Genomic DNA, 68,697 nt, shown 5'->3' on the forward strand with positions numbered 1-68,697 from the left:
ACGTTCGCCGATTAGCTGTGACCAGATCGGCGCTCAGACGCGGGAAGGAACCGCTTTGATGGTGCTTTTCCAGCCCTCGATCCACGCCCTTCGCTTTGCTTACAGAGAAAACATCGCCCGCGGCACCTCTGCTGCTGCAGTGACAGCGGCAGAGCCCGCAGCAGCGGGTGCGGGCCCGGCAGGGCTCACACAGAGAGCGCGGCCCCACGCACACCGCTGCCCGAGGGCGGGAAAGCGTCACGATGGACCCCGAGCGGGGACAGCCCCCGGCCCCGCGGGCAGAGCGGCCCCGAGGCGCCAACGCTCGGTGCGTCCGAGTCGGGCTTCTTTCAGCTGGAAGAGGTCGTTAAGAAACGGAGCCGCCAGGCTGCACTGAGCGCGTGCGTTGGCACCAACCTGCGCGCTGCCGATCCCTGCGGGCAGGCGGCGGTGAATCACAGCACCGGGAACGCGCCCGGGGCCGCGGGGCGGCTGCAACGGAACGACGCGCAAGTTCACTAAGAGATCAATGGCTCACAGCGAAGTACTTTAAATGAAATAATAATAATAATAAATCCGGTATATTTTCGTTTTCCTCTGGCTGACTTCTTATGTGGCTGAGAGGTTTTAATTCTCAGCCACGCAGCCGCTCGGTTCCGCTCGCACGTGGGGCAGCTCTTCCCGAAGGGAAAGTTTGTCGTTAAAGTCAGCACTGTGAAAACAAACTTTACTAGGAGAACAGCTCCACTGACAGCGGAGGTCGGAGCAGCGCGGTGCCCCAGACACGGCACTCCGTTCACGCCCCGCTCGCACACCGTCGGGCCGTCTGCTCTCAGGCAATGCGAACACCTCCCGGGGCCGCCAGTCCGTTCCCGGCCCGGCCCGTACGTGCTGGAAGCTCCGGGGGAGATCGCTCCTTCTGCCGGGGGAAGCCCGCAGCTCCCGGGCCGGCGGAAAGCTGCCATCGCCCCGCGGTGCCATCCGCCGGGACGCGGCTCCGGTGCACCCCGCTGCAGCCTGCCCGGGTCCCCCACCCGAAGGCAGCAGCCCGTGGGGACGCGCCCTGGAGCCCTCTCGCTGTCTGGAAATAAATAAAATAAATGAGTTTTCTTATTTAACGTCCTTACGGTCTGTGAAAAATAACCACCTGTTCACCGCTTACTCAAACGTGAAAATATTAACGTTATATCATGAGTGCAACAGCAATAGCGTTTCCAAAGTGCTACACAGCCCGCCCGTCCGTTAACTCAGGTAAAGGCAGCCGGCAATCCGCTTTCTAGCGACACGCGGTTCCTCCTTTCGGCTGCGCTGGAGCCGCTGTGCCGCAGAGCCACGGCCTGAGAGCAGACGGGACAGAGCCGGGGGCACCGCGGGGCTCCGCTCCTCGAAAGCACCGTCCTCTCCCACCCCCCGACACCTCTCCCTGTCCCCAGGTCACGCCGAATCTTTCCAAATGATTGTTTAAACCCAAGAGTCGTTTCAGTGTAAGAATATGAGCTCCCTTCCTGTTTACACGGCCGGATCCTGCGCTTACCGCCAACCCATCGCTCGGCCCGGGGGCTTCGTTAATCTGGGACGCAGCTCCGGCAGCTGGAACCGAGCGGCACCTGGGACAGGCAGGGCCGGGGGGGGCTAATGACCGCCGGTAATTACTCAGCAGGAGGGCAATTAGCGCCCGGCAATTAGCACCGCAGCCAGGGCTCGGCCCGGCAAGGAACGGCTGCAGCCCTCGGGGCCGGACCCTGGGGCACCCGCGGCTCTCCATCGCTCCCTGCCGCTCGCCACTTCTCGCAACGCTTTTGCTTTTTGTTGTAGTTCTTTTTTCCGGGACGATAATTGCACGTCTCTGTAGATGCTCTATTATTCGATACCTCGATGGGAAAAAAAAATAAAAATAAAAAGCACAGCGAGGAATCAGAAAATTAAAGATACGATAAAACAGTGCCACGGTTCCTCGCTACGTCGCCGCAATGAGCGCAGAGCCGCGGGGTCGGCGGCGGTGGAAGTTCTCCGCTCCCTGTGCCCGCAGGCACAATGCGGCCCCAACCACGTTTTCACAAAGCGGCATTAGGATGCGGCGCCCCATCTCCGTCGCCTCTTAGACGGCAATGCCGCATTTCTTAGGGGAAAAAAAAAAAAAAAAAAAAGCCATCGTCTCACCTCCCCGAGCGGAGCCGAGGCCAGGCCCCGGGCGGTCCACGCGAACGAGAGAAAACAAAACAAACAAACAAACAAAAACCCGACAACACCGAAAAAAATAAGTAAATAAATACGGAGAAACAATTAAAAAGAAGATAAAATTAAAAAGAAGATAAAAAGCATTACGTTACTCAGAGCCATAGTCCATAAAATACTTTATTGAAATAAAGTAAATATCTTCGCATTAATAAAACCGAACGTAAAATGCAGTTTTCGAGTAACTGGGGGCACCACAGGGTTTCACGCTGCGAGCGATGCCGAAGGCGGACCCGGTGTCCCCCAGCCACCGCGCACCGCGGGTCTCGGGCAGGAGCCGAGCCGTGAACAGAGCGCTCCGGCGGCCCCACCGCCCTCCCCCCCCACCCCCGTCCTCTGCCGCCCGGGCCGCTGCGTTGCGGGGTTCCTCCCGCCCGGGGCAGCGCGCTCCGGGGCCCGGCACGGCGCTGGGGGTCCCCGCACTCTCGGGGCGGCGGCGGTGGGGCCGGGTCGTGCCCTCACTCCTCCTGGCTGACCTCAGCCGGCGAGCCCAGGCTCTCTGGAGGTTTCTCGGCGTCGCGGGCGCGCTCCTGCTCCGAGAGCTGCTCGCTGCTGGGGATGGAGTTCTTCTTGGGGCGGCCCTTGGGTTTGGTGGGGGACTCCAGGCCGCCCCCCTGCAGCACCTGCGGGGCGGGGAGGGCACAGGGACACCCGCGTAAAGCAGCGCTCCGCGGCCCCGGCGGGGGAAGGTCCCCGCTGCCCGAGCGTACTGCGCGGGATCGGGAAGGCTCGGGCACAGGAACCCGTGTGCTGTGGATGCGTGGAGCACGGACATACACGTATATCAATCATTTATATATTATATATACTTTTTTCCCCGTGAGGGCCCGGCGCTGGCACTTACTATTTTCTTCCATTTCATGCGCCTGTTCTGGTACCAGGTTTTCACCTGGAGCTGGCTGAGCCCCAGCGATTCGGCCAGGTCTATTCTGCGGGCAGGAGAGAGGCGGTGAGACCCGGCCCTGCCAGCGGCTCTCCTCCTCCTCCTCTCTCCAGACGATGCCCCCGTGCAGCCCCACCGGTACCTGTCGGGCGTCGAGAGGTACTTCTGCTTCTCGAAGCGCTTCTCCAGCCCCATGAGCTGCAGCTCTGTGAAGACGGTGCGGCTGCGGCGGCCCTTCTTGGCCTTACTGCCCGGCTCGGGGCCGCCCGGCTCCAGCTTGCCGCGGAGGTGCAGCTCCAGCGGGAGGTGGGGCGAGGCGGGGCCGCCCTGCAGCCCCGAGCCGGCGGCCAGCAGAGCCGAGCCCAGCCCCGAGCAGCCCAGGGGAGCCAGCGGGAACTTGAAGACGGCTGCCGGCTCCGCCTTCAGCACGGCTGCGGGAGAAAGCGGCCGTGAGAGCCGGGCGGCCCCGGGAGCTCCTCGGAACGGGCTCCGTGCACGGCCCCGGGCCCTTCTCCCGCTGCCGTCGCGGGGTCACGCCGTGCCCTGCAGCCGGCGGCAGAAGGTCGCCCAGCGATACTGACATCACGCGCAGAAACCTTTTGGGAGCATTTAGGCGCTGGTGCCGCCTGACAGATTCAAACGCTGCCGGGCCCGCGGCCGCGCCGTCAGACTCACGCTCGGCCCCGACGTACGGCCGCGCGGGGCCCAACCGAGCGCCCCGGACCCCCGCACCGAGTGAGCGGATCCCACCGCCCTACGCAGCACCGCGACCGCTCTCCGAACTATTAGCACAGCTCAGGAGCTTCGAAAACACAGGCGGGCCCGGCCCGACGCAGGCACACGGACACACACCCAGAGCCTGGTGTGGGCCGGCATTTCGGACCGTTATCTAAAATAATCGTGAATCCTAAGTGTTCTAATACATGCACTCCCCCGCTACGGGGATCGGTGCTCTTCTGTTTTCTCTTTTAAGAGGAAAAGAAGAATTTGGGATCCTCCTCGTCCGCTTCTACAGAGAAATGAGCGGCACCTCCGCAGATGAGGACGGTTTTGGAAGAGAAAGCATTCGCGATCGCACGTCGAATACTCGCGTCAAAATGAAAGTGTAAAATAAAATAAATCAACCAACCAACAAAAACACTTATTAAAAAAAAACCCACAGCATTGAATCTGCCCTTAAATATCCTACCCTGCGCCGGTAGATTTTGCACCACGTCCCGACACCGCACAGCACACACTCTCTAGCCCCCATCTCTCCGTACCCGCCGGGCCCCGCTCCGCGCACAGCACCGCTCCCCACGGCCCCACTGCCGCCCACACCCCACGGACGCGTCCCTGTCCCCGCAGCCCGCCCGGAGCGCCGCGGCGGAATTCCCGAGCTCTCCTCCCGCAGGAGCGGCCTCACACGCGTCGGGAGCCGCGGCCCCACTCCCATCCTGCCCCGGCGGGACGTACCGAGGTGGTTGTGGTAGGGCCGCGCCGAGAGCAGCGCCTGCACCCCGAACTTGAGCAGCTCCCCGGACGGAGCCGCGCCCTTGGCGTCGGGGGGGTCGGTGAGGATCTCCTCAATCATGAAACTGCGGTAGCGGTGCGAGCGGTGGTCGGGAAAAGCTTCGGCCGGGAAGTAGTGCGCGGCCCCCAGTTCCAGCGGGTGCTGCATCCTCGCCGTCGCCCGGGCCGAGCCGAGCCGAGCCGAGCCCGGCCGCCGGGCCCTAACGCAGCCCCCCGGCCGCAGGGAGCCGGGCAGCGGGGGCTCTGCCCATCGCCCCTACCCCGCCCTACCCCTGGGCAGGGCCCGGCACGGCCCCCACCCCCGCTCCGGCTCCGGCTCCGCGAGAGCGTCTCGGGACCGCCCCGAGCGTCGCCGGCCCGCGGCCGTTCCGCCGCACGCACGCACGGGGCGCGGCACGGGGCAGCACCTCCCCAACCCGGCCAAGCCCGGCGGGCAGCGGCCCTATTATACGGCCCCGGGGGCTGCAGCGGGCGGGGGAGGGCGCGGGAGGGGCCGCGGAGGAAGGAAGGGGCCGGGGTAGGCGAGTACCTGGAAGCGGGAGGTTACGGCGCAGTATTTGATCCGCTGCCATATAAAGCAAATGGGTCCCGAGGCGGGCAGCGGGCAGGCACACACCCAACCGAGCGAAGCTCCGGAGCAGCCGTGCCCCCTCCCCTATACGGCAGGGGGCTCCTGGCACCGCCCGCCACCTGCCCGCCCCCTCCCCGCTCCCCCCGGGCACGGCACCGCTCGGCCCCGGGCAGCGCAGCGTCCCGCGGGGTGCGGAGGGGCCCCGGGCTCGGCCGCGTTCCCATGGGGAGCTAAGAGCAATTGGTCGGGAAAAAGAAACAAAGCGCAGCGCGGAGCGGAGCGCTTCACCCGGCGTTTAGAGCCGCGGGGTGAACGTTCCACTCGGCACTGCGGGGTTCGTTTCGTTCCCCCCCAGCCCGTGCTGGGCCGGGCCGGACACGGCGGGTCACCGTGCCCTGTCGTTCCGCGGTGCCGTTCTGCAACAGCCGGGTTGTCTCAGCTGCCCGATGCTGCGTCCCGCACTGATTTCCCCATAACTAGCGCCGTGTGCTCACTGCAGCTGGCACGAAGCGGTTCTGCTCTGTTTTTCTGTTTTCTCCGGGTCTCGTCAATTTAAAACGATGCTCTAAAACCCGTGAGAGGGCTTTGGGGACATCCTATTCCCTTCCCCTGCGGGGTCCCGAGAGCCTTCGCCCGTTTTCGTGCCAGTTCCTAAAGGCCGAGGCGGAGGAGGCCCCGGGTGTCACGGGGATAAATAACGGGAGGGGTACATAGGGGGCGAAGTGGGGAGAATTAGGGTCACACTGGAGCAGACAGACATCGCCACACCGCACTACTGAACACCGTCACCCCGAGAGCAGAGCGCCCGCAGCCCCTCCCGCCGAGCATACGCATAAAATTTAAAATATAACAAAACTTGTGGACACGGCAAAGACGTGTCCCCCTCCGCCCCCATCTCCGGGCACAGCACCGACCCGGGGACGCGTCCCAGCGCGCAGAACCGCTTCCGACAATTCGACGACACGACACGGCCGAGGGTCGGGGCCGCAGCCGCGTGGGATCGGTGCGGAGCTGCGATGCTGCTCTGCGGGATGGACGGGGGCTCTCACCCTCCGGCTGCGCCCTCGGACAACGGTTTAAAACCGTTGCAATGCGAATCTCACCTCTAAAAGTACATGGGTTGGTGTATATGTCCGTGTAACTGTTTTGAATCGTGACGGAAATAACGGTTTAATTCACAAAATCCGCGCGCTGATTTCGCACCTCCTGCGCAGTTCTGGGCCGGGGGATGCGATCCTCCGCCGCTTCCCACACTGCCCCGTCCCGGGGGGACGCGCTGAGTACTGTGCCCCTTTCGGCAGCGATGGGGCGAACGAGCGCAGCCTCGAATTACGCGCACTTCGTTTTCCATCTACTGGGAGGGAAGCGCCGTGATCTTCTGAAATAGAAAACGCTCCGCATTTAGCGGGTGTTTGCTTTGTTTGCACCAGGCAAAGCGTTTATCGAGCCGTTAGGAACGCGGGGTATTCCTAAAGACACCTCACTGTCAGCAACTGCTTTCTGTTTTTTAACCAAAACGTTCGCACTCGTTTTGAGACCCGTCCGTCTCGACCACAGCACACTTCACTGCCCTCCGTCGCTCACTGTCGCACCGCGGATGTTCCGAGGGCTGCGGGGGGAATCGGGTCCCCGCGGTTCCGCATCGCTCCCGGAGCTGCGGGCGGTGAAGTCCCGTTTTGACGGGAAAAAGAGATTGGTCGATTTATCCACTTTTTCCCCGTTCAGTTCCCATCGCGTTTCTCAAAGCGGAGCGACCGTAACACGAAAAATAACCCACGAGAAACTCTCTCCCGTTGCGATACTTCAGGAAACGCCCTACGTGCAACGAGGAAAGCGATTTTTGTGCAGAAAGGGCGACGAGAAGATAAGGATTAGATAGAAGTAAATAGACACAGATAGATTAGAGAGAGAGATAGTTATGCACGTAGATATAAAGATATAGATATGGAGAGAGAGAGAGGGAGAGAGATAGGGATAGAGAGAGTGATAGATAGATAAGATATAAAGACCCCATCGTTCCACTCCGCCCTCGCACATCCCCGCACCACCGTCCCCATCCCCGCGGCCTCGGAGCTCTGCGGGCCCCGGCGCTGCTTTCTGCTGGCACTCGGCGTCCAGGAAATCCGCAAAGCGGTGGGAAGAAAGTGGAAGCCGTGACATCACGCGGGGCAGGAGGGTGAGGGAGCGGCTCCGTCCGAGCAGCGCTCGGGGAGCTCAGCGCTGACACGCGGACCCCAAAACGATGCCCGCGGCCACGCGGCCCGGCTGTCCCCTCCTCACAGCTTCGGGCACGGGGTGCGGAGCTGTGCCCCGCACCGAGGCACGTTCCCGCTCCGCCGCTCCGGACCTCGTTCCCTCCAAACCCTCCGAACGGATGGAAACCATCCCCGCAGCTGCCGCTGTCCGGAGAGACGCGTGCCCGTACCGAGCGCTGCTCTCCGTGCAACCGATGCGCTGCGGAGCGCCAGAAGAGCACGCACAGTGAGCAGGACACGCTGCGGAAAAGTGGTGAGCCTCTCTTTTCTTTCTTCCTTTTTTTTTTTTTTTAATTTTCTTTCCATTTTTTTCTTTTTAAATAGAATTTTTGGAAGCGTAGAGTTCTGTTTTTGTTTTGTTGTTGTTTTCCTTTTGTGGTTTTGCCTTATTTTTTTAATTTTATTTTTTTTTAGTTTCTTTTTTCCCTCTTTCACAGAGCAGGGGGGGGCAATGCTCGGAAGCACAAACCCGCATCGAGCGCCGGCAGAGGCAGCGCTGGGGCTGGGACAGCACTTCCAGGCACTCCCCCTCTGTGCACCGAGCACTGGGGTGACACAGGGCTCCATGGGCTCAGCAGCTCGCTCACCTGCCCCAGACAGTGTCACGTCTGTCAAAGGGCCACGGTTGTGCTCTCCCCTGCTCATATTGCTTGCAGAACTCTCTTCCACTCATCTCCATCTGGACCTGCGATCAAAGCCGAGAAAACGAGTGAACCAAAAGAAACAGCGGTGTCATGTGCATAGCTCGGGGCAGCCTCCTGCGCTGCCCTGCCCTGGGGCTCGTAGAGGAGCACGTGCAGTTCCGGGGCACTGTCCATGCTGATGCTGACATGGCACTGACATGGTGCTGGTACAGCATTCCACACCCGGCTCTCCACCTGTCACACACAAGACCAGAGTGTGGCTTTGATGCACAGCTCCAACACGTGGAAATGCCTCTGAGCCCCTCGGTGATGTGATGGGGAGCACAGGCAAAATCCCCCAGCGTGGGGCTTCAGGAGGGCTGTACTGTGCTTCCAGCCACAGCCAAACCCCTCATGGCATTGCCACAGCCATGTATGGGCACAGGGTCACGAGCAGAGCTGCAGGTGGTGTGTGTGCTCTGCAATGGCCGGGCACGAACACACCGTGAGCCATAGGCAGGTGCACCAGAACAGTAAATACAGCCCATCTGAATCCACAGCTATGGCTGTACTGCTCATTTCTAGATACTAAACTAGCCCCAGGCAGGAGCTGTCCTTACCACCCCGCTGTTAAATTCAAGCAAGCCTCATGTCAGCTGCACAATTAGAGATGCCCTCCCTGATGTGCCCTCCCTGATGCCATATCTTCCCCCGTGCTATGAACACACGATGTGTGCTGGGGCCTGCTGGTTTCAGCTCTCGGCCCTGTCACACCTGGCTGTGGCTTTATGGAGCTGCAGGGAGGTGCTGCAGTCATTTAACACCATAATGGCTAATTGAAACTTTATTTCTAAAATAACACCATGTTTTATACATATTAAAATCATATTAAATCTGACTTGCCAGCCTCTCCTGAGCACCACTACAGCCAGTTAAAAACCCCATTAAGAGCGAATTAAATAGCAAAACTTTCTATAGCAGGCACACGATATAAAACAATTAAGTGATGGCAGCTCTTTTCTGTTAGCTTATTTCTCCACCTTTTGATTTCTATGCAAATCTCATTTCAAACTGTGTCCCAAAGCCACTGTAGTGCCCCCCCAGCAAAGCAGGGGCAGAATCTTTCCCCACTGCCATAGAACCGAATGGGCTGAAGCTGCAGTGTGCTCACTGTGTGCTAAAGAAAATCACACCAATGAGAAACACCTGAAGAAAAGTTCCCAAACTGAACACCCAGGTGTCCACAGATGGTTCCCGCTCAGTGGGCCACCACCAGCCCAGGGCACATCCACAGGGAGCTTTGCCAGCAGAAGGTGATGGGAACTGGGGATCCCAGGCACAGCACATAGAAAGTGAGGGTGATTTACTACCTTGAGATAGAATAATGTTTCTGGAATAAAACTGTGCTGCGTGGATTAGGATTTCCTGTATGCTGTTTACATTCCGAAAAGCCTGTATCTGTTTTAATCTCTGTAGTTTGGCTGAGATTCAGCGGATGCTTAAAAACGTAACTTTTGCTGTAGGAGTCTTGGTCACAAGGGAGCAGGACCTGGGCTCAAGGGAACCTGATTTTCAGGCGGGACAGCAGGCAGCAGAGTGCACTGGCTTGCCATAGGTGGGTGCGTGGGGGGTTGTGCCTTTCCTATGGCAGGGAGCCTCTGATTATAGCAGTACGTGTGGGCTGCCCAGAGCCATCCTGGGGCTGTAAGGCCAAGCTGAGCGAAACAACCTCAGTCACGGAGGGGTGCAATATGATGAAGGCTGGTTTCTTTTTGCTTGCTCCACATTCTGGGGTGCAGAACCACAGCTCTGCATTCTAGGAGAGGACTAGCAGCAGTGCAGGGTAGAGCCAGCCTGGAGAGAAGCGATGTTCCTGCGGTGCTAAGGGGAAGGCTGATGGCTCCGTCTGCATTCTGTGAGTGCAAACATCGCCGGCATCAGCGCAGTGCCACCACCTCGGGCCAAATGAGAGCTGACTTCCGCACTGTCTGCTCTGCAGCCTGACGTCCGATACGGCACATTTCTATCTACCACATTCAGAGCAGAACTGTAAACCCATATATGGACACGACCGCTTAAGAAGTTTAAACAGTTCTGCTTTTCCGTACGTGTATTATGACACTTCCAAATTTTGGGGTTTTTTTTGGACGAAATTCCACGAGCCGAGAGCGATCTGAGCCGCAGATGGGCTCGCTTAGCACAGCTCTGGGCCTTACCCGCCGGCTTCTTCCTTTCTTCCCTCCGGCTCCTGCTCACCAAGCGGGGCAGGGAGCTCGAGCGGCACCGCGGTGGGGTTGGGGCTGCGGATGGGGATGGCAATGGGGCCGGGTCCGTGGCTCCGGGCCGGTGGATCTCGGGCCGCGGGTGCCCTCTGCCGGGCCGCCCCCGCCGCAGCGACAGCATCCCCGGTGCACCGCGCTGCAAAGTGAAGCGTGGCAGTGTAGGACCGCCTCACCCGAATCTTTCCACCAGTTTTCATAAGGTAATCAGGGCCTCACCTCACTTAAAAAAAAGAAAAAAAAAAAAGAGCGGTGAAATGCAGCTTGTCCACTTCGAACCCGAAATGAATTCCAACAAAATACTGTTTTTTGGGTATCTGGGTTTTTTTGTTTGTTTGTTTATTTATTTATTGCTAAGTTTGCAAAGTTTTGGTTCGAAACAAGGAAGATCTACTTAGTATATTTCAATGAATGGCAACACGAGGACACAAAAGCTGAGGTTGCAGCAACGTCACTAATTAAGGAGGATCATTGTTTCAGAGAAGGTTTAGATGTCTTTGGCCTATGCGAGTCAGACCGTTGAGATGCTGGCATCAACAGACCAACAGCAGCAGTCTCCTGAGACCCTCCAGTGCCAATGAAACTCCTGTTTAATCTCAGAGATGCCACGGAAGAACCAGGGTGCACATAGGAGCACCTCCTCAAATCCATGCTGCTGATCCCTCTTCCTGCAGCTCACCAACTGCTTCCTGCTGGAGCTACAAGTTGTATTCAAGCAGCACGCTCTTTCCAACTTCTCTTCCTCACCTCCCATCAACCATCAACTCCTACTTCTGACTCCCAAGGCTCCTTGAGATCTCTGTCCACCCCTGAGGCATTCCCAGGGTGCTCACACATCGAACTGAGAAAGCAATTTCCTAGGCCCATTGCTCTTACAAAGCTTGGGTACGCTCCCCCCTTTTCCTAAATCCACACCATATGCTCCAGCCATGCTCTCTGATGATACTTCATTTGATTCCAAGGCAGGAAGCTGATCAGCACTGTCAGGATTGGGCCCAAGGACTCCAAAAGATCTCCCAGCTCACCCTTGGCCAAGCACCACTCCCAACACAGCCTTGTGCCTGCAGGCAAATGGCACGGACCCATGATGATCCTTTGTTTTCTCCTGACCCCTCATTTGTCACCCTGCCAGGCCTCCATTGGGACAGCACCAGCCCAGCTGCACAGAAGGGTTCCCTTTCCAACACCTTGCAGAAAGAGCTGACTGCAGAGTGCCAACCATACTCAGAGCTGCTTCTCCTTCCAGTTCATGCTGAGCTCCTAAGCAAAAAGCAAACAACAGCCATCAAAACCCACGCTCCTGGGAACCAAATCACTCTACAGACGTTTCCTTATCTTTTTGACCAAGCCCAAGTTCCCTCAGTCTCCTCTCAGGCTGCTTGCTGCTGAGGGACCCAATGAGTGGGAAACAGCTTCCAGCTTTCCTCTCTGAACAACCGGCCTTTGAGTTTGAAAGGATAGCTGTCCTCCAGCAAGCTATGGAAGAGCCTCTCAGTTTGACGTTTTTATAAACATCAACCTTTTTATCCTCAGTGTTTGTTGTTGGAGGAAATCCCTTCTAGTTCTTACGCATGTATAACATATAAAACAATTGAATTAATACCATATGAGGGTAGAGGGGTGAAAAGTTACGTCTACAGCCAAAATAGTTCAGAAAAACTGTACAGTTGAGGTTCAAGATTGCCTACAGTGACTTTGAATTTTGTTTAGACATTGGCGTTAATATTTCGTATGGATTATGTGCAGATTACAACAGTATGTGCTGTGTGCTGTGTAATTTATGAACTATTAAACTTAATTCTTGTGCTTTGGGGCTGTGAGTTATAACTGATCAGAATCTAAACTACCACCAAATGGAAGACTTTCTCTTTTTCTTGATTAATGTAAAACTCCTTTGGGTTGGCAGGGTGAGGAAAACCCAAGGCTGAACACTTGCATACCCATCCTCAGCAAGCTGATAGCTTGTTTTAGAAATGTTAATATCTTTGATGTTCTTCATGTGTATAATGTAGTGGTGGAGTTCCCAGTAGGGCCATACTGGCTTTAGTGCTGTATGTGAGAGGAAAGAAAAGAGACTGAGGGCGGCAGTGGGGAAATGCTTTCGTTCCTCCGAACTACTGAGGAAGGGCTGATGGTTCAAAATAAATTCACAAAATCTGCAGGTAGCCCCGCTGCACTGACAACAAGTCTGCAGGGTCCTCAAAAACAGAGCTATAGCTTCCTGGCTGTGGTGGTTTGGGGTGTTTTTAAACTTAGCTTGATTGGACACAGACCTGGCCGTGACAGCAGGGAGCTTGGGGAAGACCAAGCCTTAATGCTCCCCTGCTTCTCTATGAACTACGAAAGCCTCAAGGCTGCCGCATCACAGCTCTTACATGCCAAGACACCTGATGCCAGGCTGCTCCAGACAAGCTTTCTATAGAAGCACTTTGAGCTCTGCCTGTTTATGGGCAGCCTAACCAGAGCCTTCCTGTGCCTGCACTCTGCAGCAAGCAGCACCTGCCTGAGGGCTCCCACCAAAGGTTCCAGCAGTGCAGGAAATCCCTGCTGGCTTACTTGGGCTCTTGTGAACTATATTTTTCACTCCCATGCAGGGAATTTACAAAGCAGATTTTAAACCAACAGCCTTACAGGGGAGAAAGAAGGAATCCCTATCAAAGAATACACCTGGAAATCCTGAGCACTAAACTGGAGCTACAAAGTGGCAGGCGGAGGTGGCCCCCACAGCCCTCCTCAGCCCTGTCTCACCCATCTATTGTCAGGGCTCAGAGAACAACCAAGGTTTGGCCAGATCGGTCTTTTGTTCCTCGTGGATATTCAGCATCTGGGGCTCTATCCAGCAGCTGAAACACCATAAGGACTTCTACAAATTACACTCTTTGATAAACTATATTTCACTTTGACACATTTTAATGTTTACAAGGTTTACTTGGGAGATGAAACAAAAGTTAATTATATCAATTGATATGTCAAGAAAATGGATGGATTTGATATCCCCTCCAGATGGACTTCCTTTGCCTGGCAGCACGCACAGCACATCTTACAGGAGGAGACAGAGTGCGTTAGGAAGGCACATCCCAGCCATCAGACTGACACTTCTTTATTATAGTGTATTTATTTTTTATCACATGCTTTGACAGAAGTCTCATAAAGTGTTATGCTCCTTCTGTAGGGTCAAAGTCTGGTGACCTTCCATGATTTTAGAGAGAAGGAACATAATTTTAGAGGGCATGTTTATTTTTTCTGTAAACAGTCTGTTTTCTATGCCAAGAGAACGGTTTTTCTGGACGTACTTAGATGACAGCTCAATTTCACTGGCTCACCCTCCTGACAAAGTCTCTCCTGCCAAGTGGTTTTGATCACAGTCTGGCAAGCAACACCATATTAATAGAAGAGCTGAGCAAATAACCTCCAAAAAACTGCTGTTACTTTTTTAAACTTCTTTTTACTGCTTGCATAATATCCCTGAATCAAATGTGGTTTCCTCGAGCTTTGAAGCACTCTAATTTTTATAAAGAAAAAGGAAATCCACGGAGTCAGAAGGGCTGCTTGCAGAACAGTTAGCAGTTACAAAGCAGGCCCATCTCCCCGTGCCTTAGGAAATGAGTGGCTGAGCCCTTCCTGCACATCTGCACGTGGCTGTCAGTTGAAGCCTGGACACACAGCTTGCAGCTCTGATCGTTCCAACACAGTGCTCATGGAAGAGGGCAATAAGAACACAGCAGAAGCAAACCTGTTCTAAAATAAAGCCCTCCAGCAGCACTTCCATATCCACATGACAGCTGCCTCTGCCCTCTGCATATCCAGCTCCAGGAGTACCAATGGATTTGTAGAATCATGGAATCATTTGAGTTGGAAGGGATTCCTAAAGGACACCTGATCCAACTCCTCCACACTGAACAGGGACACCCACAGCTCCATCAGGTGCTCAGAGCCCATGCAACCTGACCTTGGGCATCTGCAGGGACGAGGCACTCATCACCTCTCTGGGCAACCTGTGTCTGTGCTTCACCACCTTTATCGTGATACCCCTTTCCTTACACCAATTCAGAATCTCCCCAGTGAGAATTCTTCCTATGAATACCCACAATTCCCTCTGTCAAAGCCTAATCCTCAGGTCTCTCTGGGTTCTGTTCAGTGCCTTAAAGACCATTAACACAAAGCTTCATGTCTCCAGCCCAGTCTTCCTGATCTACCTTTCTTGCTTTCCTACACAAACCTTGGGACAGGTTGCTCTGTTTTGGCAACTAAAACGTGCACAGACTCATTGCCCGACTCTGCTCCTCAGCTATCCCAGGTGATTTGTTAAAAAGTAATTCCTTCTTCTTTGTGCTTGTTCTTTCTTTCCAGGGGAAAAAAAAATCACTCCTTTAATCCCTACTCTTTCAACATTTCCCTTCAGAAGCAGCCATTTCACTGTGCAAACATGTTTTCATTAGAAAGAAAACTATTATCTAGTTATTAATTATTTCTAATACAAATAGCTGCTTTACTGCACTCAGAGTCCCTCAGCAGGCATTGATTTTAAGAAACTGATCACATTTGTACAGGGGTGATTGAGAACAGTCACTGAGCATCACAAGGGTTATGGCATTTATCCCTTGTGGGTCCACCAATCCAAGCTAATGTGGATGCCATAGAAAACCGCTTTCAATTGAAAACTAATAATGTCAAAAAAGGATTAAAACAACAAAAAAAAAAACCACCAAAAAACTGTAGACTCAAAAGCTTCAATCATCCAAAAATCATGCCTAGAATGAACTATGCCTCGCTTAAAATATTTCTTTCTAATGCTCAAGGGAGAGTGGTAGGAGAATATGGTTTAAATTAGCTCCCTGCAAACTTACAGCTGCTACGGTATCCTATTAAAATTTATTTCCTTCCATTGTGGCTCACATTAAGTTGCACCTATAGGGTTGCAAGCAACTTCAGCCACTGTAGACTTCAAAAATGAAAAGTACTTCAGCATTTGTTTTAGAAGCTCCCGGGGTTACACACTGATGAACGATGAAAGCAGATGATTAAAATAAAGAGCAGGTCCCACCTTCACCTACTGCAGCAGCAACTCTTTGATGACATTTTGGATGGGGAACACACTGTGCCACGAGGGGCAGTGAGGGTCTCAGCACTCTTACTATCTGTATCCCAATTTGGGAATTAATTCACTGCAGCTGAAGCTGTAGACTTTGGCTGCTGATGTTCTGAATTGTTGTCACCCTGCTCTGGTCCAGCCTGAAATTGGAACCAAACCCAGATAAAACCAAGTGAAAGGACAAGAAAGTGCGAGAGAGAACTGTATTGCTGCACTTGTCCTTCTCTGAAACCAAACCCAGCCGGAGGGGTTCCCACTCTCACAGCAGCACACATCCTGGGACAGGAGGATGCCAGGAGGCAGTGGGAAGCAAAGAGGTGAGCAGGCCCCAGCAAAACACTCAGTCAGTTCCTAAAAGATCCAATTGCTTCAAAGGATCCACTCTCCAAACTAACAACAGCATTGCCACATTCCGCTGAAGGTTCCTCCAACCTCAGAAACAGCCTCTCCTGTTATTTTTTCTTGCTATTCTGCTATTTTTTCTTCTCCTATGGCATTGTTTCGCTGCATCTGCTGAATACCCTTTGCAGAATTTGTTCCTTTCCCACAACACTGATGTTCACTGCGAACAAGAGAGATGTTGTCCAGTGCATGATGGGCCTGCATAAACACTGCAAATGAAAGGCTTGCAGTGAGAGCCTAAATCATCTTTGTAGACACTGCTTACGCTGGAAAAGGACACTGCTATGGTAAGCAAGTGGGACTTGAGAAAACAAGAGGAATAACGCACTTAAACCCAGCGCTTGCACAAGAGGAGCAGGAGCTACTTGGATGCTGAAACCATGGTACAAGTTTGAAAGGTCCTGTGTTCCTCACGGTGCCTTACTCCCTAGATTAATCAGGTACAGTTTTCACCAGCCACCTGCAGGCTTCGGATTGGAAAGTGCTCAGCATGTCTGGCCAACAAAGACGCTTTGTACTGGCAGAACATGAGATCAAGGTGCAAAACACCACAGGTGGACCTGCAAGACATGTATGAACTGGAACAGCCCAGATGCACGCTGTTCGTTTGCCACAAGGTGGCATGTGCTGATCTGCAATAAGTTTCAGCCCGGTGAGCTTCCTAAGACCTAAGGGAGCAAAGCCCGTGTTTATTTCCACGGCATGCCGCTGCGGTTGTATCCTCAGAACAAAACAAGGGAAACTTCATGCTCTCTTCTATGAATTTTATGAACTTCATATGCTCTTTCTAACGCACGCAGAAGGTTTATCTGTGTAATTATGCGAGCACAAATTTGGGAGCAGATATCCCACGGCTCCCAGCCGTGCCCAGCGTGCCAGCACGAGGCTCCTCCTCCAGGGCTGCCCGCGCCAGCGCTCCTGCTGAGAAGGGACTCGAAACTGACCGCGAGAGACTTCACAGCACAGCTTTGCTGCCGTCCAGCCAGGTACTGCTTATTAGCAGTGCCAGGAAGCACCGGGGACGTTCCCACCTTAAGTGCTTCAGAGATGACACGATTCACAGTCCGATCGATTACCCGCAAGACAGCTAACACAGACACGCCTATCTCAGGTGCTGATTCATTCCACGGTCTCTTGCACTGGCCGGTACCGTTTCAGCATCATGGCAGTCCATGCAGCAGTTTTCCTTCATCCAGCACTCCTCCTCGCTCTCCCTCTGGACGACCTCGCTACGCCCGCAACCGCTCTCCCGCGCCCGAGCCCTTCCGCGGCGCGGCGCATGCGCGGCCCGGCCCCGCCTTCCCCGCGCCGAGCGGCGGCGGAGCGGCGCTGGAGCGGCGGTGCAGGTGGGTGCGGCCGCCCCGCGGGGCCGTCCCGGCGCCGTGCTCAGCGCGGTCGCTCGGTGGGCGTGGCCGGAGATGGCCGTGCCCGGGTCGGCCCGGGCCGCTCTGGGGCAGCGCGGGGCGGGGCGGCGGTTGGGTAATGGAGCCCAAAAGGACGCGCAGCGGAGCGCTGATGCCGGCGTTTGCGAGGACGCGTGGCTCGAAACGTCCGTCCCTCTGTTCTTCTCGTGGGCGGTTTGCGTGGAGATGTGCGCGGAGCCTCGTGTGCGAGGAGGCAAAGACAAAGCGAGCGGTGGGGGCGGTCCTCGGGGCCGTGCCGTAAGAGCAGCTCTCCGGAGATATAATTAGCGGTGTAATCCCCTAATGAGGTGAGGGTTCCATCAGTGGCAGCGCTCCGAGCGCGGTTTGTGACACAGCGACGGACACGGGAGGGCGCGGCACAGTGCAGCAATACTGCCCCTCGGGCGCAGCGCCGGGCACCGATGCGTGGCCTTCGTGGGCGGCTGTGTCCCCCCGCTCCTCCCCGGCTCCAGGTCCCCCCCTGCTCCTGCTCTCTGGCTGCTTTACCAACGTCTCTGCTTCTTCACTCAAGCAGCCCCCACGTGGCAGAGCTCGACCACTTTGTTTCTTAGGAAAAAGCAAAGCACGTGATAAAGTCCTTTATTAAGAGGCCTGGCTCCATCACACCTCCATCATCTCAGTGGTTTATCACATTATGGACTATTCTGTGTGTTTCCTCTGCAAGTGCCCGTTGCTGTTAGGGGCAGCGTTTTCTAGAGATCACACATACGTTAAGCAGTGCTTTTGAAAAGGTCAGTGCGAACTGGCGAAGCCTGTGGTAGCTCTTCAGGAGTTGTATGAAGGAAGGAAATCATTTCCTCATTTTGCAGTTTTCTGACAGCCCAACATTGGGCGTCTCAGAGGCAGAGCTGCTCAGCCAAAGCAGGCCATGACTGGATGAGGGCTTTGCCACTGCGTTGTACAGTCAGAAAATGAGCTGCCTTGCAAAGCAGAGCTGAAGTGGGTTGCTGTAGCCCGGTGACACCTCTCCTCTCCCTTTGCAACCTGTATTGAACGTGCAATTTGTCTTTAATTTCAAAGCTTGTGGCTAAACAAGTGCTTCTTGTCTGTTTCCCTGGGCTACTATCACCTGTTGCCTTATCATAGGTTCATAGGTACATTAGGTTGGAAAGGACCTACAAGATCATCTAGTCCAACCATCCTCTTATCACCATCCCTACCCACTAAACTACTAAATCAAATCCCTTAGCATATATTATAAGGGCACTGAACAGCCTGCAAGTAATTCTTGATGCAATTTGTCCATTTTAGAACTCTCTTTTGAATTGAAATCTTGATTTGTAGTGTGGGAAAGAAAAAAATAGCCCCTAAAACCAAAACTCGTGAAATGTCTTTAATAAAATTACATACCAGTTTTGAATAACACAAAACTAAAGCACTCCCTGCAGTGTTTTAACGCAAGCTAAAAATGAAGTGATGTTCACTGATTTTTATTACTCAAACAAAAGGAAGAGCAAAAGGCAAAAGATGAAGCTGGAAACATTCCAGGCTAGCTAGGAATCTAAGTACACTGTGCTAAATTCAAATTAAGTTCATAAGTTCATAAGTTCATAAGTTCATAAGGTTGGAAAGGACCTATAAGATCATCTAGTCCAACCATCCTCCTATCACTATCTCTACCCAACTACTAAATTAAGTCCTTTAGCACCTCATCTAAACGCTTCTTGAACAGCGCTAGGGATGGTGCCTCAACCACCTCCCTAGGCAGGCCATTCCAGTGCCTGACCACTCTTTCAGAAAAGAAATGCTTCCTGAGGTCTAATCTAAATCTTCCCTGGTGCAACTTGTGGCCATTCCCTCTTGTCCTGTCATTACTTATCAGGGAGAAGAGGCCTACCCCCTCCTCACCACAACCCCCCTTCAGGAAGTGGTAGAGTGCAATAAGGTCTCCTCTGAGCCTCCTCTTCTCCAGACTAAACAATCCCAGCTCCCTCAGCCGCTCCTCATAAGACTTGTGCTCCAGACCCCTCCCCAGTTTTGTTGCCCTTCTCTGAACACGCTCCAGGGCCTCAATGTCCTTCTTGTAGTGAGGGGCCCAAAACTGAACACAGTACTCGAGGTGCGGCCGTACCAGAGCTGAGTACAGGGGGATGATCACCTCCCTGCTCCTGCTGGCTACACTATTTCTAATACAGGCCAGGATGCTGTTGGCCTTCTTAGCCACCTGGGCACACTGCCGGCTCATGTTGAGCCGAGCATCAACCAACACCCCCAGGTCCTTTTCCTCTCTACATTCTTCAAGCCATTCTGCCCCAAGCCTATAGCATTGCATGGGGTTATTGTGGCCAAAGTGCAGGACCCGGCACTTGGTCTTATTGAACCTCATCCCATTTTGCTCAGCCCAGCTGTTCAGCCTATCCAAATCCCTCTGAAGGGCCTCTTTAACTTTAAAGAAAGTTAGGCTTTAGTAAACGTGAAGGTTTTAGGATAATGTGGTGCTCTTATTCTGACTAGGAGTGACATCACGGCAGTCTAAATGATGGTCAAACATTTCAGCTACATTTGGTTCACAGTAACTTCACTGCCTGTGTAATCTGATGCATTTCTACCTAAGGATGTGGGACAGGGTGTGATGCTGGAGGACTGAGCTGCCCGAGGCACGGTGACCCTGCTCTACTTACCTGAAAAGCCTGTTAGTATCTTCCAGTGGTGATCACAGTTCAGTAGAATTTTCCAGAGGAGATGGAGATTGTTTTGTTTAAAAAGGAAAATGCCAAACCTGGACAGGATTATTAGTTTAGTCACCAGCTTCCCACCTCCTCTCAGCACTCTTTCTTTGAAAATGGCAGCTTATTTCAGCCTAATGGCTAACTCCCCCATCAAGTCATCCTCAGCACAAAGCCTCGTCTTGACAAAGATGCGATGACAGATGCTGGAACAAACATGTTTGGCACCCGTTCCTGGAACGAGCTGAGCTTTCCAGATCACTGGGAAGAATCAGTTGTTCAGCTGAATGAGCTGCCAGTCCTGAGGAGTTACAAGTGGAGGAATGGGGGCAGCGAATCACTGATAGCTACAAATGGAGCAGAGCAGCAGGCTGCTGCACCAAGAGTCCAAGCATGAACCCTCTGGAATCAAATGGGGGAATGCTGCTGTGGTATGATCAGTGTGAACATGTAGAACTTCACAGAAAAGGCTACACTCATATTGAGAATTCCATTTAATGTTTCTTAATTATCCAAAGTCTTTCTGTTCTTTCATCCACTAACAGATCTGATCATTTCCTCCTACAGAATGTCTTACCAGATTTTAGTGCCTGTTCCTACCAAAGGCATTTAATTTGCAGGAACTCTGTGCTGTGTTCTGCTGGGCCTCTGAGGCAGAGGTGTGTTTTGGTTACTGTCCGGGCTCTGTCAAATATCAGACTCTTTAAGCCCCATTTTCAGTTAAGACTTTTTGCCCACGTGGCCTGAGATGTGTCTGTACACGTATGTCAACTATTTACTAAAATGATCAGCTGCAGTTGAGTTCATGCCCATGATTTCTTTTTTGTCCCTGCCACATCAGTACAACAAAGTGTGATGTTAAGGACTACGTACTTAACGTAGTTGCACTGCTCTTTCTTCCATTAGCACATAGCAATAACAGTGACAACTTGCTACACCATTACTTCTGAAAACTCTTGAAGCGCTGCGTGAGCTCCATCTCCATCCTGGCAGCAAGGCACGTGTTCATCTGAGACAGCACGTTTGGAGTTAACATACATTGTCATCAGCCTCCAATTGTCTCCTGTAGCTGCTTAAATAAAAAACACAGCCCCAGCCACAGAAGCTTGCACTCATACTTTTTTTTTTCTCTAAGTAACTGGGAGGTATTTTTAATGATGAGCAGTGAGTAAGCATTTAATTAGTGCTAAATTGTTTGTGCTTTGTTATTTTATTTCTTTTTAATAAGGCAGGTGGGGAAGCTGTGGAAATAGATGAAAGCCTGTTTTCTTGTCAGATAATACTGAAGTTGATTGAGATAGAACATCAGATCTTATTTTATTTAGCTTGTTTTATTACTTTAGCTCATATTAGTTAAACCAAGTCTTTGTTGTTTTAGTAGATCACATCCTTTACATTCAGAAAAACATCTTTACTATGCTTTTGGGATGTTAATGCAGTTAATTTGCACTCAGGACATATGCTTTAATGACAGTCTTTGCTATACTGGATGAAAAATGAAAAACATTGTTCAGAGTATAACCACAGATAGGAGCAACAAGTCGTGAGTCCCATTTCTTTCCTTTCGTGGTGTTTAAAGTGAATGTATAGTTGAACTGCGATTGATGTGGGTGTGTTCCTAGAATGATCTTTGTAGCTGAGCTGAGCTGGCTGGTGCATGCAGACCCACAGTGCTGGGGCTGATAGGGAGAGGTGAAGGGAAGGGATGGGGCAGAGCACTGTGCAGGGCTCTGCTCATTGAAGAGCTTGGCGTGGCCTCTTTGCCTCAATCCCTCTGAAATCTCAGCAGACACAGAAAGCAGTTCATGAGATGATTATCTGTGCAGTGCTTGAGGCATTCCTCAATACAGTCTTAAGTTAAGAAAAGATAGTTATTGGCTCCTCCCAGATTACCATCGTGAATCCAATTAACTACAGGAAACACTGTGGCAACACAGTTCAGCATCTCTGCTGTAAATGGGATTTCCCTACAACATATTTCTGGGGGTGGTACTGCAGCAATGAAGGGATCAGCATTCACTCGCTCGTTTTGCAGGGTAACAGGTAAGATGTTAAACCAAAATTACTGCAGTTCTGTTTTAAAACTCACTTAAAGTTACTGTGCCTTTGGCTATTGGAGGGGTAATCCCTTTGCCTCGTACAGTTCCGTTTTAAATCCTTTCCACTTCTGAATTCTTTCAGTAGCACTCAGCAGCACTGACGGTATGTCCTTCTTTGCTATGTAGTCTTACAGAGTCTGTCTTAGTAATATTCATGATCAGGAATATCAGAGACACTTGTGGTTTTATTTTTTTTGTAGAACAGTTCCTTTAATTGTTTTTGCACCATCTCCTTTCTACTCCTCAGCAGTAATTACTGGTTGCCAGCCTGTGCAAGGCAGATATCGATAACTTCTGCTAACTACTGGGTTATCACTGAAAGCTGACGTGGCTTCATGACATGAATCAATCCATTGGTAGACCTGTCCATCATCTTTGGTCGCTATTCATGTCAAAAAATTATTAATAGCAAACATGAATCACCAGACCAGCGCCCACATAATTTCCTAACGAATTATATTCCTTTGTCTCTTCTGTATGTGAAAGCAGTTATAGTCCTTGGTAAATATGTGTAACGATTAAGTGACATTCACCTTAAACTAGAACAAATGCTGAATATTTTTTGCTAAAGGTTAAAAAGCCACCCACTGATGGAAGTAACAAGGGAGTTCTGCCCATGTGAAATCACAGCAGTTCTACAGCAGCTGCAGTGCTGTCCTGCTGTGTAAATCACCTCTGAGCTGTATGAAGATGTGTTCAAATTAATGCCTTATTTTCCCTTCACCCCACAGTGATGTGTTTATTTGCCTTTTCCAGTTGCTCACGTTTGCTCCTAGGCAGTGCTTTTAATTTTGTGTCGCTACTCATAACTGTCAAGCTGAGGAAAATGGTTATGCTCTATTCTTCCAAAACTTTACAAATAATTGGTTTCTTATTTCTGGCATTGTTTAAATTAGGTTGCATGTTGGAAATCAGATAGTGTGTTCTACTTCTAAATACAATTTCATCTACCAGTGCTTCCTGCAGAAGTAACTACCTACATCTGAGCATATGTAGAAGATTTTTCTGTCAGAACCTTTACTGATCTGCCTATCATGAAACATCAGATTTAAAACCTGACTTTAGTGACCAAGTTGTGATTTCAATAGCTCTTAACCTTGTCATTAATTATATATTATAAGATATATATCTTCCCGTGATCATATTTTCTCTTGGTCTTGTTAGCTGAATTATCTGTAGTTTCTAAACATCTTAATTAGTTCAGTTTTCAGAACTTTGTGTTTTGGCAATGAAACTTTATCCCATATAATCTCATATTTAGACAGATATCCTGTGGGACTGCTCCCAGAAGCAAAGCCATTCAGGAAGATAAGTACTTGCAGAACCAGGCCATGGAGCTGATGTTACCTGAGGGTTAGGTGCTAACCTAGCATTGCCCTGTGTGCAGCTGCATTCTGTGTTCCTTTAACAGGTTGCCCATTGGCTTGCTCCTTGTCTGTGAATGCTACAGGGGAGAGAACAACTCACTTTGAAAGCAAGAAAATACAGTGATCTTCACATTTTATGTGGCAGGAATAATCATCGGCAGTTCCTTCTCTTGTATGAATACAGTGTATTTACGGTGGAAAGATTACCCAAGATTTTTCATGCTAATACACAAAACCAATCTTTTCAATGTGCTGTCATATTCTAGGTTACCAAATCCGTACAAATCTGGAGAAATGAGTCCTCGCTGTTAGTAAACAGCTCCACAGAAATGCAGGGAGGATCACTGGCAGTGCTGGCAGCTGCTCTGCCACCTCTGGAACCATTCCAGTTCAGAACACAAACTCTTCAGTTTCAAAGCACGTTCTGAATATAGTAAATGCATTTATTAAACAACGATATTAATTGCTAATGTATAGTGGGAATCTTAGGGCTTGTTTTCTGGCTTGTTTTCTGGCTGCTAAAACATCAGACATGATTCCCTTCTCTCAGTCCATTTTGAAGTAAAAATTCAGCCCAGCAAGTGGAAAACACGGATTTCCAGATGCTTTGATCATAGAAAATATTCATCCTTTGTGCAGGGCAGAGTGACACCTAAGCCAGTTTTGGGCCTTGAAGTAATTGCTGTGGTCTTTCTTTCCTCCTTTCCAGGCAACTGCCCACCAGTTAGTTGCAGGCCCCCATCTCACACTTGTCCTGCTTGCTGCTTGACTTTTTGCTGCTTCACCTTTATCTTCACAAAGGGTTCTTTTATTCCAGAGGCTGCATCGCCTTTTAGAAACAAAGTGGGAGCACAGACTGATCTCACCTAAGGAAGCACAGTGTGCCTGTACCATTTCCTCTGACAGAAATCCACCTCTGGTTATATGACACAGCAAGTTGGATGTGACAGCTGTCATCTGTTACCAAATGCAATCAGTGAATTGGCAGTGCTACCAGCAGGCAACAAAATCTGAGACATCCTTTCTGCCAGGAGCTGGTTTGCACAGAAGTGATACACAGAGATACACAGAGACACACCAGAGCAAGTACAAAATGCACATCTCAGAGGCGCCTGCTGAAATATCCCCTTAGTGCTTGATGTCTGGCTCCAGGAGACCCGTTTCCCTGGGCACTGTGGTTCTGCCATTTGTTTCAGTCAGCCAGCACCACAGATGTTATTTTTACTCCAGTTTCATTACCTGTGTTGTTTATGCAAGCTTAATGACATTGCTGCCTGTGATAAAGAGGTGGAACATCAATCACCTAAGACACCGTTCCATTTCTTAAGTTGTGATAGCAGGATTAAAAGAGCAGCCTCTTTGCTGTCATGGCAATAGAAATGCATGGCACAGAGCGGATCTGATTAAGGTGGTGTCATGACTGCCCCCGGGCACGTGACTCAGCTCCCTCAGAGAGCTCTTAAGGAATATGACCTGGAATAACATCTGGGGCTTGCTGTTCCCACCTTAAGTGTCCGTACTGGGTGACACTGATGTGGAATAAAGTTCATCAGCACTGTTTGTAGATGAATAGTTTCTATTTACTCAAGTATGTGGTAGATGATAAAATATCTATACATGACATTTTATGTGAAAGATTTAATTATTTACCTAAAGCAATTACTCAGCATTATAGTTAAAAAGATGCACAGTGAATGGCAAGCAGTTAATACCTCAGCATAGCACTGGATACCATGTTTACCATGTAATATATATTAATATATATTACAAATACTGTTTACCATGTAATACTTCTCATTATTATTATTTTAGAAAGTGACAGAATCACAGAATTGTAGGGGTTGGAAGGGACCTCCAGAGATCATTGAGTCCAACCCCCTGCCAAAGCAGCTCCCTAGCCCAGGTTGCACAGGTAGGCATCCAGGAGGGCCTTGAACATCTCCAGAGAAGGAGACTCCACCACCTCTCTGTGCAGCTGTGCCAGTGCTCCATCACAGCACTGAATAAGTTCCCACGCACATTCGTGCAGAAGAACACTGTGATACTGAATCTTAGCAAAGTTTCTGCAAAATTTGGTCCAGAAGGTTTATTTAGAAGAATTTCAATAGTTACGTGCTTTTTTTAATACTGTATTTGCAACTATATTACTACTAAGATAAGTAAGGCTGTGAACTCAGGATCCATGTAGTTGTTTTACTTAAACATCACAGTGACTGACTACTAAGTTCACATTGACAGCCTTCCTTTTGTTCCCTCTTTGCCATGTACAATCTCTTCAGCTTGCTTTGTATTATAGGAAAACGTTTTTTGCTTAGGCAATGTCTTGTTTTCTGTTTTCTTATTAAAGAAGTATCTGCATATATGTGATTTTAAATTCTCCACAGAGAGTAGAGGGTAGGGAACAGAGAAGGCACTTACCCTGTGCACAGTCTGTTTGAAGTATCAACTAATTGTAAGAATGGTAAGGTCTGGAAATAGTGCTGCCATTCTGCTATCACTGGTGTTGCTGGCACTGCCCCTTGGATGGTTCCAGCTCAGGATTTATAGTTCTGTGTTTACTTTTAAGAATTTGAGAAAACTGAGGTGGCCTTAAAGGCTTCTAGGTGAGTGGTTCCTGTGCATATCAAACACAGCTGGAAGGTACATCATCAGCCAGATTCTGGAGCTGGAAATACACAACTGACTTCTAATTGCTAGGACAGATAGCAGAACTGGTGAATTTTAAGACTGCACACCAAAAGGAAAGTAACAAGCTATGCCTGAATGCCCAAATCTTAAGCCTCGGATGGCTTTATAACCACGTGCACGGTACTGAGCTTTCATTCAGCTTTGTTTTACATTTTCAAGCTTGTAGATCGACAGCAAACATATCACTGTTTCCACAGGTACTGCAATGGCTGCAGGAGTTTTGCTGCAGAATGAACTACCGTACTCTTCGTTGCTAGAGAGCAGTGTGTATCTAGCGAATATGAGTTCAGGTAATAATTTTCTCAGCTATGCTATTCATAAAAACAGCTTAAATAAATTCTGAACAAAAAGCAGTTTTCCATAGGGGAAAAAATGGACGTTATTGCCAAATTATAAGCATAAAATGTCTACAACAAAAACAAACTGCATGACTTCTCATCACCACCATGTGCTAAGAGGTTGAACTTTCCAGTACCTTTCAAATTGCCAAGTGTCTTAGTTAAAGAAATGACATCACATCCATGTTCAGAAACTGCCCAGCTCTCTGAAGGCACAAACAAACCTTCAACAAAAAAACCCTCTCCAAGAAAATATTGGAAGGTTTTGGGTGAGTACTTACAAATCATGCTAGATTCAGTGGAATGACAGTGCTGTGCAGCATTTTCACTTGTTCATCTCTGGCTCCACTATCACTTGATATATATGGTAGAAAAAAATCTGTGAAGAGAATTAAAAAATTAAATATGAGAAGGCAATATAATTAACTCAAAAGCATTTTTTTAATTTGCTGGATATAGGCAACACTTGAAGAGCCTTTTTCATCTTCCTTTCTCTTCAGCCTCATACCCAAAATAAAAGCATTTACTTAAGTAAATATTTAAGTATTTCCTCATCTCCTTATGTTGGCTTTATTGGGAGAGTCAGATCTTTGAGTCAACAGCTAACAGCTTTAACATTCTCCTTTTCATGTACGACATCACAGATGTTTCATGCTTGGTTTCTACAGAAATCCCTACTGTGTCTTAAGAGCTGGGCTGCAGCATTCAAAATTCAGTCACTCAGTCCCTGTTCAGTACCTAGAAGAAACAGCAGATTTTTGCCTCGTGAGTTTGTATCAAAAGAGAGCTTTCTCAAACACAATTCCTCTTTTAGGATTCCTGTTTCCATAACACAAAAGGAATAATCAGACTGATTTAAGTATATATCCTTAGGAAAAGGCAGTGGGATTGTTTTAATTGACCAAAGCTATGGTGAATTTTCCTCATTTCCCTCCTCTCTCACCTTTAACATCCAGACAATTGGATGACTTAAAAAAAAAAACCAAAAACATTTCTGTAATGCATTCTTCACACAAGTTCCTTGAGAATGTTGTACGTTTGAGAACGCAGTAATCTTTCTGTCCAGCTCATTCTCTTTCATAGCACACTGGCAGCAAAGTGGGAGGCAATTTGCCACCTAATATCTACCTTCAAAAGCCTAAAGCACTCAAATGATGCATCTTCTCCCCATAATCTGCTTTATCTCACTCTGCGGGGCTAACAGCTTCTGTTAATAAAAGAGCTGTGCTCTGAAAAAAAAAAGCCTTTTGTTTTGAGTAACAAATTGTGTTTGTTAGGAGATATGAATGGTCCGGAGTGAACAGTCTACAATTCATGGTGTACTGAGCCATTTCAGTAGGAGCACACTAATCCCAATTATTACAGAGCTAATGATGCATTTTGCAGCAGCTCAGCAGAGGGAGAGAGGTGGTTGTGGAATGTAAAACCAAGAGGTGGGGGTGTATAATGTACTTACAGATTTCTCAGGAAGCAGAGCCTCCAACTACATTTTGATTGTTCTCTTGAGTATACTGTTCTGTGTCTTAGCGAGTTCTGAATGTATGTTATTTACAACTCACTAAAATACTCACATTGTTTATGGAAAATGTTTTGTTTGTTCCCAGTCCGTTTTCAAAATGATTTACTTGAAATGCAACTATTTTCATCAGCAGCGGAACAGTTTGTCCCAAACACAATCAATTCATATAGAACGTCGCTGCCACGGCGCTGGCTGGCAGCAGAGCCCTCATTGTTTGTCACTATGGAGACAGCTCAGCCCATGCTGACTCGCTGCTCCAGCAGACAGAGGGATGCGCATCTCGCTGCAACTTCAGCGCTGAGCAACTTGGATTTCAGCTCAGTGCATCCTCGGCAGCCGTGCCAGGCCGTGCCGGGCTGGGCAGCATGCAGGGCTCACCCCGGCGGCGCTCAGCTGTGAGTCTTTTTAGCAACTTTTTCCAGGGTCGGAGGCACTCCTCCTCCGATCCCCTTCTTCGCATAATCCAGAGGCGCCGGAGCTCAGTTGTAGAGGTTCTGTCGTCGTCGACGCACCGGGTGATGGTGGCGATATCGTCGCTGAGCCCCGAGGAGCTGGATGCGGCTTTTCCTGAAAAAAAAAGTAAAGTAGTTCTCATTAAGACTGTTGGCACTTCTGTTCTTGCTGTTGACTTTGTTAATAAGCTCATATGCTTTGGTTCTGCTGACCATATTTTATATATACATGCTTACAATATGGATTTTTTTTCTCTGTGTTTTATATTTTGTTCAGTGATTCCTTATGTGAGGATTAATGCCTGCTTTTCATTCTAACATAAAATAGAAGCACACCTTCACACACCTGCCACAAGCATGTGGCTCCTTCTGATTACAGGTGACTGTGGCGTGTTCCCCCGCACAGGGGATTGCACGCAGATAGCGTCATCAGAAAAAGGACACATTTGCTGTGACCAACTTCAGTAATGCAAGCAAATGTTTTTTTTTTCCTCAGAATCCTTTCAGTCTGCCTTGAATAATGTGTTGTAAACATATATTTCTACTTTGTAATATATTTTGTAACTTTATCATCAGGAGGAGCAGCAGGAACAAGTAGTTGAACAGCTACTTGTAGGGCAGAGATGAACTGGTGAGGCTCCTTACTAGGTGGACTGCATTTGGCTCTGTTACAGGAAGTTCAAGGCAGCCAACAGCAAAATACACCAAAGTGGGGGAGCGCCTTCGCCACGTCATCCCTGGTCACATGCAGTGCTCGATGGCATGCGGTGGTCGTGCGTGCAAGTATGAGAATCCAGCTCGATGGAGTGATGAGGAGCAAGCTATTAAAGGGCTCTACTCTTCTTGGTAGTATGCAGCATTTACTGTCACTAAATGTAACTGGAGCCTTTATACTTACTGAAAGAGAGAAATCAAAGTAAATGGACGTGAATTTTAATAAAAATATCCCAGGCGACAGACAGTTCTCACTCAGGTTTAAAACGCAAAGGAGTTAAAACGTGTTCATAATAGAATTTCAAGTGAAGTAAAACACTTACTGGAGATGAAATATACTTGAAAAAGCATATTCATATATAGTAATACTGATGTGAAGCACGCCTTTACATTCTTACTGATCATCTCCTAACAGTGAATGCTACTTAGAGGCATAACAGCCTTAAAGGCCCAAACAGGGAGCCGTTCACATTTCTATTCAAAGGAATTTTTTACTGTATTAATTAGGTTGGGATTGAAACAATTCCAGTAACAGTCTTTTGATTTGTAATATCTGTATCCACTTAGGGTATTCACCACTGACACTAGATGATAAGAGCTTTTTGAAAAAGAATTTCTAGTACATCAGCAGCTTTATTTCGTCAAATTAATCCCCAGGAAATTATTAACATAACGATTCTCGTTATTAATGTAAAAATAGTAAATGTTATTATTTTGTAATTTCTCAGGATAACAGATAACATACTGGCTATGGCTCGGCCCTCAACAGAACTAATTGAGAAGTACAACATTATTGAGCAGTTTGAAAGGTAAGAAAGTGTATTTATTGTGTGCATTACTAATAGAATTCCCAGTCTGTATTCTCTTCCAACATATATTTGGATTGCTGGTAATCCTCCCCTAGGAATAAACACGTATTTCATCTCTTCCTTCCTCAGATGCGGCATAAAAACCATCATTAACCTGCAGCGTCCTGGGGAGCACGCGAGCTGTGGGAACCCGCTGGAGCAGGAAAGCGGCTTCACCTACCTTCCTGAGGCCTTCATGGAGGCTGGCAGTACGCACGCTCCTGCTGCTGGGCCTCATCCATTATTCATCTCAGCTCCAGATACTCTTGCTTGAATTCTCATGTCTTACTGCACAAATGAGGGTGCAGACATAAAGCTTGGCAAATGTAGTCAGTGGTGAACAACGTTGTCCGTGGCTGTATCTAGTGTTTAGAAGAAAGAAGGGACAACAGCTGGTTAATTTTTTCTTCTCAGTTCCCAAATATCTAATACGTTAATGGTGTTTCAAATTCTGGTACATTTCATTAGAAGACATTTGTAATGACAGGTTTTTTTTGTGTTTTCATGTGATGACATGAGTGAAACTGCCTCCATATAAGAAGAAGCTTTTGACTGAAGTAGTGCTTTAATTTCTAAAAGGGAAAAGTGATGCTTCACTTCTGTATAGCTCAGTAATTTTTGTATGAATCATTCAGTTTTGTTAAATTTTTTTGCATTCCAGCTGAGCTCAAGTTTGACAGCCCTGTGCTAGCTTCATGCACTTATCAAATTGCAGTAGCAAAAGTACTCTGAAATTGGAAAATAATCTCTTGTAAACAGGATGTAGTCAGATTCCCTCAAGATTCTTTATACCATTTTCTCACTGTCATTTGTTATTAGTCATCTCTCTGCATAGAGTACCAAAAACTTCACTTTTGGTAAAGCAAATAACTCTCTCTCTTTTTATTTTAGTTTACTTTTATAATTTTGGATGGAAGGATTATGGAGTGGCATCTCTTACCACTATACTTGATATGGTAAAAGTCATGGCTTTTGCGCTGCAGGAAGGGAGAGTGGCTGTTCACTGTCACGCGGGACTCGGACGGACAGGTACGTGTGCTCTACTGCAGGAGAACATTTCTGAAGATGCAAAACACTCTGTTCATAAATTACTAATCATTTAAATTCACTGCAAGATGTACAGCTGCAAAGTAATTATAAATATCAAATTTGTGAAAATGATCTGTCAGTAGCTGGAAGAGATCAGTTTTAGTCTGTAAAAAAAGCAACCTGTGAGGTTAGATTTTTTTCTTTTAATTTCAGTGCAGTAATTCCCTGCTGCATTCAATGGGACAGCTTCTTTTTGGTGGGAAAAAAGTCACCTAAAATTTCATTTACTCCTTGCTTTTTCAAGACCCATTTGCCCAACTCCTTCCCGTAGAAGCCTCCACCGCTCTCACTCAAAGTGTATGTATGTAAAATCAAAGCGAGAATGGATCTATTGTCTCGTGTTCCAACAAAAGCAACTAACCCCACAGCATCACGTAATAGTGGGCACAAAGCTTGTATCTCCACCCATAGTCATTTACATCCCATAGTTCTTCTAAATAATTGTCTCGGTTTGAAAACATTTGAACTAATGTTGATGTTTCTATGTTGCAGGTGTTCTAGTAGCTTGCTACTTAGTGTTTGCAACAAGAATGACTGCAGATCAAGCCATTCTTTTTGTCAGAGCAAAAAGGCCTAATTCTATTCAGACTAGAGGGCAGTTGCTGTGCATCAGGGAATTCACTCAGTTTTTGATTCCTCTCAGAAATGTATTTGCTTGCTGTGAGCCCAAGGCGCACACGGTGACGCTGTCGCAGTACCTGACCCGCCAGAGACACCTGCTCCACGGCTACGAGAGCAGGCACCTCAAACACGTGCCAAAACTCATCCACCTAGTGTGCAAGCTGTTGCTAGACTTGGCTGAAAACAGACAAGTGATAGAGGCAGAACTCTTAGACATAGCCGACCTCTCAGCTGAAATTGAAAAGACCGTCTCCCAGCTGGTGTCAGTGCAGCTGCATGGAGACCTCGCCAGGCAGGACAGTGACACGTCGGACTCCTCGCACACCCACACGGCCACTTGTGACACTCAGGATTCTCCGTTTTCCCTGGCGCATGAATGTGATCCTCTTTGGAAAAGGAGGAATGCTGAATGCCTTCAGCCCCTCACTCATGTGAGGAGGCGTCTAAGCTACAGTGACTCAGATTTAAGGAGAACTGAGTTTCTCTTAGAGCAAGGAGAAACGGCGTGGACGGTACCTGCTCAGATATTGCTGTGCAACAAACTTAAGCAGAACAGCGGCGAGGAGAGCTCTGCCACAGATGAAAAAAAGCCACAGCTGGATTTAAACAAAGAAGCATTAGTGCGTAATACATGTACAATTTGGAGTCAAACTAAGTTTAATTTGGATGGACAAAAAGATGGATCTTCACTTTATCAGAGAAGGAACTCTACCAAAGAAGTGCAACGCAGCAGAACTTTTTCTTCAGGCCTAGCATCTCTCCACTATACCAGGGAACCTGGAACACCAAGGCATAATTTTACTAATGAGATTGGTCACAGAAAAGAACGTGAGACTCGCATGTACAGCAGAAGAGTCTACGTCTCTGAGGACTCTGATTCTTCTTCTAAAGTGAACTTTTCCATTGGATGTGAAAGCCAAGGTAGCAAAGATCCGTCAGAGGCAATTCCACACATTGTTCTGCAGTCAGAATTAAGTTTGGAAGCTCGAAGAGTTCTGGCAGCAAAAGCACTTGCAAATATAAATGAGTTTCTGGAAGAGGATGAAGTGAAGCAGAAGGTAGAAATGTGGCAGGTAATTTTTAATTTCATTCAGTGTTGTGTATCCTGAATACTTCACCTAGGTTAACTCTTAGAGTAGCAAAACCACCACCACATGCTTTGAAATGGGACACAGATTTATGCTGTGGTTAAGAAAATAATTGTATTTGTCAGTAAGGAATAAATTTTTGCAATAGTATGTGAAATGAACCTAGAAGTTTCAGTTCCTAGCAGGAGGTGAGAACATTTTTTCTGGTCATGTTCATCCATTTTACTAACAAAAATTAATGCTGTTATCTGTGGTTTAACTTAGCTCCTGGTAGCATAAAAGTACTACAGATTTTAAGTTAGAGCTATGTTGTTTTTAATCAGTGATTTCTCAGAACTAATCAGAGGATTCTGCCTGAATTTAGTAGAAACTTAACTGCTTATCCTCAAAAACAAATCCTCCTACCAGGAAGTAGGAATCCAATGCTGCGTTATATATTCTGAGAGCTAACAGGGAGATTCTGAGCTGCACTACTTACATCATCCTTGTGTTTTAAAGAATCGTTTGTATTAGTGCTGATTAATGAGGATGTCTTGGAAAAAGGAACGTTCTTTTTTTGTAACTGTTAAGTCTTTTTTTCATGTTGGAATGTAAGCAGCCAAGTACTGCTACAACTGAAAGCAATATCAGCAAAAGTAAATAGATGATGCATTTGTAGTTTCTTTCTCCTTTCTTCTCCATTTTTTTCTTTTAAAGAAAGAACTGAATTCTCGAGATGGAGCCTGGGATAAAATCTCCTCAGAGAGAGATCCTTTCATCCTCTGTAGCTTGATGTGGTCCTGGATAGAGCAACTGAAAGAGCCTATTATATCCAGAGATGATATTGACATGTTGGCAAAAAATTGCATAGAATCACAGGATGCACTTAACTTACTGAGAAAGGTAGATATTTGATATATCAACGCATTGTTTCAACTCTAAGCATAGCTTGTTAAACTATTCATTTGTGACTTTTAAACATGGAAATTACACATTCAAAATGCATTCAGAAGTAATATTGTAGTGGTGAATATTATAAGAACTATCAGTTATCTTTGCCCCCTATTTAGTAGAAGCTCATCTTCAGCTCGTTGTCTGCAAATTCTGCAGTTGGAGGTCCAAGGGAAAGACAAGAATCTTCTGCCCTGTGATTTGATGTATGGCTTTTGTTAATATAAACTCTTGCTGACTGTGCTAAAAGTATTTGCTGTGCAAACATCTTAACCCATCAGTTTTGGAAGAGGTGGGAAAGGGAATAGGAAAAAATTTGCCAGTTCAAAGATTCAGAAGCCAGGTCAGGTTTCTTTATGTAAGTCAGAACTGTACATTCTGAAATTCCTATGAAGTCAGGTATGCAACTACCTAACTGTGCTGTCCCCAGAGAGCTAGATGCAGGGTAAATAAAGAAAAAAACACCTCCATTCTTGACCTGTTAGTTACACAAACTCATTTCTTAGTTATTTGGATCATATGGTTTAACCCAGCAGGTGGCTGAGCACCATGCAGGGCAGGAAGAGATGTAGATTGTGCTATGTTGGGAACAGAGCCCTAAACATAACATAGCCTTTGGGGCTGACAGTATTTAATATCTCTTTCCTGTGCCACCTCATATAAGCATTGCTGTTTGCATAAGGACCTTGGGATACCAAGTCTGCAGAAGAACGCCAGACCTCCTAGAAATTTCCAGAGCAGTTTGAGAATTTTCTTCCATTGTGACTGTAACTATTACAGCAATTACATACAAGCTCTTTAGGCTTGTGAAAATTCCCTCCTCACCTCCTACACCTGAAGGTTTCAATACAGGAAGGCACAGTCTGATATTTAAACAGCAATAAACAAAAACTGAAAGCTAAATGTTTTTCAGGAAGAGATTTCTTCTAACGAGCTGCTGTTCCTTTTATCCACCAGGAACAGTGTCAGACTATCCTTTGTATTTTACACTGTGTGGTGAACTTGCAAACGCTGCCAGATGATGTGGAGGAGGCCTTACTTGTTCGTGCTATTAAAGCTTTCACTAAGGCAAGTAACTGTCCAAGACATCCTATTTGTTTGTTTAAATCATGAGTCAGCAGAGCAGTAAAAGTGACAGGAGGCCCTTCGCAGTTGGTGTACTCGTGCTGTCTCCATTCAGAGTTTACAGTTCCCATTCTACATAAAAGATGGGGGATATTCTGAACAAAACCCAATTCTGTCACTAGAGCCATAGTCTTTTTGTCTCATTTTTCTCTCTGGATCATTTCCAATTCGTGGATTTCTTCACAGTAGGGAAAAGATGATTTTTAAGTGATGGGAATAAAAAGGCACTGGGAATAGCTTACCAAAGGCTTTAATGGTCTGTAGTACTTGGACTCTTTCCATCAGATTAAACTGTATTCTAAAATTACATTGCAGTTCAGCAGGTGGAAGTATTTAAAAGAAAAGTTCATCATTTTGCTTCCTAATCTCTTGTAAATCTACAGACATGCCACCTGTTAAAATAATCATAACACTTCTTCTTTAGTTTGCTTTAATGTTTAGGAAAAAAACCCAACTCTATTTACCATTAAGTACTCCATAATGAAAGTACTGTGCATGTGTGTTTGCCAATAAACCTGAAAACTAACTTATTCTTTTTAAGTGTTGCTCATTTCTGCATTCTGCCATATGACATCTATTTAACAACTGAGTTTCAATTTCTTCCTTTTATTAGACAAGCTTCGATTCTGAAGATGGACCATATGTTTACAATACCCTGAAAAAAGTATTTAAGCAAACACTGGAAGAAAAAAGAAAAAAGCTGAAGGAAGGAACAGAGAATCCCTCTTGATTTCTGCACGGTGATGCTGAAGGATTAGGTGGCTCTACCAAATTATTTTGCATTTTCCAGCTACTGTATTTTGTGCTATTTTGCATGATTTACCTAATTTAGGTAGCAGCCATTATTAACAAAGCATTTATTTTTTTAGAGGGAGTTTTATTGCAAACTGTCCTATCTGTGTGGTTCTGAGGAGCAGCTCCTGTTTGACTGTACTGTAGCTTTCTGTTTTCTAGTACTGTTTTATTTTCTGAAATCTTCACTTGTTTTCAGATGTATTTATCATTTAGAAACCTCTGCAATTGGCAAGTTCTGCTTTGTACAAGTTACACAGTTGCCATAAGTTCAGTGCCATGGTATAAAAGGTTTTAACGGACTGAGTTAATGTTTATGTATTCAGTATGTTTACATTAATGTTACTTGATTTTTCTTTGAGGTCAATAAATACTGACTGAAATAGCTAAACTCTCCTTGTAAAAAATTTAAAATAAAAATAGTTAACAGATCTTGAGGTCCACTGGTAACAACAGATGAAATTGTCACCAATGCATTCCTGAAAAGTGCTGCAGTAGAGAAATACATTGAATGCTTTAAGTTACAAAGGGCTTAATTGTACATTTTTATCAAAAAGAAAGATTTCTGATTTTTTCCTTTATGGAAAATAGTTTTGTTTTCTCAAATGCTTTGAATATTTTTTTAATTAAACTTCCATAGATTTAAGTGAAAAAAAATATTTAATTATCAGACTTGAACAAGAATATAATTCTGTCCAACTTATGTTCAACAAAAAAATTGAGTGTCATAAAATAACACTCAAAAATAATCAGTGAAAATCTTATCTCCAATGCACTTTGTAGAGCTATTTTCATCTAATAAAACAGAAAAGAACTGGGATGTCATCACTGCAGTTTTTGATTACAGCTTTAGGATTCAGGATGGGTTATCAGGTTGCAGGATTAACAGTTCACCCACTGCTGTTTTCTGCAAAGGACAAGCAATACATCTATCCCAAACACTTGTAGTAACATGCATTTGAAGTACAAATATCCCTGTAGAATACCTTGTGACCAATGCCCTTACTAGGTAAGCATGCTCTTCATCCATAGGTACCTTGAGTTTGAATAGTTCCTAGGGTCAAATGTAGGTAGCCTACTGCTTGAGAGAAGAGCAAACAACCATAGAACACCTCGAGTTGGCAGGGATCACAAGGATCATCAAGCCCAGCTCCTGGCTCCACACAGGAACACAAAAACCAAACCCTATGTCTGAAAGGCATTCTCCAAGTGCTCCTTGAGCTCCAGCACCTTGGGGCAGTGACCAGTGCCCTGGGAACCTGTTCCATGCCCACCTCTCTCTGGTGCAGAACCTTTCCCTAGCACCCAGCCTGGCCCTCCCCTGATGCAGCTCCATGCCTTTCCCTCGGCTCCTAAACTTCCAAATCCATCCACAACTGTGCGGAAGGCACTAGCAGAAGAGAAGTCAGAGCTGGTACCACGGGCTGCCAGCACAGTTAGGGATGGCAGGGACAGCACTGAATGTGCATTGTGAATCCATCTCCCTGCCTCCAACCCTGAGCTGCAAGCACTTCAGGACTACTCCCTATCAGGGATGTAATTCACATCCCAAGCCTTACATTTGAGCTTTAAAACATGAACAAACACAGTTAATTCCTTATAAGCCTACCTACTAAGGTGAGCTAATAACTTCCATAAGAGAATTACTAAGTAATGTAAATGTGTTTTAAAATTAGGCTACAACACCATGTTTTTTGTAATCTGCCTAATAATCTTTGTCCAGTGGCAGAGCAAAGAACAGCCAACAGCACATTCATATGAATGCCCCTTTTAAAGTACAGGTACAGGGCCTATCTCCCCCTTTGTTTCCTTATATAATTTATCTGCATTCCTTAGCTATTAAAAACATTTCTGTTTCTCAAAGTAATTTCTGCTCTACTCACACACATTTTAGTTTTGGAAAAATTAGAAGTTATCAGATTGGCTTTTCTGGTAGCACCAGAACTACTTTTGGAAACCTAATAAGCACAGGACACACCAATATTATTGGTGCTATCTGAAAAGAAGCCTATAGAACTCTGGGTATTACACTGTACACATTAAAAGGATTTCCTGCTAAAATATCAGCTCAGCTCTGGGCTGGTGCGGAGCAAAGCCCTGGCTCTGAATGCTTAGAAGAGATCAGCCCTGCGTGCCCACTCAGTGCCAAATCTCCCCATGTGAATGCAGGTATTGCTGCTAACTGAGAAGAATGGCTCTAACTGGGAGGAAAACTTCAGCTGCCACTTGTGCATTACTAGATAATGGAAAGAAGCAGAAAACAGGTTTCACTAGGTTCTGCTAGTTCCACTGCTGTGCTGCTGTGCCACGTACACCAGGCTGAGACTCTCCATGCTCCAACACTGCCATGCCTTCTGATACCCTCTTCATCTTTACTATTCTAGCTGTATTCTAATTCGATATAATTTGCAAAGCCAAACGAACTGGCATTTTTTCCTTACATGTCACTGTTACACACCAGGACCAACCACAAATTTTATCACATCAAATTTTTATCTTTATATCTCTTGCTTCTCAGTTATAGCCTGCCAAAGCACTGCCCCAAGATGCTGCTGTTTAGTAGTAATTAATACTGTGTTTAAAGGCTTCATGAGACTAAGGTTACAACTTCTAATTACTTGCTGCCTGCAATCAAGCAATGCTTAACAAGTCAAACCTTCAGAGTAACATTATTGTCATTTCCAATCTCTGACCTTTGATGCAATAACAGCTCAGATGGGGTATGAGGAAATCCTGTGGTGCAGCTCCAGTGGCTTGCAGCATCCACCAGCTTGGGTCAGGCTTCTCGGGAGCTTGACTTGACAGGTTTGTCATAATAAGTGCTTTACAGAACTGCTTTCTTCTCTTCTGTACTCATACCAACTGTATTTGTTCACAGTGTTTACTATCAGCATCATGTACACTGAGTCCACTTTTAGCTGAGGAAAAGGCTTTAAACTCTCCAATTGCTATTTGGCCTAGAAAAAAGAATAAGGTGAGCAGAACTATTATGGTGTGTTTCACAAAATCAAAGACTCTTCCCATTTTATGACATTTCAAGACACATCTTTTCAGTGTTCCCCAATCAGTTTCAAAATAACTAGCTGTTGAAAATCATTCAGTAGTCCAATACCACGGGCATTTCAGTAAAATGGACAGACTGGCATTCCTAGTTGGAACCTAAGAGTAAAGTTTATCAGAAAATGAAAGAACAATTCACTTTCTGAAGAAAAAACTGACACTTCATCAACTGTCTGGTATCTGATTCCACACCACAAGATGGTTCTCTTCTCTCAGCCAAAACCAATGTGCCTTTCCAATTATGGGTGTAATGCACAACAGCCACCCATGAAGCAGCAAGCCTCTGGCTAAGTGGCAGGCCTGGGAGAATATCATCACTCAGTATTTCCTGCTCTGGAAAGAAATGTGTCATCTGTAGAACATTTCATTTTTGAAAAACGCTTCTGTGTCTTGTTTCATTTATCCAACAGCTGGAGTGAAATTCCACAGCTCTCTCCAGCAATTCTCACTAAAGGCAGCAGAACCTATACATTACTACAAACGTGTATTTGAATTTACATATAAAATTCCATATCGGCTACTTCTAGTAACTGTTGTCTGTGCATCAAGAACTATCTCAGTGCCCAGGCAAAATAAATGCTGAGATAGCTCCTCACTGCTGGGTGTTTTATTGCAACAAGCATCATTCCTGGGTGTTCCTACCCCATCTTGTGACCCGCAGTGGAAGTGCAGGAGCTATGACAGACACCTGGCCGAGACCTGAGGGAAGCTTCTCACCCAACCAAGAGCTGCTGTTTCTGTATTCATTGGAAGATAAACCAAATTATATTTTAATTTTCACATTCAGGTGTAAATTGACAGCTGAAAAAATTTATGCGACAATGTTTACCTGAACAAGAATGAAAACTGCATTTAGGTTCATCTTTTGGCTTTGGAGGCATCACTCCTTATTTTGTCCTGCAGGCCAACCAGCTGCCTTGCCCAGGAAGCTCCCACTCAGCCTGTTCACCATTCACTGCTCTCGTCACTGGAAGCAAGGTCCCAATGTTCCCTCCTCTCATTTGTGATAAAAAATAATTGTTTGTGAAGCATGATGGGATACCACACGAATGAAGACTTCACCACATACATTCTAAACTGTTATAATTGTCAAGAAGTCACAAAAGCTTCATGATTTATAGCATTTCTCAGAAGAATGGAAAAGCCTATTTACAAAGAGTGAAGGCTTCTTCATGCATGTACTTTTTAAGGTGTATCTATCTTAGAATCATCGAGATTGGAAAGGACCACTAAGACCATCTCATCCAACTGTCAGTCCATCCCCACCATGCCCACTAACCAGGTCCTTCAGTGCCATACCCACATCTTCTTGAGCGCCTCTGTGACAGGGACCCCACCACTTCCTCAGGCCGCCTATTCCAGAGCTTTAGCACTCTTTCTGAGAATAAATTATTCCTAACACCCAACCTGAACCTCCTAAGCACAACTTGAGGCCATTCTCTTTTGTGCTGTTTGCGTTACGTGGTTGAAATGGCTGAACCCACCTCAGCACAACCACTTCAGAGTTGCAGAGAGCAAAGAGGTCTCTCTGAGTCTTCTCTTCTGTTTCCTATTGAACTTCAAAATCAAGAGGGGCAGGAAAGGAGTCTGTGTTTAAAGGCTGATCTTAAACTGTGCATTCATTTCTGTGAGCTTTTACCAGCCCACAAAAGCAGTACTGAGGAGACACAATCTGCAGGGCCATCTCCTCTGAAAGACGCTGTGCCCTACAGACATTGCATGACCCCAAACCACGCAGAAACTCATCAGGGACACAGTAGAAAAGACATTTGGATCAACGCGGTACACAGATGACAGTTTGCTCAGCCCGGCGTGCACTGTTTGACAACGTGTGCTAGCTGAGATAATCCCGATTCGCGGCTTGTCTCAAAGCTCCACACTCCGCTGCAACCACCGCTGTCATTTTCAACCGCAGCAGTTTGCGCGAACCACCCGAACCACGAAGGCGACGAAACAAAACGGCCGCGGATCCAATGCCCGAGATCGGCGGGGCAGCGGCGAGAAGCGCTCCAGGCACCGAGCGCCCACCCGACACCGGGCAGACCCCACCGCAGCCGGCACCATGCCGCGGGGCGCCGGCACGGGACGCGGCCCCGGCCCTGCGGCGCCACCGGGGGGCGCCATTTCAGGAGTGCGCCGAGGCCGCCTCCGATAAATGGCGGAGGGAGGCGGGTCCGTTTTTCCTGTCACCCAGTGAAAAAACAGCATCTCAGGTGGAGGCGGTGCCGCGCGGCCCCAGAGCCAATGAGAGAGCGAGAGAGGATGATGGGCATATAGCCCCCCCTACCCGGATGCGTCCGTGGGCGGTGTTCGGCGCTCGTCGGCCAATGGGACGTGCGGCGCGGGGCGCGTCGCGCTTTCCCGTGATGCCGCGCGGCGAGCGGCGGCAGGAGCGGCCGCGACTCCATCCGGGTCTCGGTGCGGCTGCGGGTCACCCTGCGGCAGGTAACGGGCGCGGCCCCGGCTCCGCGCGGGCGGGCGGTGAGCTGCGGGCCGCCGCGGGGCCCGGGCCCGGCGGGAGGAGGAAAAAGAGAAGGAGGGAACTGGAGCCCGTCCCGCCGCGGGCCCACCCCAGACCCTCCGCTCGCCGCGCGGCCCCTTGAGCGGGTGCTGCCGGGGGGCGCGGGTTCCGGGAGGGGTGCGGCAGGAGGCGCTGTGCGGCCGCCGCGCGGGGCCTTCATATCATCGGTCCCCGGGCGGTTTATTTACCGTAATGGAGGCGTTTTTATTCCCCCTTTTCCCTCCCCCTCCCTCCCTCTCTCCTCCCTCAGACTAACTTGAAGGCCCGGAAGTGCCGCCCCCGGGCGCTCCTGATTGGCGGCTGTGCCGCGACGCCCGCTGGTGATAGGCTGCGGATGCCGTCAGCGCCGGGGTACGTCACTTCCGTTAGCAAGTGTGTGGGCCGCGGAGACCTTGGCCTCGAGGGGGGCCGGGGCCGTGCGGGGAGCGGGCGGTCGGGCCCGGCGCGCCTAAGGGAGGCGGCTGAGGGCCGCACGGCGGCCATATGGCAGTAGAACACTCGGGTCAGGGCGGAGCGGCGGCCGGCCCCGGGCTGGTTGCCGCCTTACGGACATCAGCCGCTCCGCGGGCTGTGGGGAAACGTGGCACAGTGCCTTATTTCTGGTGTGGGAGCGGGGACTCAGCCCGATGAGCGTGGTTACGTTAAGCGCCGTTGATAGATCTGCTTTCTGCACGTACTTTGCGGGTCTCTTCAATAGCACTGTTAATGCAGGCAGCTTTCTGTATAACAAAAGGATTAACGGGATGCTGCCTCGCTTCGAACATACACAGTGACCCGGCAGAATGGTGCCTGACAACAGGGGCTCAAAGCCAGCGCATATCTGAGCTTGGGACAACAGGCCTGTCCTTAGAGAATCCATAATGTCTTGTTAGTGAGTGTTATTTTAGGGCATCCCTCCTCCTACTCTCAAGTTAGGTGAGCAGCTCCCAGGTCCCCGTGCCCACGTGGCCCTGCACTGTGGGACAGCCACAGCTCCCTGGGCTCATTGCAGCTGCTGCTCCAACCCCTGCAGCCCTTCTCCAGTAATAGCTTTGAAGAGGAGAATTAATAACTTTTTTTTGCCCTATCATGAAAATGAACTTACTGATAAGTAGTTATTTCTATAAACCTGTTCATCAGATATGTCAAAATGTATTTAAGTCATATTAGGAAGTTACTTTGCATAAGACCAGAGACTTGGCAGAAGGAAACAGACACATCATCCACTATTTACTTTGTCTATTATTACTACCAGGCAGCATCCTTATTTTCACTTTCCTTTTGATAAATGCCTTCTGTATTCTCCTTTATTGTTGGCAGTAAAAGCATCATTTCATGTGCAGATAAAAGGCTCCCATGATTTATAAGTAGCAACATGTCAAATTACGTTGTCAGTGAATAATGTAGCACAGCATTATTGGAAATGCTGTGATGTGTACTAACTTGATTATTTGCTGATTTGATGTAATTATTAGTTATATTAACATGCAGCCTTTGTGCAAAGCAAGCTGTCTGTAACATGCTGTTAATAGCTAACAGGGCTTTCTTAATGGCCATTCTGTGGAAAAAAAACAATTACAAAATGTTCTGCTAAATTCAAATGTTATCAGTAAAGACCTAGTGAATAAATCCCCGTGTGTTTATTGGTAAATAAAATGCACATTCCTGTTTGAAGCAGGCTCAGACAGTGGAAGTGATGGTTTCTTTTGGGAAATGCCTTGAGAACCATGTGGCATTTGGAGCCGTAACTAAACTGAAGTATGCTCATGCACGTTTCTCCTGCCAGTGTACTGTATGACAAGTGGAGTCAAAAGGATTTGCTAAAATAAGATGCCTTAGTGTAGCTGTTTTCTGTACTACAGTGCATTACCTCATGCTGCTGAGGCTCTTGCCAGCACTGTTCACTATTGTATGCTATGTTACATACACTGTGAAATAGGAAAACCTGATTTTTCTGTCAAGTAACAGCATCCAGCATTCACATCTGCAAAAGATGAGTTCAGATTGCGTGCTACACACCAGTTTTGTCGTGTTTTCAATATACTCCCAACAGCTTTGCATACATCTGTGAATCTGTGTATGCAAATACTTAAAAAGTATTTGTAAAAGCTTAGAAGCCTCAACAGAGTTTAGTTTCCATTCCACTTTGTCAGTGGAAACAGTGCAGGTGCTTTGCTCTTTTGTAGTTGGGCAGTAGTAAATAAGAAGCCCTGGCTTCTGCTCATCAACACTTAATTATGCACTCAGCACAATCTACTTTTTTTGTGTTATCAAACACAAAACTTTGTTAAAAACAATACCAGGGATTTAATTGGAGCTGAGTGTTGCTGTATACGGACATTGCAAGAGGCAATTTCCAAATGATAATTAACTGAAATGCATTAATAGTACTCAGTTTTGAATAGCACAGAAAGGGTTAATTTTAGAATAGAATATGTAACGTTGATTTGTTTAGTTTGCTTTGAGAACTGAAGAATTATGCTTAGATGCAGACAGTTTAATACTATCGTAAGAATTGAGTACATTCAGAGAAGTTGCTAGAATTTGCATTCCTGTCATCTTTGTTCACATTCAGAATTATTAATCACAATCACATACTTAAGTTTCTGCAGGAGATGTGCTTCATTCTGTGCATGAGTGGGCAGTAGTGACTTCTCATTTCTTTTCAAGCTGTGTTTCTGGATATTTATATTCCTACTGTAACGACATGGTCAGAAAAATAAATGAAAACCAAACATAAGAATTGCAAATGGAATAAACTGGTAATATTTCATTGTTGTAACTATTGAAAACCAAGATGCCTTACATTAAAGCAATTAAATAGAAGCAGGATGTAGATTTTTTAAGTTCGGCATTTCTGGTGCAGACACTAAAGATGTTACTGGTGACAGTCAGAGGTATTAATCTTACATTGTGTGAAAAATACCAGGAAGCTGTGTAGTGGGCACATATCCCTGCCCAGCAGCGTGGATTCTGGTGCTGCTCATATTTGGAGTTAAAGCACACCCATGATTAGTATGGTGTGCACATTTACACTTACTCCAGTTTATTGCTGCTGTATTGACTACCATGTCCAAGTAAAGCTAATAAATACAAAGCTTTTGGGCATGAGCAGATGACTCTTAGAAAGGCTTCTGGCCTTCACTGCCACATCTTATGTTCTGATGAAAGAACATTTGCTTTCTTGGATGGGGCCTATTCTCACTGTAGGTGATTTTGTGTGGCCCAAAGGAAAAAAAAAACCAAACCAAAACTTACTTTTGTTTAGTCCTAACCTTCATACAGGATTTTTGTTAGTTTGTTTTGAACATAAAGCTTTGACTTTTCTGCAGTACTTAATTTTATCCACGGAGTTTTTTAAAGTTGAATATAAACACTAGAATGAAATAGTCTTTGTTAACAAGCTGTTTACAAAGGTTGCCAAATGGTCTTTTTGTAGAAGGATGCATTGTGTAGCATGACATACCTCAAATTAATGCACCTGTCTCCACGCTGCATACAGCAGATGTCAGTAAAACTCAGGGTAAAAAGTATTGCTTCTACAAACACACTTTCAGCTTCAGGTTGTTTTTTCTGTGTTGCAAAATTGACAGAGTCAGGTGGGAGAATAAAGTGTTCATCTTCTAGGATCACACTGAAATGAAACTGAAATTTCATTATTTTCACAAAGTCACATTTGGTCCCTTCAGCACAGTAAGGGATACAAATTGTAACTATGGTTTGAGCTATTTTTCCTTCTCTATCACAGGTTACAGACTGATTAAGAGTGCTGTTGTTTATTGTAATCTGCTAAATGAGAACATGTAAATTGCAGAAGTTATTTTTTTCCGATATAGTTTAGAACTGTATTGGGTTTTAAACAGGTACAGGTGGTTCAGGAAACTCACAGGAAGCATTCTTTGTAAAGCCAGCACCTGTTTAGATTCTACTGCTGTCACTTCTCTTGAATGCCAGGTCAGGCTCTATCAAGATGAGCACAGTAGTAATAAAAGGGAAGTACAATCTAAAACTGAATAAGGAGCTTTTAATTCACACTAACTAAAGCTTTTGTTTCAGTAATTATACAATCTTAGACTCTTTTGGAATGAGTGATGAGATATGGACACTGTGTGATGGCAGCACAGGGGCTGTTGAGTGGAAGCAGTGTGGAGGAAAATTAAGTTTGCATCAATCACACTGTTCTGCCTCCAATTCCCAAACAAACACCCCAACAAAAAAACAAGTTTGCAAGTGCACATACTCACCGTGGAAGCTTGATGTGTGGGGCCTCCAGGTGGGGCTGGAGAAGGTGGCAGAAATTCCCTCACCAGAAGCGTCACTGGGAGTCAAAGTACAGCTCTAGTGCAGGTGATGCTACTGAAATTATAGGGCAAAAGCATCAGAAATTGGTGTTAGTGCTTGTAATGTGAATGCTGGAGCTCCACCACGTGGTTAAAGCTGTGCACAGGCTGTGCCCTCAGCTCTGGGCTGCAGTGGCCAAATGATTGAGGCAAGTTTGGCAATGAACTTGGTCATCTTCATTCGATGCTGCATGATAGTTGCACAATTACAGTGCCATTTTCTTCATTTCTACTGCTTCACAGCTTTTTAAATACAAGCACATGGTAACAGGAAAAATACTACTTGGAACACAGCAGCTGATAAGGAAAACAAATACATATTTCTTAAAATATAAAAGAAATCTTTAAGTGTTTACTGCTAAAGTAGTGAGCAAGCCAGTGGTAGCACCAACAGCTGTGCTGCACTCAATCATGATATCATCAGCATGGTGACTTCAGTGCAAGGGTGTATGCCATAGCAGCTTTGCACGAAGCTGAGAAGATACCAAATCAGTAGAGGCTGTGCCAGGAGTATAATTTATCAGGCATGCAGTACATCAAGCTTCTCTGCCCGTGTGTGCCAGGAAAACGTAATGTGTAACATCAGGGAAGCCTGGCAGATCTCATTCCTTGAAAGGACAGTGCAATTCAGGTGATACCATTTTTAGATGCAGTTAGAAATAACCATTAACTGCAGATCTGGTGTGAAGCACAGCACTGCCGGGCTAGACATGTGAATGTCATACAACGCATTCAAGAGACAGTTTGAACTAGAATTGGATTCTTTTAACACTGTACCTTTCTATTATTAAAATAATAAAGATATTAAGTACCTACCAGAGTAACATACCATCAGTAAAACTGCTTCTCTCCCATAGCTGAAAGACAGGATACACGATGATCTTTCATAAGGTGTATTTGTTGCAGAATGAGGTTTTCCTAGTGCCCTGCATGCACTTCACCATCAATCTCAAGCCAGACTATTGCGTATGACCACAAGATAACAACTGGATGTCTTTCAAAATATTATTTCCAAGGACATTTTTGACCTTAAGTATTAGATAACTCTCCCAAACCTGTAATAGATGAAAGGATCTTGTTTCAGGAAGGCAAAAGAAGACAAATGCTTCAAAAGCTGCACGTACCTAACAGGAAAGTCTCACAGTGGCAGTAGAAAATAGTTTAGAATTTCCTATAACAGAACTTGATTGTGAAGTCCTGCTGTCAGTAGAAATAATAACAATAAAAGCTGTTTACACTTTTAGCTAACTCCATCTAGGGGTGGTGAAATACTACAGACTGTGATCTGTTCACTAATCTTAGTGTCCTCCAGGGTTCATTTTAAAAAAGGAAACTCACAGGTATCCTACATATTTCACATGTTTTACATTCTTTGAATGCATTTTTAACCGAGCTAATCCAAAGGATGTGATGTGTCCCACTGCTACTGTTATAATTTATTTCTGTGTTGGACATTAGGACCAACTGCTTGTGTCCATCTGTGCATGCTAAAGCGTACATTCTGATTTGTAAGTGGATACAAGCAAGATTTTAAGAGTGCTTCACCAAAATTTGCCATCAGTATTTGTACAAAGGATTCTGGAGTAAAGCTCTGAGGGGGCTGGAAAGTACTTTTATTTTTTTCTCTGCTCAAGGAATAACGTCATCCCTTTGTATATTAATGCATTGGATCACGCGTTCTGTTTTTTGGCAAGGACATTAACATGCATTAGGAGCTCTTGTTCTATCAAGGCTTTGTTTGATGACTGGTCTGAAAACCTCAGCTCAGAATTGGGATGAAGTATTAGTACAACACGTATTTAATGTTTGAGAATCTGTGCATTTCCATAAACACTTTCAGCTAACTTATAAATTACATTGATCAAACGATCAGCTTTCCTCTTCAGCTCTGTTCTCAAGATGTCCTTGCTCAGAAGGGGACTGTAAGTCACGTCAGTCTGGCAAGTATTTTGATTTCAATATCATAAGACTTTTTAACTTGAGGTCATGTTGAGCTCTGGTAATGCAGAAATTGGCTTTAAGGCTCTTTTAGGAGCAGTTAGGGGAGCCCAATTGTTTTTGATCTAAAGGCAATGATATTTTAAGCGTCCTCTTGGTAAGGCAGTTTAACAGTTACTGTCAGATTATAAGATCTTAAACTTATTAACAATAATACTTTAAAAATAATGATTAAGTAGAATAAGAAAGTGGTTTCTTAACAATTATAAATATTAGGGTCTTATACTGATCCATGTAAATCAGCTGCATGATTCTGGTACTAGGCTGTATTACTTTTAACTTCTCAAGGAGAAATGTAGATCTGGATATGCTGTTTCTAATAGACATTTTCTTATAATTTCAACGAGAGATTACATCTGTGGAACACTAGTAGTATTTTTCCTGTGACAGACAAGTTTAATGACTGTAGTTGCTGTTGCTGCTGCACCTTGCTAACTGTCTGAAGATGCACTACATTAAGACCCAAACAGTTGGTAAACTTTGAAAATGAAGGGATCTTATCTTTACAGCGACTTCATTGCATGACTGGACAGAGAGGGGAATGTTTTTTTTCCTGTGACCAGTATTCTACTCTGTAAATGCCTGCAGTTAGCTTAAGTTGTCTTTCTTAAAGCACCATTGTTTGGACGTCGCCTCTGAAGACACCTGCACTGTGGGATGAGGTAGTAGGTTGTATAGTTTTAGGGTCATACCCGCAACTGGGAGATAACTATACAATCTACTGTCTTTCCTAAAGCAGCAGAAAATCAACAATGGAGACTGTTCAGTTTTTAAGTTCAATGTCAGATTGTACCGAACTTCTGTACTTGGAGTGTTTATTACAGGAGATAAATATTTCTGCAACACCTACAGGTAATTATTTCTAGATTTTTCTAATTCTCTGCATTAATTTCTCTAAGGATAACATGGAAGAATAGATTGATTCCTTTAAGGTAGGGTAATCAAATACAAACGGTTGATGTTCTAATAAGTTGTGTTAACACTGCTAACTGAATAATCAAATATTAATACTCTTGAATGATACTGTGGTTAGCTACTAAAGCAAAGAGCTTAAGTACATGCTTCTCTGTCAGAGTGAGGTAGTAGATTGTATAGTTGTAGGGTAGTTATTTTACCCTGTTCAGGAGATAACTATACAATCTATTGCCTTCCCTGAGGAGTAAAACAAACTGCGGTCCTTTGTTGTCATTTGTTTCCACATTGAGTAAAAGTAGATTTCTCAGACAAGTTTAGAGTTGTGAAGTATCAAATTAATATTGTAAATTTGTCACCGATTAACAGTCACTTTGAATGGTTCAAACCCCAAATGGTATTGGACTGATACGACTTTTCTTCCAAGGTGAGTGGCACAGGGCTGTCTGGACGTCAACAATACATCTTTTAGTAGATACAGAATGCAGTACAGCATAGACTAGAAATCATTCTAAAACAATTTGGTTTTGAATCTTAAAGTAGCTGCGGCTCAGGCTTATACATAGTGACTTAAACTGTTTTAAGACACAGGTTTCTGTAATACATTAACATTCTGTGACTGTTTAGTAGAAGCTGGAAAACTTACAGTTATACTTCATTAATACATCTGCTTATTTTTCTCTAGCTCTTCTAGCAAGTGAGACTTGAACAATGTAATACAAAGATTAAAGTGTTGGATGGCCAAAACTGACCCCTTCATCTGTTTAGGAGAAAGTAAAGCTATGAAATTTGAGTGCCCAAGATCCAGAATCATAACTTTGTCTGAAGGAGTTCCTGTTTTCATAAGAAGACATTTAAAGCTTATTGTGCTCCTTTTCCCCCTTCAGCCCTAGGTGTACCCCATCTAGCTGCTTCTGCCCTAGAGTGACCAGCTAACGTTTTCCTATAACAAGAAAGCATGAAAATACTTGGGACTGAAAGTTTTGCACAGTAGAAAACAGAGCCATCAATTAGTATTTAAGCCAGGAGTGTTACTGGTTAACCACTTATTAAACAGTGCTAACTGTGAACTTGTAGTACATGCCCCAGCCTAAAAATGCAGACAAAAAGCAGCTGGTAAGCTAAGCTGACCTCCCTGGGCAGGTGCTAAGTAAGAAGAACTGCAGAAAGGAAGCATTGAGCCCCTAGGAAGAGGTAGTAGGTTGCATAGTTTTAGGGTAGGGATTTTGCTCACAAGGAGGTAACTATACAACCTGCTGCCTTTCATGGGGCTTTATTCTAACACCAGGACCATTTTGGCTCCATCCTAACCTCTGCAGCTTTGATACGTGAAGAGAAGTGACAAGCTGTTTCTGGGCATGCTGAGGTTTCATGAATCTGGAGTCAGCAAATTTAGTACCAGATTTGAGTTTAGAGCCATTAATTGGAATTCAGTATTGCTGCATTTCAAGGCCCACCTGTCATTTGATGACATTGGTGTTGTGATAACTTACAAAGAAAATACTAAAGAAAATTCTGAGAACAAGATCAAACTCCCTACAATTAGGATGGAGGCGTTACATCCTTTTTAACATTAAGTACTAATGCTATGTACTTGCAGCTGTAATGCTCCTGCCTTTGGCTTTGTGGATTTCAGGTTGAAAAACTGAAGTTTCCAGGGATCAACTTAGAACTCACCTACCTGAAAGCCAGTAGGTTCCTGCAAGCAGGAATAGGCTCTCCCAATAAATGGTGCTCTCAGTCATGGAATATGTGCAGTCGTGCAGGAGGGTTTCCAAAGTGACTGACTGTGTCTGCTGTCAGTTCATATGGTGAGAAAGTAGATGATAACTGTTCGTGCAATTACGGCGCAGTACTGCAGTGGGGCTGGTAGGGCTTCTTCCAGATGTGCTCTGCTGTGGAAGCTCTGAACTGTAGGTCATCTTCTGGGATTCATGGGTTATGCTTACACCAGCCAGTATTTAACGTTCTGACAGCAGGACAGAATCCTAGAAACTAAACACATTAAGATGTTTAAATGGAAATGGTCTATTAATTTAATTGTACACACTTAATTTACTCAATAAAACAGAATTTTCTGGAACTCTTATGGTGAATTGTCTTTACTTTCTCCAAAATAGGGAATTGAATTTCACAGGAAAGCACCTTTCATACTGTTGAAGTAAAATCAAGACCACATTTAAAGAAAGTTAACAGGAATTAGTGTTAATGAAGAAATTATTCTAGTGTTGTGACTTTTGATGTGAGACTTCACTGATGGGAAAGGAGAGGAACCCTTGCGTACAGCCTTGCTGTTGAATGCTTATTCCAGAGCTGTTAACTGAGCAGATTTCGGTCCTGTTAATATTTAACATTTCATATCACTACTGTCAGTGCTGCTGGCTCTCTTTTAACACTATACTTTGGAAGATAAAAAAGTACACATAGCTTTTAATGTATTGGTTTGACTGAAGTTGTATACATCTCAGCATTAAAAAGGCTCTGATTGGAAACTGTATAAAACAACCCCTCTTCATGGACTCCCAAGTGCTGTTTAGGTAAAAGTACCTGAACTTTGGTATTAATATCTCCATGTGCTTTCAGTGTATTGTAAACATGGTGGAGACAGATACTGCTGTGTCATATATGGTCCCTCTTATACAACATAAGCAGCCTTAAGGAAAGAGTTAATGTTCAGTTCATTATTATTTTTCTAAACAGTTAACGAGTTCTCTATTTAAGGACGCTGACCCTGCCCCTCATCTTTCCAATAGTGACCATCTCAACCATGGTAGGTGCAGGTATTTACTTCCTTGTAATTGGAAGCAGCTCGATTAAGTGACAGGGCTCAAACTAGAAAGGGATTATGCTGTGGTTCAGCACTCCTGTAACAATCAGATTATTTCTTACCTCGATGACCTGCAGGTTCCACCCAGTAACGTATCTGCTTAGCAAAGCACATGATTTGTTTGCCTTTTCCCACCTGTATATGCAGTGAGGGATCCAACAACAAGGCAGCAGCACAGAAAGAATCCATCCACTCAAGAAACTTAAAGAATGCACAGCAAACAGCACAGAAAAGTCTGCAGTAACAGTAGAGACATGTTTACCACCCGTATTGAAGTAGTTTTGCCATGGTGGTCTTGGAAACATTCCAGTAGAGCTCCAAAAAAGAAAAAAAAACAACAGAAAAGAGTGTAGCTTCTGTGCTGATCCACATCCCAGGAGAATTATTTGTGTTCCGTGCTTTGCCACGCAGGAAGGTGTGCTCTGACATCTTCCTGCTAGAATGAAACCTGACAGCTCCTGACATTTTCCGTACCAGAAAACATTACTAGCAAACACTTGCAGTGAGGTGTCATCCTTGTACCGAAAGCCAGCTCTTGCTGACTTTGGACAAGCAGCAGGCTGGACTCAGTGACAGATGCATCATCTCTTGGATTTACCAAGCAGTCTGTGTAAAATACCTGATACATGCAAGGAAAAAACCCCACAAAGAATGCCTGGAATATACTGATTGAAACAGACAAATATGCCAGGGTCTACTGAATCTTGATGGGCTCAGCTGAAGCTCCCAAACAACGTCACTCAGATCCAGAAGCATCAGTGCCAAATGTGGCTTTTGTAGCTCTACTGTAGCCCCAGCAGATGATACAGTTGGATTTGGTCAGGATACCAGATTTCATCTAAGAAGCTGTTGTGTATTTTACAGAATCATTCGGTGAAGACAAGTTGTGACAGGAACCACTGGAAGCATTGGATGGCAATGCATGTTCTGTCACAGTGCAAGAAATGAGATTCATTTTTACTGCGCGTACAGCATTACTGGAATTTGGTTTCATACTAGTTTGTTTTACTGACATAGGAGAACTTAATGAGTAGTTTTGCCATTGAAACTTTTATATATGAATGAAGTTGAGCTGATTACTTGAACCGTAAAGCCAGAGCAGAGAGAAGGATCAAATCTGCATTTCAAGTTCCAGTTCCATTGATAGAATTCACACTCCCTTACACTTACCATAACATTGTAATGTGATGGAAAGTGCAGCAATGGCAGCATAGCAGCCAAGTCCTAAGCTGCAGCAAGTGAGGGTATGTTCAAATGCAGCAGCTGTGGACACAGAAATGAAAGAAAGAATCTGCTTACCCTCAGAAGGCCTCAGGTAGGCAGGGATCCCCAGTAAGAGATGCCCTTACCTCCACTACCAATCCTTAAATGAGGTCTGGGAAGGGTTCACTGCTTCTGGTCACTCAGATGCACTGCATTGCATACACCTGAGCTCCCTGGGTTGGCCCTGCCTTCCCACCAGGTGCTCCATCACTGGTTCAAACCATGACAGCATTTCTGCTATGCTTACCTTTGTGCACTGCCTTCAGATCTTATTACTCCCTTCAGTACAGTACCTTTGGAGATATATCTGACATCAGTAGGTGAAATAGTAGTGTGTTGATCCTAGCATCCTGAAATGCTGTCACACACGAAGCCTGATGCACAGCTGGAACCTTTGGTGGCTCCTCCCTTAGAGCTGCCTAAAATGAGGAAGGGTGAGTGCAGAGAAGACAGATGAAGGAGACACAGTATGAAGTTCCCAACCAAAAAAAAAGTTAGTACAATGTCAGATAGTACTTTTTCAGCTGACTTTCTGCTCATATACGCTATGATTGATACTACTAAGACCCGGTGCATAAAACTGAAGTGTATCTTACACCAAAATAAGTACAAAGACATTTCCTGATACATCACCTCTTTTTAAAAAAAAATAAAAAGGATGTAAGGCTGTTTTTAGGGGGTTGATGTAATGCCATTCAGATTATTACTTCATCAGCTGGCAAATGCTGCCTAAATCGCGGTATAATTTATGCAGCAATGAAACAGGTGATGCATGGCTGCTGAAACCTGTGCACAGAAACAGAGTGCAGGACAGTCCTTCCTCAGTCCTTCATGTTTTGAACAAATGCACTCTACCTCCATTTTCCATTGCTGTATCAAGTTAAATGCAGCTACTGTGGAGAGTACAGGAGAGCCCGCAGTTAACGCTCCCACTGCAGAGCAAACAAGCAGAGTCAACATGTCTGACTGCTCTGTTGCAGTGGTGGTGGCAGTGATCAGAACAGTATTTCTGCCATTCCAACCATCTCACTTCTGCACTGATTGATGTATTCTACTGCTGATACTTTTAACAAGTGAAATAGTACGACCAAACTTTATCAGAGCAATGGGAAAACAAAACAAAATGCTAACGGCAATTAAGAGTTGGAGCACTAGACATGAGAATAAGCAATGAATAAATGAAAACTGTGTGAAATAAGTGTAGTAGATGAGTATCTGAAGGGTGCAAAAGCAAGGAAAATGATTCTTGTTAGGGTGCTATTAAAAAAGTTTCATCGAAACTTTGCCTACAAAAGTTCCAGCAATGAAGTGTGTAAAGCTGTGTTGTGAACATGCTTTACACGAATGAAGTGCCAGCAGCAAGTGCTGGAAAGCTGTTCTTTGATGGGAGCAGACATTTGATTCCTGATTCAGCTGCAGCCCATGGAAATCCTTCCCTTAATCTGTGGGCAGGATTTCACATGGAGCACAAGTACATTTGTACAAGTTCACTGAAGTAGAGTACACAGTAACTCATTATTATGTAAATCAACGTGGATAATGACTAAGTAAGAGATGATTAATAAGCATTAGCACAATTTTTGTTAACGTTACTCTCAGCCAGGGAAGGCTTGTTTACACAGTGAGTAGTCACGCTGCGGGAAGGCAGCTACGTGGGAAACGCAGCGAGCTTCTGTTCTGCACTGTAAGTCCCATTGGACTCCTGTCCCCACCGCATTACCGTGACTCAGCACGCTGTTGTGTTTCAGAAATCCTGAAACACAGCCAAGAGGTTCCCTGGGAAGATCACCTTGTTAAATGTGAAAATCTCCGTTGTCCCGCCTGCCCTTCAGGTCGCAGTCACTGACTGCAGGTTGGTACACTGCAGGCCAAGGCAACACAGGAGTTTTCCAGACAACTCTTAAAATATAGAAACCAAAATTGCTTCTCCAAACTTCCCCCACTCCCTCTTCTTTGGAGCAGTGCTATGGTCCCATGAAATCCAGAGTCCCATTTCTGCATCTACATAAAGCACAACTGCACAGAAAGTTTTCTACCTTTCTCTGCCAATTTGTTTCACTGCTGACTCACAAAAGCATATCCCAGGCATTTTAAGACTGCATTTGTAGCAACTATGACAGTAGTCAAATCTAGGCTGACCTTGAGTAATATGTTGTTGTTTTAGGGTGCCTTGTCTAAATGCCAGCATTTGGGACGTAATTTCCAAAAGTAAAAATAAAAATGTCTGATGTCAGCAAATTTGATACTGAACAGTTTCCCTCAGTGGACACCAATATCAGATCAATCATTGTGTAGTCCCTCTACAATCTCAAGTTCATTCCATCAAATTCAGCAATAGAAAACAATCAGAAGCTACTCTTAGATTCAGTACAGGTTCTTTGATGGATGACCACTACCCCTCTCATTTGCAGAGAGCCTTCAGTAGAAGAAAAATGTGAATTGCCATAAAACTGCCACATTTCTTCCTTCCTTTCTGTCTTTATTTTCATGCAGACCATGAAGCAGTAAAATATTTGTAGATCCTCAATGCACTATTTATTTTCTGCAGTGGTTTAAACTGGGCTCTAAAAAATGCAATTAGTGATTTAAATTCTCTGTTCTCTGCACAGGAATGAAATTTTCATTACAGGCAGACACTAACAGAACCCTGACTGACTGGTACCTTTGCATACTGCTGTACCACTGTCTGTGCCATCTGTGTTGCAAGCAGAGTTCACTACATCTGAATTGGGAAGAGTTCAGTGTGTGAAACATGGAGGTCAGCTTTCAGCAGGTAGATCACAACAATTGCTTACAAACTGAAGTAGGAACCAGAGGGCATAAATAGAGTGGGATAGATTTTAGCCTTAAGTTCACATGTTCTTCTTTTCCTTCAAAAATGAAACTTATGTATTTTCTCAGCTCTCACTCTCTCCAGGCTGTAACTTGCAGCAGTACAAGCAGCAGACGTCAGCCTCCCAGCACCAAACACATTATCTGTCAGACAGATAAGCCATGACAAATGTTTCTCCTGCTGTAAAATAAAAAACAAAAAAATAAAAATTAAAAAGCAAAACATAGAACTGCAAAGTTTGATTCTCCACAAGCTCAGAAGATGTGGAACGCAGTATGTACGAGCCCTTTAGATGCCATATTACTAAGCAATATTAAATGTCTCCACATATAATAGTTTCCCTCTTACAGTATTGCAGTAAGGATGATTAGCAATTCAGACCTTGCTGTAGGTTCAAGAAACGTTTATCACAGGTGATATCATTGGTGTGCAGATAAGCAGCAGAATATTTTACTCAAATGTAGTTCATGAGCAGGGAAGATGGGATAGACTAAACATAATGCAGTTTCTCCACATCCATGGCTGACCCGATGAGATATGCTCACAAGATAAGGCTTTGTGTCATCCTTTATGTAAATTTTGTCTTAGGGCTGGTACGGGGGTGATGCAGTTTGCCACTTCATAGGGAAGAATCATCCAGGCATAGTTCTATTTTTATCTCTCCAAGAACATGGCATGCAAATGACATTTTCCAGAGGTGATTTGTTTAGTTTCCATGTTTCTGCTTATGGTCAAAGCTTTAATAAGAACAGCATGGATTCGCAGTCTAAATTCCTGTAACAGCTGCACACAAACTCTTTCAGTGTTGCATCTCATACCTAACCTAAAACGTACCTGCAACTTCTGTTAACATTAGGCTTTGTGAGCTTCATCAAAGATCAGTCCCTTCCAACTAAGCATTTTGAAAACTGCTACCATGAGACAAGTAACCAAGCAAAACACTATTTTCCTGCTGCCGTATGACTCACTGGCATATGGGTGCAATCAGCTAGTGGCCATCCTGATGCCATTTGATGTTTAAGTAGAGGACAGTGGAGATGATTCTTCTTATGCTTCTGCTCCTGAAATCAAGTCTGTGGTACCACAGATGTTCAGTGATGTGCCCATCCCTGGAGGTGCCCAGGGCCAGGCTGGGTGCAGCCTGAGCTGGTGGGGGGCAGCCAGCTCATGGCACAGATTGGGGCTGGATGGGCCTCAAAGGTCCCCTTCAACCTAAGCCATCCTATCAGCCTATGTAGGCACTCCTGTGAGAAATGAAGATGACTATAGCCACGCATACAAGAGTTCATTAACAACAGGAATAATATTACAGTAAGATTGAAAATCACTAGCTGGATATATTCATTGCATACTTAAGCTGAAGTAATCAATACATTCGATTGAAACCACAGACAAAAGCAGAAACTGAAGCTAATCAACACAAGATGTACCTGTACAGGGTGAATAATTTCAATGCTGTACAACCAAAACCCAACTTCAATGGTTTGGGCACTGAAAGAAGTGTTGCTTCCCCCAGGAGCTGCTCTCTGAGGTGTTGCACCAGAACTGCTGTGCCAAAAAAAAAAAAAAAAAAGAATTTTCAATACACTGAAGCTGGTTCAAAGTATTTAACAGCTTTTGCTGTCAAGTCAGTAGTACCAGACTGAGTCCCTGTTCTGCCACTAAAGCCTCAGTTCTTTGAACCACTGCTCTTAAACATTCAGAGCAACTGAGATGTAAATGTAAGCATAGGCTTGTGGAGGAATTTTCAAAACAAACCATTTTGGTCACTGCTTACATTAACTTTTTTTTTTTTTTAAATAAGGAAACATGAGAATAAAAAAAATCACTCCAATATTTCACTTAAAAAAAAAAAAAGACTAGTAAGTTACACTGTTCATAACTCTATACCATATAATGAAGGGAAGGGGCTTCACACCTCCCCCCTGCTGGCTGGCACCTGCTGGAGGGCATGGCTGGGTGCACGTGGGAGCACCTTACCATCATGTTCAGGCTGCTACATGCACAGGCTTTCGCTCTGTGGGTGTCACTGGGTGTGCTATTTGTCACTTTTTGATACCAGAGGCTGTACACCCGTGTTTGGAGACTGCTATCGTGCTCCACCTGCATTGGAAAGGTACAGGAAAAGCATTCTACTGTATTGACTGTATTGATACAGTGAAGCTAAAATACATTGCCTATTAAAAAAAAGAAAAGTTTCAGGCAGGAGCAGCCCAGCCCAGGTCTCGTGTGCAGTAATCCTGTCCACCGGGCATATTCCCTTCCTCGCAGCCTCCGGGCCACGCACAGCTCGTGTCAAAGCCTGCACAGGTTGTGTTTTTCACGTTCAGTAAGAACTGTCTCAGTTTGTGCCAAGACTTTCAGGATTCTCCTTCCCCTGTCCCCCCCGTGAGTTATGTTTCCTTGAAAAACCACAACCCTCTTTAAGTACCTTAGAAATGCACCATAAGCATTAAGCCAATGCTAGACAATAATAAATGAGTAAATTACATGCCAGGATGTGCCGGTGATAATGCTTTCCACTGAAGATGGGAGCAGTGACATTTTCCAACACAGCAGCAGCCCTGGTTGTCAGCACACCTGGAGGCACCCAGCTGGTGGCACCCATAGGGTGCACGTGGAGCTGCACACAGGGGCAGCCTGCCCGTCCTCGCTGACTCCTAAACCCATCTTCTCTTGTCTGCGTGCCCAGGAGGAAGTCACGTGTGTGGCACGAGCCTGACCCAGAAATATCACAGGGAGCAGGATATTTTGTGCGAATAAGGAAGGGCAGGGTCTGCAAGATGAATCACTGAAACAATAATTATCCTGAGGAAAAGCCTTGGAGGGTGGATTAACAGTGATAACTGCCCTTCCAAGGTAACAACAATGTGAGCCGTCAGCTCTTCTCAGCTGCGAGGAACATAGAATGCTCGAGCACAGACATAAAAATAAGAATTATGGAAGCTCGTGAAGAGGAGATTGGCCAAGAGGCATCCCGCAGTGCCCAGCCGCTCTGACTGCGGCCCGCCATTGTTACGGGCTGCAACAATAATCGCTCCGAAAATTATTTTTAGCGTGCCTGTAGCTTTCAGTGAAATAAATACAGGGACAGACAGTTGCTATAAAGGCAGGAAATAAACTTAGCTTAAGTACTTAGCTTCGGGCTGAGAGGGGCAACAGGACTGCACAGTTCCTGAGCGCGCACAGCAGTCTCAGATAAGAGGAACCCCAGGTGGTCCTTTCTCTCCATGCCTCCCTCAGCCCAGTTGCAGAGTAACAGCATGGAGTGCTCCACCATCACCCACACCCACAGCTGTGGGGCTGGCAGAGGTGCTGCAGTGTGAGCTCGGCCTCACCACAGCCTTGTAGCAGCATTCAGACCTCGCTGTCTCCATCCAAAGCAGCAAAGGAGTTGCTAGCAGCCCAGCCGCAGGCTTGCTCCACCTTGATTCATCTTTGCTTAATTGCCAATTGCTGCCCTAGTGTCAGAGCCCACGGGAACACAGCTTGCTTCAAGTCAGTTCCCCATCAGCTGTCTCTATGTCTGAGCACCAGGAGCTGCCCCAGCCTTGCCTCAGCTGCACCCCTGCTCCTCTGCTGGGGAGCCTGGTAAATAAGGCCTAACATGGAAGGGCAAAAGGCAGGGAGCTGCAGAGGCAAAGGGTCCTCTGCTCAGGCTCTGTACGTGCTCACTCCTCACCTGGCTCAGGAGGGGCTTTGCCTCCCCACCTGTCCTGGGTGAGGAGCTGAATGCCTGTCAGCAGCACAGCCCCGAAAGTGAAAGCACACAGTCAGGTCAGAGCCCGAGAGCTCCCCAGGAGCTGCTCTCGCCCTCTCAGATGCTGAAGGCTTGAGCCTGCAGTTACCACAAAATTCCTGTGCCCTTCACAACAGAAAGTCAATCTGTGGAGTAATTGTAATAATGCTAAAATAAATAAAAGCGTTTCCTTGTCCTAGCTGTGCGTGGATGCCTTTCCATCTCACTGCTCCTGGATTATGAGAAAGAGCAAACACGATGCTTGCAATTCACCATTACTAAGACTGAACAGCTTTCCATACGTGGCCACAACTTCCGCCTCAGCTGGGCAGCCAGCGCCCTGCCACCCCTCCCCACATGCCTCCCCCAGAGCTTTGGATGTCTGCTGTTGGAGATGGGTCCATCAGCACTCAAAGGGTGGTCTGGAGGAAGGCAAGGTCAAATTACTTAAACATCCTTAAACTGCTTTATTTGCTTGTTTAGCTGCACTGGGAGTTCCCTCCTGGCCACAGTAACATCCCTCCCCTCTGTTTTTAATTTAAGGTTTAACAGAAAGGTTGTCATATTTTGATGTCTGCAGAGCCTAAAAAACGCTGCCCAGCCCCAGCCCTTCAGCTTGGGCCTGATTGTGCTGCCCAGTGACAGAACCGGCGTAAAACACGTTATCAACGTGATCAGATCAGTTTCCCCTGTGGTGGAGTTGTTTTCAGCATGCCGTGATGTGTATTACAGAAGCCAAAGATATAAATGATCAACTGGAAGCTTGAATTAATTTTTCCTCATGTCTAAATTAGGAGAGTGAGTAATTGCTGCAGCAATCACAAGCAGAGCCTGTTTATCAATGCCGGTGAATAATTGGCTATTAAACAATAGTGTACTTTGCCTTTGAAAATTCACAACACTCCAACAGGAAGCACGCTGCCAGCGTTATATGAGCCTGATGATGGATGAGAGGAGTGGCAGGATTACAAATGCAGTTTGGGGACAAGCTCTCTGACATGTCTCCCCAAAATCATCCCCATTCTGGACTCGTTATCCACTCTGTGAGGATAAGCACACAGTGGGCTTAGATTACAGCATCTGAAGTCACAGGGCCAAAATAGAACTAGTCTGACTGTAATCAATCACTCCCGACTGCAGGCAGCCAAGCACTGTACCTAGAAACCACGGGCAGGAGCTGCCTCTTGTTTTCTGTTTTTGTACATGTGTCTGTCTGCCACTCGGCCACTGCTCTGACCTCACCCTTTGTTCACAGCAGCATCTGGCCCTGTTATCTTCCTTATGCTCTCCCATTTTCCGTGCCAAGCCTATCCTCTTCCCACCGTGCCCTTCGTCCCTTCCTTTGACAGCTCTGGATCGAGTCCCTGTCCTAGCATACTGCCCTCTCCACCCAGCTCTACCCACCCCTCACCTCCACCTGCTTTTCAGTGCCAACACCAAATTTCTTTCCCCTCCTGACTGTTCCCGGGCTCACCCAGCCATCTGCAACCCTCAGGACCTTCCCGTGTCCCCTTCCTCTACTGCGCATCTTCATTTCTCTGAGTTCCCTGGATCAGGAGCAAATGTTCAGGGGTCCCTCCTCTCCCCACAGGGCCTTTTCTCTCTTCTTATTTGGTGCTGCTGCTGTTTGCCCAGCCTCTTTTCATCCTCTATGCTTGAGCTAAGGCTTTCTCCTCCCAGATTCCCACCTCCACTCTTGGTGGTATCAGATTCAGATGGGACAAGCTCAATTTCCGACAATGGCATGTCTATTTCCTTGTGCCTTCAGTTCACCCATGGCCCACGTTTGACTCTTTTGGTGACTCTAAAACTGTTAATCTATGTTTTCCACCTAGAGCTGTTCTTTGACATCTCTCCACTGTGCACATTTTCCCTCTGGTCGCTGCTCATCCAGACAACACAATCAGTTTTTCTTTCCTTCTGTGTTTGCAGGGCTCTTCCCCCTGTCCTTTTCTCCATTTGAAAATTACTAATTTTGTTTCAAGTTTCATTTCAGTCCAGTCTAGACTCCCTACCCACAGTCTGGCCAACTGAATGCTCAGCTCCCTTTTTTTTTTTTCCACCTTAAAGGCATTAACATAGCAACAAATTAATTTTCTCTACCTCTCCAAACTGTCACCTTCCCAACTATGTAGCTGGAAGATCCAGCTGGGCCTGAAGAAGGGTATCTACAGTTCCCCACTGATTCAGCATCAGCCTTTTCAACCACTTTCTCCTCCTGGCTCCCTTCAAGAAATACAAGCTGGCTGTTTTCTTTGTCTCTGTGCTAGACCTCTGGGGTGTTCTCCCTCCCAAAAGGGTCATCTCAGCTTTCTTCACATTTTCTACTCTAATTATCCTTAACCATTGCCATTTAACCTCATATGCTTTAAGTTTCCAGTCACTAATATCCTTCAGCATATCCCTTTGTTAAAATCTCCCCCCAGACCCTCGATTTTCCTCTCACCCTTCAGGACACCACTCCATCTCATAGCTCTTTACTATTTAAAGTATGTTTCCCTAGAAGTTTCTGCCCCAACCACATCTCACCAAAACTTCTGTCCTAATGTCTCGTGTATTCTTCTCACACAGACTTCAATCCAACACTCAATCTTTACACTTCCTCATTTACTGTTGATCATGCTCTTCCTGAGATTGTGTTCTCTTATATAGATCTGTGTTTATCTCAGGTTCTTCCTGACTGAAATACAGCTCTTAGCCATGCCTCCAAGCATCCCCACCTTCTTTCATTGCTGACAACAGGACTCATCCCACAACAAATCACAAACTCCAACCTTCCTCCTAATTCCCAGTTTATTATTCCTCTCCTACAAATGTAGTTTAGTTCCCTTGATGATTTTCTGCATAGAATCTTAAGAAATTACAGCCTTTCCCAATACTGCACTTAGAATCACAGAACCATTGAGGCTAGAAAAGACCTCTGAGATCATCTGGTGCAACTGCCCACCTACTACCAATATTTCCCACTAAACCACATCCCTCAGTGCCATATCTACACGGTTCCTGAGCACCTCCAGGCATGGTGACGCCACCACCTCCCTGGGCAGCCCGTTCCACTGCCTGACCATTCTTTGGAGAAGTTTTGCCTACTACCCACCTAAACCTCCCCTGGAGCAACTTGAGGCCATTCCCTCTTGGACAAACTCTCACCATGTGATACCTTGGTTAGACTGCCAGCCTTACTCTTGTTTTCCTTTTTACCCCCTCTTCCTCTACTTGATAACACACATTTCCAAAGCAGCATTGGTTTCCTGATGCCAAGACCGTTCATCTGGCTTGGGCCAGCGGGCTTGGCTGAAACCAATGAAGCCAGAACCACAAAAGTCACAAGTTCCAGCGACCTACTACTTATCTGTCTCTATGTTACCTCTTCACAACTGCAGAGAGTATTTTAGAACTCAGTTGTCTTCTCTATCACTACACCTCAACAATTCACAATATGTATTTGATACCTTTAATTTACTTACTCCATCATACTCTTTGGAAATCCATAAGTAGAAGATGGAGTGGACGTGCATTAGCAGGCCTGTGGTAGACAGGTGTGCTTCAGGTGTCCTTACAAGCAACGTTTCCAGAAGTGCAAATGAGCATATTCAGGCATCTTCTGTGATCACACTTTCTGACAGATCAGCTAACATTCCTTACACAATTTAAAGTAAATATCAGTTGAAAACCTGTTTTGCCTTACAATTGTGCACAGGTAGATGGGAAGAAGATCCTGACTTCGCAGGGAGATAGCACATATTAGTGAGAGCCATGACATCTGTAGTTCAATTCCCTCTCCTAGGGGCCACAGAATTCCCCCCAAGTTTTCCTATTAACAAAGGCTGTTTGAACAAACTTGGCTGAAAAACAAAATCCAGTTCAGTACTTTTCCTTTTTTCACTTGCAGTGCTATTTTAAGAACAGTTTTATGGTTACAGTTTAGGCAATGGCTAAAACGGAAGGGAAAAAAAAGTTACAGTATGTTTCATTAGGTTTATGTGCCTTGCCCATAACTCTCTTTGACACCATGATATCACCATGCTCTCATGCATTTCTAGTGACACCTTGATATCAGCTGTGTAAAACTGCATCTCTAACATTTGAACCAGGAAAAAAAAAAAAAGAGGGAGGGGAACTTCATTTTGAAAGAGTATCATTTTAATGACAGCTATAACTTTAGTGATATTAATCTCATCTAGTAGCGAGAGTCTCCACAATTCTTCTGCTAATTGTTAGATTTGTGAATGTATCCAAGGTCAACCTTTGCCAGAACAGAAAGTAGACCTGTGTCTTTCCGTGCCCTCCTCCCCACCATTCCACTTTCTCCACCCTCTCTCCTTCCTGCCATGAACATGAGTTTGCTTCCCCTGATCTCCACATGATTTCCTCATGCTATTTGTTACCCCTTCCCATACACAATTTTTGTGGCCCCTCCCTGCACACATTTGGGGAATAGACAACACCCTTGTTGTCCACGCTGCTGCTCCCCACCCAGCCACACGTGCCTTCTGCTCTGCGCATCACCGTGCACGCAGGCCACTTGTCCAACAAAATGCTGTGCTCCTTTTCACAGAATCATTAAGTGTTGAAAAGTCCTCCAAGATCTCAACTCTGGCTCACCTGTCTCCTCAACGCAATGCCCCAGCACTGCAAGCAGTTGTCAGTCCAGCAGACTGTGTGGCAAGTCACTGGCATCTGGCAGGTTGTCACCTTACCACGCACCAGCAGGACTCCCATGCTCAACATTGCTTGGCCATAGCTAACCAAACCAGCTGTTTCACAGCCGCTTTTACAGTAGAACTCTCTTCCATCCATGCATGCTACTGCTATTCCACCTCTCTGCAGACCTGATATTTCCAAAGCTGTCAAATCCTCCCCTTTAACAGCATGTGCAGCTCTCTGGTTCTGGCTGCCTGGAAGACTGTGTCATACTGTCTGGAACAGATCCATGTGTTAAGACCTTTCTTGGGCAACAGACAATCTGCTTTGACAGTTCATCATTTCACCTCTGTGTCCAGTAATAACTGTGAAAAGGAAATGTCATAAGGGGAAACAGTATTTGTCTAAGTGCAGATTGTGACAATTGGGGAATATTTCTAGTGTCTGCCCCAGTCCGTTCATGTGTGACTCATTACGGGGGGGAATCAGGAAAGTCTCCTAAAGAAATCATGCAGAAAAGAAAAAAATAGTAACAAAAAAGCCCAAATGAGTAGCATCTCTCTAAACAAATAGCCATGTTTATACCTGTAGGGAACAAGAGATTAAAAGACAGGAAATGAGTGGCTGTAGAACTGGAGGCCTCCATGCTGTACTGCAATAGGCACGTGGTGATGCTTCACACTGGGATTCCCATACCTTGCTCCAAATGGCTGATAACAAGAGGTCTGCTTCTCCAACCCCGCTACTGCTGTGACGGATCGCTGTCTGAGATGGCAGCTCACTTCCTGTGCATTCATTAATCATTAGCTCCTTCTGTGGTATGTGTGGCCATGCACATACCAAGGGTCCAAACTCCAAGTACTCAAGATGGTTCAGAGGGAGGCCACAGGAGGCCCAGGGACCGATCGCATTTTGGAATGCAGCCCTCACACCAGGCCTGAGAGCTGCACACACATGGAAAGGCACAAGAGGGCTCTCACAGTAACTGCAAGCTGCCTAATCCTCCACAGAGCATAGAAAATTCTCCTCCAGTCAACTTCAGAACAGCAGGTATACAACCTGTGTGTTCTGCCTGTGGTTCTTTAACACCCAAAAGGTTGAAGGCTGCATCTTCACCTGGGGACAAGTGCTTAACTCTGGGACTCCAAACCCGAAGACAGCTTCCTCCCCAGAACAGAGCTGGTGACAGCTGGCCATTCAAGTTGGGCAGTTTATGCAAGCTCTTCCTTCAGCTGTCACATATTGGTACTTAGATTCAAGAGTCTGAGCAAACCCATGCTCAGAGAAAGCCTGGTTTGAGGAGCTCCAGAAACCAGCAGACACACCAGAGGATACAGCAGAGGGGCACTTGCTCAGATACTTGTGCACCTGCCAGCTGACTAGCTGCTGTGCCTGCCAGTGATATATCTGGGAGTGGGCATGGAAGAGCCCAGGAAATTAAACTGCTTTGGGAATGTTATTTATTTATAATTACTGTTTTTGTTTTGTTTTGTTGGGTTTTTTTAACACCCTTTTAGGAGTTAGGAGATTCTTGATACAGGGAGTGTTGGTATATTAAGCTCACATTTCTGCTACTGAAAGGATTCTCTGGTCTGACTTTTACAGGAGATGTTTTGACAACAAAACTGTGCAGCTATGATTAGCCTGATAAAAGGGAGCCAGAGTTGGAGTACTGATGGTATGTGCATCCAGGATCTAGTTACAAAATGGGCTTTTAACCACATTCTCCCTCGTGAATTCATGTTATCAGAGGCCATCTTAAAGGAAAAAAAAATAGTAAGACAGACAACCTTTCTTTTCTGTTTTATGTGGATATGTTTCTTGCATTTCTTTATGTTTATGAAAAATGAGACATTAATAACCTTGACCAGAACCACACACTGAGCAGACAGCATTGTGTAAGCTTTGCCCCGAGCTCCACGCACCTCTGTCAGCGCTGAGAGAAGCAGCAGCAGTCAGCCTGCCTGATGGGGGACCCCAGCCTGGTGCTGGCCCTGTGAGCAGAGCCCACATGTCCAGCAGCATATCGAGACCTAAGGATTTTTAAACCTTCTCTCTCTCTCTTTTTTTTTAATAATCTAATTTATTTTGAGAATACAATCTCAGAGCTGATTAGCTAGCATACTAAATCATTGCACTGCCTAACCCCAAAAAGCAACCCTGACAAACAATTAACAATAGAAGCACCATTGTAGCAAGAAGTGATGGATGGCTCCAGGGTGTAGCTTGGGCCTGGGCTTTGTTCAGAAGAAAGTTGCTGCTGCTAAATAAAGAAACGGGTAGTAAAAGGTGAGAGCGAACAGATCCTATCTGGAGTAAAACTATTCGCTTTCCTTCAGGGTATGTTTCCTCATAGCAGCGAGCATCTCAGCAGAGGCCCCAGTGCTTGCAGCAGGCTACGAGCCAGAAGCTGCCATGCACCAGCCCTGCACACTGGGGTCAGAATGCTTTTCCAGTTTCCCCTTTTCCACTGTAGACAAACGGGCTCTGCTTGTCGCAGGCAGGGCAGTGGGGTGGGTGGCTGCCGTCTGCTCTGCCTGCATTCGGGACACAGCCATTGCAGCTGCCCCATGCCCGCCCCAGAGGCTGCTGCACAGTGAAGGATCCCAGCGTGGTGGGTTGGAGCCTCCCAGCTTCCTTTCTGCTTGCTCCCTCGCAGAGTCTGATGATGCCAGCAACTGCACTTTCTGGACGTGCAAAAACTCTGAATGTTGAGAAAATGGAGTTCTTTTAGGCACTGGATTATTAAAAAGAGAGTACCTGGCAGCGTAAGGAAGTCCAGTTCTAAATCTCTACAACAGTGCTACACAGCCCTGTTGCACTGACTGAAAGAAAGAAAGAAACCCCTCTGATTTCTGCCTGTTATCAATGACAAAACCTGGAGAGTCATCACAGCGAAACAGAACTGACAACTGCTTCATCCCATGAAGAAAGACACAAGCTGGCTCTGGCCATCAGGATTCATCCCAGGCACAGTGCTCCTGAGTCGTGGCTGAGAGCCAGGTTTCACCTGCAGACATCTTCATATACATCAAGAGGGCTGGGTTTCTTTTTAACCCTTGCAGACAACAGTTTCAAGTACGTTTTGACTTCCAAAGACTATTTCCTGATTCCTTCTTCTCTGACATTTCTAAGCATTGTTCCAAGCGTTGTGTTAATTTACCCATAACTTGTTGATGTGCTGCTAAGAGAAACAGAATCATCCATCGTAACATCTCATACTGATGTTATGATGCAGAGATCATAAATCAATAAATATAAGGAGAAAGTACAAAAAAGGTGGATACATACGCACTGTAACTAAGTAAAGGTGAGTTAGCATGGAGCACTGGAAAGACCACGTGGATGGAAGGACCATTTAAGGTCTATGAACATCTTACGTAGTGATTAAAATGTTTTAAAAACGTTGTCAAACAAGACAAACTGCCCTTCTGTAATCTGCCCAGGAATGTTATTTTATGTGCAATGCGCATGTGCGCGCACACGCTCACTTATATCTGGGTCACAATTTTTTAGCAGCAGAACAAGATGATATTGATCAGCCCAGTAACTGATTTATCTTTAATTTCTGAGGAAATTTCTGAGGCCGTGCCATTTTCTGCTCTCACAGAAACTTCAGACAACAGCTGGCCTAGCCTTGACCTACCCCATGCCCTGTGCTGAGCTCACCAGCCACCACGGCAGTGCTGGGTCACACAGAACAACTGTAGAGCTGGAAATGCAGAAGGGGCAGAAATGGAGCCTAAAAAGCTCCTGAGCAGTGCTGGTGTGCCGGACCGCCACAGCACGAAACGGGATGAAACTGGGAGGCAAACTGAAAATGACCTGCCCGTTCTTTTTGTGATCAGAGGCCAAACTTGAGGACATTTGCTCTCTGGAGTAGGCTTTGTGTCAAGATGAGATGCTTGAGACTGTGCCCGTTTCTGCTCAAGGACTATTGAATCAATGCGGCCAATCGCACTAAAAGCAACAAAGCAGGCAATGAGCCCCTCTCCTCCCCCGTGTGCCACTGATACCTCTTCTGATACCTCCTCAGCAGCAGCATTATGGCTCATATGTAGGAGTCTGCACTGTGCTAACCCTGAGGAGCTCAAGCTGTGGAGCGGGAACACCACTAAGCCAGAAATAAAGACGCAGAAAACATCTGCTTTATGTACAAGGGTGACGAGCACGGAGCACACGGATATTTCTTCGCAGAAATGAAAGCGTGTTACACGGCTGCTCCCCGCCACGCCGCCGCACCCACCGCGCTGGCCGTGTGCCTGCCAGAGGCGGGCAACACCTCGGCACGTGCTCGCTGCAGGAGCACGCAGTGTGCGCAGCGCACCGCTGCTCGGACAGTCTCCTCCCGTCGCACACCTGTTTGCATCCCCCCCCCCCCGCACACAGCCGCCAGCGCTGCGTGCGCCGCTGCACGGCGCGAGGTGCCTGTCCCAGCACGACAGCTGGGGCCGGGCTCACGTTTTAGCCTCGGCGCAGCTCGCTCATTTACGGAGACGATAGATAAACGCAGGCAGGATGAACGCCGTTCCGCCTGTCTCAACGGCCCATTCCTTTCATGGCGGGGGGGTCTTCCCTCCCACACGGCGAAGATGTACCCTAAGCCTTCTACTTATTTCCCATCGGCAAGGCGCACTCAGGGCCGATTCCCGGCTCGGGGCACGCCGCCGGGCCCAGCCCCCAGTCCCCAGCCCCCAGCCCCCAGCCCCCGCCGCCGCCGGGGCCGCTGCTCCGCGCCGCGCCCGCAAGGTGGCGCCGTAGCAGAGCGAGCGGGCGGCGCCGCACGCCCCGCCCCGACCTGCCCGGCCGGGTCCCGCGGCACCCCGCGCCCGGCTGCGGCTGCCGCCCGCGGTGCGGGTAAAGGCGACCTGGGGCCAGCCGGAAAGATGGAGAGGAGGGGAGAAGAGAAGAGAGGAGACGGAGCGAGGCGGGAGAGACGGCCGGGGTTGCGATGAAGGAGATCACTAAGAGCTCTCCGTGCCTTTTCCCT

The 68,697-nt window shown here is 46.4% G+C and overlaps 2 protein-coding genes and 1 long non-coding RNA gene across 4 annotated transcripts; 1 reads left to right on the forward strand and 2 right to left on the reverse strand.

Annotated features, from left to right (window-relative positions):
* Positions 1-2,553: 2,553 nt before the first annotated feature.
* On the reverse strand, positions 2,554-5,019 carry BARX1 (BARX homeobox 1). Its single transcript, XM_065749430.1, has 4 exons — positions 4,553-5,019; positions 3,240-3,528; positions 3,059-3,143; positions 2,554-2,837 (listed from the first exon to the last, which is right to left on the reverse strand). Exons 1-4 carry the CDS (start codon positions 4,755-4,757, stop codon positions 2,673-2,675), a joined length of 744 nt encoding a protein of 247 aa, XP_065605502.1. The 5' UTR covers positions 4,758-5,019; the 3' UTR covers positions 2,554-2,672.
* A 12,137-nt stretch (positions 5,020-17,156) lies between these two features.
* On the forward strand, positions 17,157-35,986 carry PTPDC1 (protein tyrosine phosphatase domain containing 1). 2 transcript variants are annotated; one of them, XM_065749677.1, is made up of 10 exons: positions 17,157-17,177; positions 26,273-26,365; positions 29,059-29,230; positions 29,827-29,907; positions 30,037-30,155; positions 30,838-30,975; positions 31,528-32,729; positions 33,441-33,626; positions 34,632-34,742; positions 35,413-35,986. In XM_065749677.1, the coding sequence occupies exons 2-10, from the start codon at positions 26,281-26,283 to the stop codon at positions 35,527-35,529; spliced, it is 2,211 nt and encodes a 736-aa protein (XP_065605749.1). In that variant the 5' UTR covers positions 17,157-17,177; positions 26,273-26,280; the 3' UTR covers positions 35,530-35,986. The 2 variants fall into 2 exon arrangements, with proteins under 2 accessions (XP_065605749.1, XP_065605748.1); XM_065749676.1 differs by lacking the exons at positions 17,157-17,177; positions 26,273-26,365 and adding an exon at positions 28,298-28,511.
* On the reverse strand, positions 21,072-30,256 carry LOC136057110 (uncharacterized). The gene is made up of 4 exons (XR_010622996.1): positions 30,128-30,256; positions 27,985-28,499; positions 26,695-26,792; positions 21,072-21,702 (listed from the first exon to the last, which is right to left on the reverse strand). It is a non-coding gene; the product is annotated as an uncharacterized LOC136057110 (long non-coding RNA).
* Positions 35,987-68,697: the final 32,711 nt, after the last annotated feature.

Source organism: Cyrtonyx montezumae, unplaced genomic scaffold, assembly GCF_038088225.1.
Source record: "Cyrtonyx montezumae isolate F1298 unplaced genomic scaffold, pur_monq_1.0 scaffold_6, whole genome shotgun sequence".
NCBI classification, from domain to species: Eukaryota; Metazoa; Chordata; class Aves; order Galliformes; family Odontophoridae; genus Cyrtonyx; species Cyrtonyx montezumae.

Bases quoted from the DNA above. Each gene is read 5' to 3' on its own strand.
- BARX1 (XM_065749430.1), bottom strand. From the start codon at position 4,757: ATGCAGCACCCGCTGGAACTGGGGGCCGCGCACTACTTCCCGGCCGAA. The intron at 3,144-3,239 runs GTACCGGTGGGG...TCCTGCCCGCAG, and splicing joins TACCTCTCGACGCCCGACAG to AATAGACCTGGCCGAATCGC. The intron at 2,838-3,058 runs GTAAGTGCCAGC...CCCGCCCCGCAG, and splicing joins GCATGAAATGGAAGAAAATA to GTGCTGCAGGGGGGCGGCCT.
- PTPDC1 (XM_065749676.1), top strand. From the start codon at position 28,298: ATGCAGGGCTCACCCCGGCGGCGCTCAGCTGTGAGTCTTTTTAGCAAC. The intron at 30,976-31,527 runs GTACGTGTGCTC...TCTATGTTGCAG, and splicing joins CGCGGGACTCGGACGGACAG to GTGTTCTAGTAGCTTGCTAC. The intron at 32,730-33,440 runs GTAATTTTTAAT...TTTCTTTTAAAG, and splicing joins AGAAGGTAGAAATGTGGCAG to AAAGAACTGAATTCTCGAGA.